The sequence below is a fragment of the Saccostrea echinata genome, unplaced genomic scaffold (genome assembly GCF_033153115.1).
Source record: "Saccostrea echinata isolate AGI-Se365-2 ecotype Australia unplaced genomic scaffold, CSIRO_AGI_Sech_v1 ptg000050l, whole genome shotgun sequence".
Classification (NCBI taxonomy): Eukaryota; Metazoa; Mollusca; class Bivalvia; order Ostreida; family Ostreidae; genus Saccostrea; species Saccostrea echinata.
The window spans coordinates 3,437,865-3,509,953 of record NW_026889799.1 but is presented as its reverse complement, the minus strand read 5'-3'; the positions used below and the strand labels follow the sequence as shown (position 1 = coordinate 3,509,953).

The following is a 72,089-nucleotide window of genomic DNA, read 5'->3' as shown; positions in this document are numbered from 1 at the left end:
TTATCAAAATATTCCCCCTTTTTGAGATATAAAGCGTCAAAGATCTGGTATTCTGGCCCCTTTTGGCCTCTTATTATGCAATATAGGATCAAAATTTTATAACATATATTTCCAAATCGTTAAGAGGAGCATTTTTGTTTCAGTAACTTATAACAAAATATTGATCGTTCAAGAGTTATACTTGAAAGTCTTTGGGCCCCTCTGAGCCCCTAATTTGAGGGGTCAGCCCCTTTTCCTTGATATCAAATGAAAGGTCTTGTAATTTTGAAGACTTTTTGTTCAATACTTATTCAGAGATTTCTTTTTGTTGTGGAGATATGCCGAATGGAAATATTTAGGGGCCAACCCTCCAAGTCCTTAATGGGGCCGTTTGACAAAAATTGAAAGGGTGAATATTGTTTAGAACATCATTCTAAACATCTTTTGTTCAGTATTGCTTATCAAAATATTCCCCCTTTTTGAGATATAAAGCGTCAAATATTTGGTATTCTGGCCCCTTTTGGCCCCTTATTATGCAATATAGGATCAAAACTTTATAACATATATTTCCAAATTGTTAAGATAATCATTTTTGTTTCAGTAACTTATAACAAAATATTGATCGTTCAAGAGTTATACTTGAAAGACTTTGGGCCCCTCTGAGCCCCTAATTTGAGGGGTCAGCCCCTTTTCCTTGATATCAAATGAAAGGTCTTATTATTTTGCATGTCTTTTGTTATACATGTTTTAACAAAATATTTGCAGGTAAAAAGATATAAAGGAAAAAGTGACAAATTTTGTGAGATGCTTGTGAGCTTATTTTTCGAGCCCAGGCGAGCTTCGACGCCTTTTAAGCTGGAAAAATACAGATGCCAAATGGCACATCTATAATCTTTCCTCTATCTTCACTGAAAATCTTAACTCAATATCTTAAGTCGTTTAGGAGGAATTTCCAGGAGAAGTCGACCCTCTGAAAATCAGAAAATCCTTAATATCTCAAGATAAGAAGTGACGTCATCAATGAAAAAAATTTCCAATAAGGTTCAGATCAATACCTATCAGATCTAAAAGTTTCATGAAAATCGGCCAAGTCGTTTACGAGAACTCGCGTGCACAAAATCGGTAAGAATAATAATAAGAAAAATAATAATAATAGGGAAAAAGAAACAGAACGAAAACAATAACGTCTTCCGTTGGAAACGGAAGACCTTAACTACAAAGTCTGCTATTGCAAGCAATAGCGTATGTCGCCCCGAACTGGCGTGTGTGTGTGTGTGTGTTTTTGTAAGGGGGAGGGTAGTAAAAATGTATAATAACTTTTTTGTCTCAACATTTATTAGTTAACAGAATTTTATTTGAAAACTGTATGCGAAATTAAAGCATTATTCAAGAAAAAAAAATTCTCAAAGAAAAACGACACTTATCCAAAACTTACTTGCTAAATGTCAAAAATTGTAGTTTTAATATATCTTATGATAGTTGTGCAATTTCATTTCATTTCTTAAAATAAGGTAGCAATACTCAATGAATGTATATCTTATATAATTCTACTGTTAAAAGAAAGAAATATTGTTGTCATATAATTTCATAAAATATTATCTGTTAATTGGATTATAAATACAACGGATCATGTCATGAAATTGACATCAAAAATCAAATGGAAATCTAAATTCTGTTTCTAAATAGATATTTCATTTTTTCATCACTACAGCAATACCCATTAGTTCAGTTTGGACAACCATCAACTTATATCAGTCCTTTCAGTACTTTGATTAAAAGAAACTTCTGATGGCATACAATGGTCACGTGACCGCAACTTTTCTTAAATTATTTGTTTCTTACCTGGCTTCATCGACTAACTTTGAAAAAATAAAATATCCTATGCACAACTAGGGTTGGTTATTTTTATTTCTGTAAAGTTTCCTGACTATTTTGAAAGCCATCTACGAGAACGCTCGAGTACAAAACTAAGGTGAACCAAAATATTATTTCGTTCCGGTGGCTGAAGCGATGGACCTGCTCCATTTTTTTTGCGGAAAACAATTCGATCCAGTAGTAGGAATAAACCTTTAAAGTTTCCAAAAGATTGCTTGCGTAGCTACTGAGAAAAATAGAAATTAAATAATTTTCACTTTTTGTCTGTTTCCATGGCAACGGTAAGATTTTAGAAAAAATTGAATGTTGACTGCACACCTAGAGTTTCTAATTATAATTTCTGTAAAGTTTCATCAAGATTGTCCAAGCCACCTCTGAGAACATATGTGAGCATAATACATTTTTTTCTGATTTGTTTCTATGGTAACTGTGTGCGGCTAATTCCAGATTATTTTAAAAAACAGAAATCACTTTGACACAATGCAAGGAATCACCCATTAAAGTTTCAAAATGACTGCTTGAGTAATTACTGAGAAAACTGAAGTTAAAGAATTTTCACTTTTCCCCTGTTTCCATGGCAACAATTGCCAATTTGAAAATTTTAAATGCGAATCGCACAACTACAATTACTGATCATCATTTCTATAAAGTTTCATGATGAATGTTTAAGGGACCAGTGAGAACACTCCTGGACAAAATTCGTCACTTTTCGTACGTTTCCATGGCAACGGTAGCCATATTGAAGGTGAAAGTCTTCACTGCACCAGTACAACTACTGATCGTCTTTTGTGGAAAGTTTCAGCAAGATTGTCCCAGCCATCTGCGAGAAAATCCCCGGACGAGGTTTTCCTGCGTACAATCGCAATATGTCGCCCGACTTCGTTCGGGGCGACATAATAATAGAAAACAGAAGGAAAACAATAAGGTCTTCCAAAGGAAGTCGGAAGACCTTAACTAGATGAGATCTCGTTGCGAGCAACAAGTAGGTCTTTCGTCCGATTTTTCGATAAGATGAGAAATGATTTTGACTATGATCTTTGTTAAAAGATAATGATATATAGACTTCCCTGATTAGATTTCATTCTACTGATTTATATAACATTATCAAAGAGCTATAGATGACAGGCTTTTGGCCCCTCTAAACCCATTTTTGAGGGGTCAGCCCCTTTTTCTTGATATCAATTGAAAGGTCTTGTGATTTTGAAGACTTTTTGTTCAAGAAATATTCAGAGATTTCTTTTCTTTCTGGAGATATGCTGAAGGGGTCACTCCTCAAGTCCTTATTGGGGCCGTTTGACTAAAATTGAAAGGGTGCATATTGTTTAGAACATTATTCTGACCATCTTTTGTTCAGAATTGCTTATCAAAATATTACCCCTTTTTGAGATATAAAGCATCAAATATTTAACATTCTGGCCCTTTGTGTCCCCTAATTACGTAACATATGATAAGAATCTTATCATATATTGTTGTAAATTGTTCAGATGAGCATCTTTGCTTCAGTAATATATAACAAATTCTTAATCGTAAAAGAGTTATAGATGAAAGATTTTTGGCCCCTCTGAGTCCCTAATTTGAGGGGCATCCCCATTTCCTTCATATCAAATGAAAGGTCTTGTGATTTTGAAAATTTGTTTTTCAACAACTATTCAGAGATTTCTTTTCGTTGTGAAGATATGCTGAATAGAAATATTAAGGGACCACCCCTCCAAGTCCTTATTGGGGCCATTTGACAAAAATTGAAAGGGTGTATATTGTTTAAAACATTATTCTGACCACCTTTTGTTCAGCATTGCCTATCAAAATATTCCCTCTTTTTGAGATATAAAGTGTCTAAGATTTAGCATTCTGGGCCCTTGTGACCCCTAATTACGTAACATATGATCAGAATCTTATCATATATTGTTGTAAATCATTAAGATAAGCATCTTTGCTTCAGTAATGTATTACAAATTATTGATCATTAAAGAGTTAAAGATGAAAGACTTCATCCTCTCTGAGCCCCTAATTTGAGGGGTCAGCCCCTTTTCTTGATATCAAATGAAAGGTCGTATCATTCTGCACAACTTTTGTTCTATATATATTAACAAAATGTTTACAGGTAAAAAGATGTTTGAGATGTGAGATGTTTATGAGACATTTTTTCGAGCCCTACCGAGCTTAGGCGCCATTGGAGCTGGAAAGATATGAACGTCAAATAGCACATCTACAAACCTCCCTCTACCTTCACTGAAAATCTTATCTCTTCATCTTTATTCGTTTAGAAGAACACCCCAGGACAAGCCAACCCTCTAAAAATCAGAAAATCGTCAATATCTCACTGTCGGAAGTGTCATCATAAACGAAAAGATTTTCCAATAAGGTTCAGATAAATATCTATCACATGTGAAAGTTTGGTGAAAATCTACCCAGCCATTTCCGAGAATTCGCGTGCACAAAATCGGTAAGAAAAAAAAATAACTAGAGCAAAGCTCGTTGCAAAACAACGAGTGGGTCTTCCTCAGCGATTAGCTTGTAAATTGATGAAATAAATGATTTAATTTTAGTTTAATTTAGCTCTAAAGGTCAAATGTTTCTGTTTACATTGTCAACTTTTCTAACATTCTTTTCTCCTTTGACCTTTGAAACTTTGACCCAAATATCAACCTCCTTTCAGGAACTCTGAATCTGAAGTGATCATGAGCCTACATAGTCCAACAGTAGTCTCTGCATCAGTCATCTGTAAATTGTACGCACAACACTTATAATCCCTCATATCTCAATCATTGGACTTCTGATTTTTAATCCCTATACTACTCTCTAAATTAATAGCATCTTTGAAGCAACTATGTTAGGAAAATGATGAATGACATACTACATGTATGGCATCATCAGTGCTTTGGTACATCATTGTCATAAAATTTGCTTTAAAAATATTTACTAGATAGTAATCCAAATGTGTTACTGATTGATGATTTCCAATGACAATCAGCAAGTGGAGAATACTCTTATAAGGAATCCACAGGGATGATTTGTAGTTTTACCAGAGGGGGAAATCAGTAAAGATTAAAAAGGCAGTCGCAAAACCAAAGTATCAGTATAAGGCAGTGTTTCTTGTGGATATTTTAACATAACCTCTTTCTTAGCATTTTGCATACAGTTGAACTTCATTATCTCGAATACCGATATCTCAATTCCAGGGATATGTCAAACTGAGTTGGTTGTCCCAATCACTTGTCATGTTTTTTATCCTTCCTGTTTATCTTGAATCAACACTCAGCAGATATCTTGAAGTTTAATCTTGGTTCTGTTGAGGTCGAGATAATGAGGTTTGACTGTACATTTTGGGTTCATTTATTCAAATGTTTTACAAGGAAAAAAACACACATATTTAAATTTTGCAACATGTTTAAATAATTTTTACAAGCATATTACAAATATATTCAAGTAAATTTGTTATCAAAATTCACTTAAAATATCTCAATCCATTGAAGTTTATTGGAGTACAGTATAACATGAAAGAACAAGTGAACCTAAGAAACAGTAAGAACATTCAAAGAATTCTTATCTCATTCTTTTGGAGACTTAGTGGTTGACATAAAACTATCTATGGCATATTTTACCTGTCTTGTCCATGTGTCCTGTCTTTTCTGTCTATTGTACAAAAATATATATTTTAATAAAAGTTCTGACCAAGACTGAAGTTTCTGAAAACTGCATCAGACTTCAAGATCAAGGTCATGAAGTCAATTTCATAATACAATCCAAAAGGCAAAAAAAAAAAAAAAAAAAAAAAAAAAACAAGCATTCTGAGGGTATTGCATTAGCACTAGTCCCCTACCGACAAGTGTAATCTGGTTCCCGTTAAAAATTGAAAATGCCACAATTCCGTCAAAAATCATTGAAGCGGAACGAAATGCAAACTTGGTTTATAAGTAATCAAGGTAAAGTCACATATCAAAAATTAGCTCAATATCTGCAAGTGTTAAGAAAAAAACTTGCGGAAAACCCTTAAAAATTGAAGAGGTCATAATTTCATCAAAAGTCAATGAAGCGGAACGAAAAGCAAACTTCATCTGTTACTCATCAAGATACACTCACATACCAAAAATCAGCTCGATATCTGCAAGCGTTTAGGAAAAAAGTGCGGAAAACCAAGTGGGACAGACAGACAGACAGAGGGACAGTCAGATGGACAGACAGACAGACAGATGGACGGACAGACTCTGAGGAAACCTATAGTCCCCTCCGGTTTCACCGGTAGGGGACTAATAATGCACATGTGAAAAAAATATGAAAGCCCTGACTCTTCTAGAGAATTATAGCCAAAATTAGAATGTTTCTTAAGTAAGGTAAAAACTCTTGTTCAAGATCATGTAGATCAAACAAGAGGCCCAAGGGCCTTGGATCGCTCTTCTGATAAACTGTACAACCTATCACTTCTATTTGAAGCCTCTAAGTATCCTGTATACATGTATAGGTCAAAAGGTAGGTCATCATGACCTACATTTTAGATGAAACACTCTGAGAACCCAAGATGATTCTAAGCAAATTAGTACCTGAAAGTAGGTCATGTGACCTACTTATCACTTGTCATTCTCTGAGGACCCAAGATGCATCAACTAAGTTTGATGATTCTAAGCCAATTAATACCTAAAATATTTTGAAAATTATAACTATTAAAACTCAAAAGTATGTCACAGTGACCTATTTTTCAGATGACATACTTTAAGGACCCAAGATGCATCAACTGACAAAGTTTGATGATTCTAAGCCAATAAGTACCTGATACATTTAAATATAGCCATAAAATTTCAAAAGTAGGTCACAGTGACCTACATTTCAGTCAACTTACTCCGAGGACCTAAGATGCATCAACTGACAAAGTTTGATGATTCTAAGCCAAATAGTACCCAAAAATATTAAATACAGCCATAAAGATTTCAAAAGTAGGTCACGTTGACCTACTTTTCAGTTGTCGTACTCCAATGACCAAAGATGCATCAACTGACAAAGTTTGATGATTTCAATCCAATTAGTACCTGAAATATTTAATTAAAGCCATGAATTTCAAAAGTAGGTCACGGTGACCTACTTTTTAGTTGATCTACTCTGAGGACCCAAGATGCATCAACTGACAAAGTTTGACGATTCTAAGCTAATTACTACCCGAAATATTTAATTATAGTTATATAAATTAAAAAGTAGGTCACGGTGACCTACTTTTCAGTCGACCTACTCCGAGGACCTAAAATACATCAACTGACAAATTTTGATGATTCTAAGCCAAATAATACCTGAAAGAATAATAAATACATCCATAAAATTTCAAAAGTAGATCAAGGTGACCTACTTTTCAGATGCCGTACTCCAAGAATCAAAGATGCATCAACTGACAAAGTTTGATGATTCTAAGCTAATTAGTACCTGAAATATTTAATTAAAGCCATAAATTTTCAAAAGTAGGTCAAGGTGACCTACTTTTCAGTCAACTTACTCCGAAGACCCGAGATGCAACAACCGACAAAGTTTGATGAATCTAAGACAATTAGTACCCGAAATATTTAATTATAGTCATATAAATTGAAAAGTAGGTCACTGTGACCTACTTTTCTGTCGACCTACTCCGAGGACCCAAGATACATCAAATGACAAATTTTGATGAGTCTTAGCCAAATAGTACCCTAAATATTTAAATACAGGTAACTCTCGATACCTCGAAGTATGTGGGACCGAGGAAAAATTTCAAGAGATCAAGAGTTCGAGTTTTCAAGAGTCCGGAATTTTCCGGGTTTGTTGACAGGTTTTAAAATTAGTCTTACCGGTTGTAATGATTTTCATGCAGTGCTAACCTCTTACATGTGGTTTTTATAAAACAACGATATTTTTTGGTAATATAGATGAATATTTCATTAAATTGAATAAAGCAAAAAATGTATATCGTAATTTCATATATATTTATTTATTCTTTGTAATACGGACATCATACTACACACTTGTTACATAAAAACGACATTTTACAGCGTCGTACATAGCATTGACTATTCCAAACATTATAATTGAACGCAATTCTGTAATTGTCTAATAATACCCGTCGTATTGACATTGAGGCTGTTTCTGCTTTTTCATATTTCGTTTAACTTTGACACTGACTCGAAATAAAAATTAAATTAGTATTTTGTCTTTTAACCGACTACTACTTTTTACTACACTGCGTCTCTAAATTATTGTAAGACAGTCATTGATAAATATTTGAACAGCATATAGGCTAAATATGATTAATTATAAACCAATTATCACCTCGCAGCATAAGTGTTACCTGAATAAACATCTTGTTCCTCTAGACCCGCGACTTCTGCCTGGGGCCATTTAAATGTCCAGATAAAGGTGCTAATTATATAACCTTGAATACACATAGCCACTTCGAGGTATCGAGGGGAAATTCCAATAGAATATGCATAAGGGGACCGCATTTTGACTTCGAGGGATCAAGGGTTTCGAGAGATCAAGAGTTCGAGAAATCAAGAGTAAATTTGGTTAGTTATATAGGGGAAAAATTCGGGACCGGAGACTCACTTCGAGTGATCAAAGTTCAAGCCATCAAGGGTTACCTGTATAGCCGTAAAATTTCAAAAGAAGGACACGGTGACCTACTATTCAGTTGACGTTTATCGAGGACCCAAGATGCATCAACTTACAAACTTTTATAATCATAGGCCTTAAAATGTCCAAATTATGCCTCTAAAACACTTTGAAATCCAATGCCTGCGAAGTTCAAGAAGTAGGTCACTGTGACCTACTTTTTAATAAATATGTTTTATGGCCCCAAGAACAAGATTTAATGATTCTAAACTTCTCAGTATTCGAATTAATGACCTTAATTGTTTTGAAAAGATTAGTCATAAAATTCAAAAAGTAGGTCAAGGTGACCTATTTTTTAGTCGACGTACTCCGAGGACCAACGTACATCAACTGACAAAGTTTGATGATCATAGGCCTTAAATTGTTCAAAATATGCCTCTAAATCATTTTGAAAAAAAAAAATGGCTGCAAAATTTAAAAAAATAGGTCACCATGACCTATTTTTGAGTCAGCATGACATGAGGTCCTTAGATGCATCGACTGACAAGATTTGATGATCCTAGTCCTTAGAGTAAGCAAAATATCAACATTTTAATAAAACATTTTAATAAAATGCAATTTTTGGTCAACTTTGAAGTGACCTTGAGACCATGCCCTTTGCCCCAGGTTAAATCCCCGTGCAAATTTTAATCTACAACATATCCTCAACCTTTTGTGTAAGTTTGGTGATAATCTTCCCAGTGGTTCTTGAGTAGAAGATTTTTTAGCAACCAGTACTTTTGGTTTTATTTATTTAATTATTTCCCCTTGTTTAAGGGTCACAACCCTAGTTTTAGTATAAACAGGAGCCCTTGGGCCGAGGATACCCTGTGACAAATTTGACAATAATTGGCCAAAGGGTTCTTGAGTTATGGCCCATATTCTAAAAAGGTACACTGCACGCCGCACAAATGGCCATAGCATTAGCTCTTTGAGCCTTTGGCTCAGAAGAGCTAAAAATTATAGTTCCCTGTGAAAGGAGTTGTCACATGTACTTTATGAGAACACCCTAGCTTCTCTCATTCCATAATTACCACCAATATTAGTTGCCCACGTGGTGCAGTTGTCAGAGCGTCTGCTCTGGAGTCGCGGAGTTAGGAGTTGATCCTTACGTCCCGGGTTCGAATCCCACTGTGGGACGTGGAGACCGGTCTTTCGGATGAGACCGTATAAACCGAGGTCCCGTGTCACAATAGGTGCTGGCACAAAAAAGATCCCTCACTGATCAATTGCCGTAAGTGCCGAATATAGGACACAATTTGCAGCTCTCCACCAGCAAGTGGTGGCTTCTCCATATGAGTGAAAAATTCTCGAGAGGGACGTTAAACATACAAACAAACCACCAATATTAAAATTTATTTGAAAAGTAGGTCAAACTTCAAGGTCATTGGGTTAAAAAAGCATAGTCATACCTTGATATCAATATCATTAACAAAGCCCTGCTGTTCCTAAGAAGAAGAAGATTTTTAAACATCTTTCTAATACATTCCCCTGAAACTTTGATCCCCTTTTGGGGCCCCACCCTACCCTAGAGGCTATGATTTTAACAAACATTGATTTTAAAATTTGTCAGGAAACTTTCACTCAAGTTTCTTTTTTTCTGGCCCAGTAGTTTTTAAGAAGATTATGAAATGACCACATTAATTTTACATTATTTCTTTATTATCTCCACTTGAAAAAAAGGGCTTGGTTCTTAAATTGAACACACTTAAAACCCTTTTTCCATTTGAATCTACACTATCTGAAGATGCTTCCATATAGATATGACCAATCATTGCTTTGCTGTTCTTGAGAAGAATTTTTTAATGATTTTTTTCTCCTACGGATTCCTATATAAAACTTTGAAAGTCCATTGTGGCCACACCCTATCCCTGGAGTCATGATTTGAACAAAATTGAATCTACACTATCCGAGAATGCTTTAATACAGATATGACCAATTAAGACCTTTTTGTTCTTAAGAAACAGATTTTTAATATGTATTCCTATGTGAAACATTTATAGTCCATTGGGCCCCATCCTACCCCATTGGTCCTGATTTAAACAAATTTGAATCTACAATGGGTATGTTTTCACAAAAGTTTCATCTTTCCTGGCCCAGAGGTTTTTGGTAAGAAGATTTTTAAAAGACGCTATTAATTACTTACTAATTTGTTATTATTTCCCCTTGAAAGAAGGCGTGACCCTTCATTCCTAGAAACTTGAATCCCCTTTACCAAAGATACTTTGTGGCAGGTTTGGTTGAAATTGAGCAAACTTGAATCTAAACTTCCTGAGGATGCTTTCATATCAAAATAACTAATAATGACTCATTTATTTCCTAGACGAAGAATTCTTAAGATAATTTTTACATATTGAATGGACTTCTGGGCCTGAATACTGTTCATTAAATCCAGTATGCTTTTATTCATGGAATTGGTATTTTATGAGAAAAAGATATTTAAAGATTTTTCCTATATATTGCCATGAAAAACTTGATCTTCTGCCGTGGCCCAATCCTAACCTTAGGGGTAATGATTTAAACAAACTTGAATCTACACTATGTAATAAAGCTTTCACATGTGTAAGTTTTATCTTTTCTGGCCAGTGTTTCTTAAGAAGATTTTTAAAGGATGCCTTTAGGTTTTCAATAATTCTTAATTATCTCCCCTTGCCCTCCATTATAACAAATTTGAACCCCCTTCAATCAACAATGTACTGTGCCAAGTTTCATTTAAATTTGCCCAGTGGTTTTGAGAAGAAAATGAAATTGTGAAATTGTGATTTTTAAAGTTTACGACAATGACAATAATGGGTAAATTTTGTTCAGTTACTGGGTCAGGTTAGCTAAAAATTGAAAAGTTTACAAAGGACGTAAGGCAGACGGACACTGGGCACCCTTCAATCAGAAAAGTTCAAGTGAGCCTTTTGCTCAGGTGAACTAAACAGTATACAACAGCTCTAATAGTTTTGTAGAATTTAGTGCTTTGTTGTCTTTGATATGTGATTGAACATCTCTTCAGTCTTATACTTGAAACCTGCACTTTATACATGTACATGTCCTGAGTCCTGGAATAATTCGAAACATGCAAGAAGGTTTCCACTTGTAGTACAGCAGTTGAACTTCAGTATCTTGAACACTGATATATCGAATACTATGGATATGTCGAAGTGAATTTGGGGGCCCAACCCCTTATTCTTTAAGAATTTTACCCTGGATATCTCAACTCCTCAGATATCTCAAAGTTTATTCTTTTTCTCATTTAATTCAAGATAATGAAGTTTGACTGTAATTGTACATGCCAAAATAGCTCTCCCTAAATTAAACTGTAAAATTACACATATTTCAAGTTCTTAATGAATTAATTTAAGGTCTAATGTGTCCATAATCCTAGATGGACTTTTATCCTTGTGTGACTGTTTAAAATTTACTATGCTGCTTATTCTGCATGTTCTGTTTCCTCTCCCAACAGATGTTCTTCTGGCAAATCATGGCCATGCTTGGTATCAAATTTCACATTCAGTTTTCAGATGACAGTCACACCTATGTAAAAGGAATTTCAACTTTCTCATTTAAAATAAAAGAAATTAATATTGTGCAATATATAAATGATAAACCATCATTTTGAGTACAAAGATACTGTCACATTTTCTGTGCATTATTTGGTAAAGTACTGTTTTTTACGTGCAGTCATATGAGGATGTAATCATGGTAATAAATATAAATAAAAGGATGAATGTAAAAAATTTTTTTCATAATTTCACATAAAGAAATGCAGGTATATAATGTAACTTGCAGTACATGTATAAAATTTATTAGTGAATGCAGTGGTTAATAGACTAATTGGTTAGAAAGATGGTAACCTGTTATGATTTATATATAGATATGTTTTTCAAATATGATTGTCAGAACAAGTCCCATTTATTTAGTCATTATAATCCAATTATTAATCAAAAGCTTACAAATTAACCCCCATCATAAAAAATTTGACCTATAATTTCTGTTTCAATTGATGAGTTTAAAACAACAATTAATTTTCTACTAAGCAATGGTTTACATGATATTTAATCTAGTTCATTGCCTGTCATGGTAGCTTACACTGCATGAAAATTTGGCTTTACAAAACAAGTAAAGATAATGTAAATTTATTATTTACAATGCCTTTAATTGGCTTTTCTGAAAAAAGTCAAAGTTGGAAAAGGTAACCTTTACATTAACTTTACATGCACTTAAATATGATGTAATGTCCCACTTTTTCTTGACTTTACAAAAAAGTAAAGTTAATATTTACAAACATTAAACACAGTATTTGGGGTTCATTAAAGCTGATAATTACAAATCTTAAATTTAATTAAATACCATCTTTAATAGCCACAAAAGTTAATAATTACTTTTTCCATTCTTCTGAATAAAGCTTGTGCATATAATAAATAAGCTTTTCCTTTCAAATTGAAACTGCAAAAGAAGTCTGGACATCATACTTAATATACAAAGTAACAACAGATTGACTTAAACTTTCTTTATTACTATACCAAACATTTTTATACAAACATATAATCAAAAACATCAAATTTCTTGACAGTATCTGTTGTTCATAGTCTATCCTGCAAATCCAATACACATAAATAAGTATCCAGGACAGAGTACACTTCACCAAAATCCTTTTCAAACATGTCATTTTGTTTTGTATAAAGAACCAATTTTTCATCCTTGAATTTAAAGATTTGAATTGACATGAAACTGTGCTCTGCTTTCTTGTTACTGAACATGCATTTCTGTGGAAATCAACAACTGTCCAAATATATATTTTGTCACATCTTCCTTTTCAGAGTCCAAAACTTTTATTCCCATGCAGGCAGTCTTCTATTGTTTTCCTTCAAAGAAAAAAAAAATATATATATATATATATTTTCAGTGACATGAATATGAATATTTTCATAGGCATCTGTGTTATAAATTCAAATAAACTGTGATATCAGTATTCACAGTATCATGACTAATGAAAATTGAAACAAGATGCAACCATATTAATAAATAAAAATTTCATACATGACCTTTAACCTCAAAAAGAAAATATTTTGAACCATTAATGTCAGTCTTTATTTTTACCAAAAAAATGATGCTAATCTTATTAAATAAGACAGGTACAAACAGATGAACATGTTGTTATTAACTTATTTTATAATATAAATGGACTGGGCCACTAGCCCTTATCTTACCCCTAAGATTAAAATTTAATAACTCTGTAATTTCTTTGTTTATCATTACCTAATTTTTCTTTTGAAAGGATTATTTACAAAATATACTAATGTAGGAGTAATATAAGATTTCTCGTGACCTTCTGTAGCTAAGATACTTTTGCAGAATTGGAAAATGTTTGTCTTACTTGCAAGATAATTTGTGAAAAAGTACTGGCATCAGTATCTATGGATAATTACTGAACACATATAATTAACTCCATTTTCCTTCTTAGTAATCAGGTAACAAAAGGACCAATAGTTGCTGCTTATCGAGCTATAGTATGATACTCTAGTTATGGTTTAGGATATATGTACCTTTCTCCCAGTAGCATGTTGCTGCTCATGAATTATTTCCTGATCTTGGAATTTTAAAAGTTGACAGGTCCCTCATTTTGAAGATAACATGCTAAAATGGAATTCATACTTTGATAAACATTTCATACCTCTGGATAAATATAGTCAATGTTTTCATAAATACTTTGGAGTTTGAAGCATACCAAAGAATGATTTTAAAAATACACAATGCAATCACAGTTAATAGTTATGAATTGCCAAACACCCTTATGTTTGTTTTCTTCACAATTAAAGAATACTTTAGGTCTAAGCAATACTTGCCATCTATAAAATTAAACTATTGAACCCTTCTCAAGCGTTTCTTCTTCTTGAAAGATCTGTCAATAAGGTGTTAACTCTCTCACAGTAAGCTGAGTAGATGGAGCCTGGAAAAAGTAGTAACACATTTTTTGAAAACAGAAATGTATAATTATACTGACTCCCGAACAAGTCAAGCAATTGATAATGTAAATAATTGTTTAAGTAATATTTTAATGATACCATTTATTGATTTTTTTAAAACTAATACGTACAAGTACCATCAAACAAGAGGCCCATGGGCCACATCACTCACCTGAGTAACTTTGGCCATGCTGTTCTTTACCAGATTTCCCCCTTTTAATATACCTATTGTGGCCCCGCCCTACCACCGGGGGTCAAAATTTGAACAATTTAGAATCTACACTACCTCAGGATGCTTTCAAATATGTCTCAGCTTTATTGGTCCAGTGGTTCTTGAAAAGAAAATTTTTAAAGGTTTTTCTTTAAGTTATATATTTCAATGTAAAACTTGGGTTCCCTATTGTGGCCCCGCCCTACCTTCGAGGGTCAAGATTTGAACAATTTATAATCTACACTACCCTAGGATGCTTCCATATAAGTTTCAGCTTTTCTGGCCCAGTGGTTCTTGAGAAGAAGATTTTTAAAGATTTTTCTCATGTTTTTCAATGTAAAATTTGGACTCCCTATTATGGCCCCGCCCTACCCCCGGGGGTCATGATTTGAACAATTTAGAATCTACACTACCCCAGGATGCTTCCACATAAGTTTCAGCTTTTCTGGCCCAGTGGTTCTTGAGAAGAAGATTTGTAAAGATTTTTCCTATATATTTCAATGTAAAACTTGGATTCCCTACTGTGGCCCTGCCCTACCCCCGGGGGTCATGATTTGAACAGTTTAGATTCTACACTACCCCAGGATGCTTCCATATAAGTTTCAGCTTTTCTGGCCCAGTGGTTCTTGAGAAGAAGATTTTTTAAGATTTTTCCTATATATTTCAATGTAAAACTTGGATTCCCTATTGTGGCCCCGCCCTACCCCCAGGGGTCATGATTTGAACAATTTAGATTCTACACTACCCCAGGATGCTTCCACATAAGTTTCAGTATTTCTGGCCCAGTGGTTCTTGAGAAGAAGATTTTTAAAGATTTTTCCTATATATTTCAATGTAAAACTTGGATTCCCTATTGTGGCCCCGCCCTACCCCCGGGGATCATGATTTGAACAATTAAGATTCTACACTACCCCAGGATGCTTCCACATAAGTTTCAGTATTTCTGGCCCAGTGGTTCTTGAGAAGAAGATTTTTAAAGATTTTTCCTATATATTTCAATGTAAAACTTGGATTCCCTATTGTGGCCCCGCCCTACCCCCGGGGGTCATGATTTTAACAATTTAGAATCTACACTACCCCAGGATGCTTCCATATAAGTTTCAGTATTTCTGGCCCAGTGGTTCTTGAGAAGAAGATTTTTAAAGATTTTTCCTGTATATTTCAATGTAAAACTTGGATTCCCTATTATGGCCCCGCCCTACCCCCGGGGGTCATGATTTTAACAATTTAGAATCTACACTATCCCAGGATGCTTCCACATAAGTTTCAGCTTTTCTGGCCCAGTGGTTCTTGAGAAGAAGATTTTTTAATGACCCCACCCTATTTTTGTCTTTTCTTGATTATCTCCCCTTGTAAGGGGACTTGGCCCTTTATTTTAACAATTTACACTCCCCTTAACCCAAGGATACTTTGTACCAAGTTTGGTTAAAATTGGCCCAGTGGTTCTTGAGAAGAAGATGAAAATGTGAAAAGTTTACAGACGGACGGACAGACGGACAGACGGACGGACGGACGGACAGACGGACGGACGACGGACAACGGGTGATCAGAAAAGCTCACTTGAGCTTTCAGCTCAGGTGAGCTAAAAACATTGGTATCCCTTGGTCTGGTAAATCATACATTGTTGTCATCCATGATTTTTTTCCTTCAAGAACCTGCATAATTGATTTCACTGTACCTGTTTCTGAAAAAATGGACATGGTTTAGAATACAAAATAATATCTATAAAATATAACCTAACTTGCCCTCTATTAAGAACATTGCCCCATGGCTTCTATTTTTTTTCTTCTAGCATTAATCTTAATTCTAAAACTGTGACCTAGAATTGTTTTTTCTTGGTCTTGTTTAACCCATGATCCTTTACAGAAAAAATGGAACATTATCCCCAATTTATCAAGTTACTTATCTAAAATACATATTTAGCGTAGTTTTTCCTGACTTTCATCAGTTTCAATGTTCCACAATGTATGCTGAAAACAGATGGAAAACGTAAACAAACCTGCACTGCAGTGCATGCCAATTGCCAGCCCGGGAGCTCGAGCAGTTTTCCAAGCAATAACCTCCTTAAATCTACCGGTCGATGAAAAGGTATTAAATCAACTGATCCCTGGTTTCATATTTTCGTCAAAAATACCAGAAAATTCTATGAGACCCGCTCAACTTGATTTGAAATGATTGGCTATTCAACCGAATACACAGTGCCATATTTGGGTTACTGTTAAAAGTAAATCGTTCGTTTTGTATTCGAGAAGACTTGAATGAAGAGGATTACATAATACTGAGGTAGAAAACATCGGTATAATATGATAATATATATTTCAGAATTTTAAAGTAAAGGCTGTCAAATGAACGGGGCATATTACTGATATTACCTCTAATAAACAAAACCAATAAGCGTATGACTTATTCAGGGCACTTGCAATGTATGGGAACCAGTCTACAAGGCCACAAAATTCCGCCAAGAATAAACAAAGAAATTGCGGGATGTTGTTTACGTGTGTCACTCGACACTGACTGCAAGGTATTGAAAATGTGCTTAATTGTTGTGTATAACTGTTTTCTGTCTTTCAAGATATTGAAACAGTCGTTTAACATTTCAAACGTAACATCGGGGGGGGGGGGGGGGGGGGGGGGGAGGGGTCACCTCTTAATAATTTACTGCATCAACTACCACTGTGTATAGTGTCAAGATATAATAAATTAAAATGAAAAAAAATCATTAAATTTTTTTTTATAGATTTAGGACAGCTAAATAAAGGGGCGACTATTTTTTGTTTGATGCGGGGGAGGGGGGAAGGGGGTAAAAATATATTAACCTCAAAAATGTTTAAAAGATATAATCTCATCTCAACTGAAAAAAATGATTAATAATCTTTCCTTGTCTGATGCCATTATTTCCTTTACCTCACTGAATTAAGAATTTCTGAGTCAGTTTATTTCCTTTTGTAGTGGTGATGGAGGGGGGGATCAAACTTTGTTCATTTGAGATAAACATGAATTATATGTCCCTGATTATTAAGGAAATCAAATATTCTATTCATCACTGGCTGGAAAATAATTAATCAGACTTAACAGTCAAAAAATTACCTTTTCATAATTTATCTTTTGTAGAAACAAAGAGTGGAGAGCTAATGCATGGTGCTAAGTATGGAAATGTCTCTTGTGGATTGGTTGTGCCAGAGACAAATGTACATTATTTCTATGTTGGGTAATGTCCTTAAGAATGGAAGTTTTTTTCAATTACAAGGGACATGACTTTTTCATATGTTATCACTGTACAGAGATCAAAATATTTTTAAACATTGTTAGGTACTCACTACATTATTCCATCTTTAGAAAAGTATTTAAAATTATTTTCTCACATTTTTTAAAGAGACCAATATTGTGAAGAGATTTTTTTATTTTAATCTTGAATTTGGATATTATACAGGTCAGAAGTCTCGGTACACTTTGGGTGAGTGGCAGTTGGGAAGATGGAAGACCTTCAGATAGTTTGAGATGAAGAAGTTTTTTTAAATGATTGAAAGTGATCATCATAGAATCAACTCTATTATGAAGATAATTTACGAGCAAGTCAGGTGAGGAATTGACTTCAATGTGTTATCACATTGTGTAAATGAATCTTCATTATTAAGATCTTTTACATTTCATTTTTATATATGAACTTGCTTTTCTATTATTCTAAACTTCCAAAAATAAAATTAAAGTAGTTAAAGCATGCTACAAACATTTTAAGTATCTTGGCAAGTTTTCAGGGATATTGCAGATGTGCTTTAATTTCAAAAGATAACTAATTTATGCAAACCTGGAAAAGAAATGGATGTTATTATCTATAATTTCGAAGATTATGTTTATTATTAGCACTCCTTTTGTCCAACACCCAAGAAATCTGAGTATCCATCCTACTGTTGAATTAACTGGTGACCAAGAAAAGATGACAGAGAGGGGAATCAAATATGGATGCCATTGTGATCAAACATATACACACAGACTAGAAAATATCTGAAAATTTATAGATGAACATTCAAGCAATTATAATAATGAAAGTTATTCAGCAAGAGAGTTTTTGCACAAGTTTAATTTCAGTAAAATTGTGTATATTGTGCACAGAGGAACTTAGTATGTAACTCTTTATGATTATCCATTTCTTTAGAGGATGTATTAGGAGTATATTTAAATAATCATTATCTTGTAGAAAAGAGCACACAAAAATTTTCTCTCTGTGTGAAGCAAGACACAAATGCATACACTCAAGCATTAACCACAACCACTGTTACATATTTTCCAGGGCATGTGAAGTCGAGCACATACATGAAAATGTGTGAAGCTGGACACATATGCAAACACACAAGCATCTACCACAACCAATTACATATTTTCCAGGGCATGTGAAGTCGAGCACACACAACATCTACCACAACACCAGTTACATATTTTCCAAGGCGTGTGAAGTCGAGCACATACATGAAAATGTGTGAAGCTGGACACATATGCAAAAACACAAGCATCTACCACAACCAATTACATATTTTCCAAGGCGTGTGAAGTCGAGCACATACATGAAAATGTGTGAAGCTGGACACATATGCAAACATACAAGCATCTACCACAACCAATTACATATTTTCCAAGGCGTGTGAAGTCGAGCACATACATGAAAATGTGTGAAGCTGGACACATATGCCAACACACAAGCATCTACCACAACCAATTACATATTTTCCAAGGCGTGTGAAGTCGAGCACATACATGTACATGAAAATGTGTGAAGCTGGACACAAGCATCTACCACAACCAATTACATATTTTCCAAGGCGTGTGAAGTCGAGCACATACATGAAAATGTGTGAAGCTGGACACATATGCAAACATAACAACATGTACCACAACACCAGTTACATATTTTCCAAGGCATGTGAAGTCGAGCACATACATGAAAATGTGTGAAGCTGGACACATACGCAAGCACTCAAGCATCTACCACAACCAGTTACATATTTTCCAAGGCGTGTGAAGATGGACACAATGCAAACATTATCTACCACAGACACAATGCACATATCACATTTAATCCAAAGTATAAAGTCAAGCTCAAACAGGCTCACTGCATGAAGCTGGACACATGCATTTACTTATGCATCTTGCAAAACTACCTCTGAACCTATATTCTAATAGATGTTTAAGCATTTTGTTTCTTTATTTTGTGAATATGTAAATTACACGATTATGCTTACAAGATGTCAACATTATTAACCTGTACATAAATACTCATTAGATAGCCTTTATTAGTTTAAATTGGAAATACTAGTACTTTGCCTGATTTATGTTGTGTAGTTTCTCATCAGTGATCTTGAGTAATAACTGAGTAAGGCATTTTTAGTTCCATTTAAACTGTGAAGTTTTGACACGTGTACATGCACAATAATATTGTATTGTATTTTAACCTTTTTTATTTCATTCTTTGTCATTTTATTGCCTGTTCTAGTAAAAGATGTAATCTTGTAATGTTTGTAACTGTTTTTGGTAGATATTTATAAAGCAGAAATTATAACAGAAAAGGTTTCAATATATCTAAACTAAAAGCAAATAAAAAAGAGCTCTCCATCTATCAGATATCAGCAAATCAGATAACTTAAAGGTTAAGTCATAGGGAATTTTAAAGTTTATTATATCTATATTCTGATATCTGGTACCATTTTTACATTTGTGATTTTCCGTCTACAGTATACAAAAATAGTATAAATTTTTATATTTTGTAGATGACAATCTCTAATACTAAATACAACTGGAAATTGATATAACGCGTGAAAATTTGTGTATTTTTAGTAAGATCGAGTTTAACAAAATGGGGTGGGGGTAACACAATAGACACATCAGATACCTATTTATTGAAAGTCAAAAACCATTTGTTGAAATCTTAAGTACGAGTGTATTAAACAAAAGCCAGTATTCAAGTAAGGATTTTAAAAAGTTTCATTATATATATATATATATATATATATATATATATATATATATATATATATATATATATATATATATATATATATATATATATATATATATATATATATATATATATAAACTTTAATGCAGCATTAAAGGTGAAAGGTTAGATTTAATTACCTTTTCGTGTAAGTAAAGGTTACCTTTTCACCTTTACTTTTTGTAAAGTTAATACAAAGATGACCTTGCTTTTTGGAGCACCTTTAATGAGATTTACTTTGCAAGTAAAGTTTTGTAAAGGTGTTTTTTCAAGCAGTGTTAAGTGGTAGGGCTTTCAATTTATGATCTGGACGTACCGGGTTTGATTCTCGTTCACTGCATCAAACCTAAGACGTAAACATAGATAGTGACTGTTCCTTCACCAAACATCCAGTATTAGAAGTAAAAGTTACAGGCTTTTCAGATGATAAGAACTGAGGCCCCATATCACAGTAGATGTTGGCATGATAAAGAACCCTCATTGCTCAATGGCCTGAGTGCCAAGTGAGCTCTAAATGTGAAGCTCTTCATGGTATGTGTTGATGTCTCTACATCAGTGAAAAAATTCTCGATGGGATGTAAAAGAGCAAACAATCAATCTCTTTCATTATTCCTATCTAGATTGTTACACAAGTTCTGATTGGTTAGCAAGCCAGGTGTAAATTTCTGTACACCTGGCTCCAGCTTGCGTAAATAATGTGACATCATAATGTATTGTTTGAACACTCTAGCATGAAAAGCAAATATACGGCCTTCGAGTGTATGGTCTAAAACCCGGGGTAAAATGCACATACACCCTTGATTGAACCTAGATAATATTAGTTATCCAGGTCCAATCAAGGGTGTATGGGGATTTACCCCAGGTTTTATTCCAGACACTCTGAGGCCGAAGGCCTCAGGGTATATGGAATACAACCCGAGGTAAATCCCCGTACACCCCTGATTGGACCTGGAAACTTCGGCCTCAGGGTGTCTGGAATAAAACCCGTGGTAAATCCCCATACACCCTTGATTGGACCTGGATAACGAATTTATTTCCTATGTACCCAAATAAATTCTTTGTAAACAAGTCCAAACAACTGCGTTTCAAGCTATTGATATTATTTACTACCTCCTACAATGCATCAATCGTGACATGTTATTTGCTTTTTATCACAGAGAAACTATGCATTGTGACGTCAATTTTTTTGCATTGTGACGTCAAGTTTTTTACCCCCGGCTTAAGGAAGCGATTGCAAGGCGTCACGTGATCAACTCATGTGATGTTTTAAAAAAGAAGATTTACGGTAACCATTTCCGGAATAACAGCTGAATAAGGTGCGTGATTATGATTAAGCCCATGACAAAAGATCTTCGTGGCAATATTTTTAAAACAGAGAAAGAATAAGATAAATATGTAATGTTGCAGGGTGTTGGTGAGCGTACGCAGATTTTTTTTATCCCCGTGTTTTTTTTTTTTTTTTTTTTTTTGTTTTTTTTTTTTTTTTTCGTTTTGACACGTCTACCTTTTGTCTTAGTTCTGAACACTGAAATCTATTTCATGAATAAATTTAATTCATATCTGGATCTTTATGTCCTCTAATTTTATTTAAAATATTAGAATTTTATTTGAGATCGGTTTCTTTCCTATGGGATCTACATCTATGAATAGATATTCATTTTCTAAAAGCTTCAGACGGCGTGATTTTCTCAGTGATTATAATGAATATAGGCCTATATGGATGGACAGATAAACGAATGCGATTTTCACATATACGTGTATAGACCAGTTTGAGGTCGCATGCTGGACATGAACGTATTTTTAAAAATATCGCAGAGGAAATTGTTTTCTTCTGTAAGATCTTCTCTAGCATTTTCAACTCTTACATCGACCATGTAAACATTGAATCGTCGGCACATTATTACGTAAACAATTGTGGTGGTAAAGTGTTTTATGCGTCGTATTTGGTAAAAAATTGAAACTTAACACACTTCTTCTTACAGAAAAGAAAAGTTTCTTTTTGCAAGTTTTCACAAATCTAGCAAAAAATACGCGTGTAAGAATGACAGACGAAACTAAGAGAGGTTAATTCTGACAATCGAGGTACTACGGAGGAACCAGGTATACCATACAGAGAAAATTATTTTGAGCATATACATTTATAAAAAAAAAACAAAAACAAAAACAAAACCAAAAACATTTCAACTCATCATGCTCACGGGAATATATTTGAAAAATGAATTAATTTTTTTTAAAATTCACGAGGACATGAACAAGGACTTCACCTCAGAATATTTCATGAACCGCGTGAGCATGAAGCGCAAATTTATAAATGTCATTCTACGATTATTTTTGAAACAAAACAGTTTGCACTATAGTTTTGACGTCAAGTGTGGCATTATGACGTCACAATGGAGATATGTAGGCTTACCTAGTTCTAAAAAATTGAATTGTTTTCTAACTTGCAATGAATCTGAAGGAAAAATATTTGCAAATGTAAATATTAAATAGTAAATCACTAAAATTTGTCAAATAAGATAATAGCTAGGATTTTTATATACGGTATATATTGCAGGTACAAGTTCTCTGAAATATCTGAAATAACCTATTCATTCAATGTGTTCAAGTGACTGCCCCCCCCCCCCCTTCCGATACCAAGTCACAGTGCAGAGAACTCGATGAGTGTTCAGAGAATGAACAATTTGGCCCTTAGACCACTGTGCACTGGTTTAGAATGTATATACTTATATTGATATAATAACGGAATGAATATTTTGGAGATGGGGAAATAAAAAAAAATATATGCATATTGTTGTTTTTTGTGTACATGATACTTATATCATTCTGCGATCATTCTGCTCTACATATAAAATGAGCAACCACCACAAGATTTTCAGGAAAAAAAATTATTAATCTATACGTATTTTCTATAGTTTTTTAACAGATTATGCATATTAAAGGTTCAGCAACAAACCATTAGATTAAAATTTATGAAATCTTTTAATATTTTAGGAAGGGGGGGGGGTATTGAAATGCATGTAGCTTAAAAAAGAATGTGATGACCCCACTTCATATTTAAACCATAAGTCACTTATAATAACTGTTACAAAATATATTAATTTTAGGAAAATTCATTGGGCAATTTTTTGTCAAGACGTTGAAAACTGCTCTTGGGGTGAAAATATTACTGCAAATTTACAATGACTACTCCCCAAAGCAACTGTGGCATTAGTACATCTATCAATAGTTTCCGATACAACTTTTATTTTCGATGAATATAAAGCATATTATTTAATATCTGGTGAAAATTATTTAATTTGTTTCAATTTTGATACCTGCATGGCATACTTAAAATTTCACTACATAAATATCAAAATATTGAAAAACGGTGGTTACCATGGCAACCATATCTTCCTTATAATCCTGATGACCATGGTTGAAATTTTCATATTATGATACCATTAACGTAAGGCAAATTATATGTAAAAATGAGAAAAAATCATAGAGCGGATTTTTTTCATGTACCCTTGCAATCACTTCCTTAAGTCAGGTATACGGAAATTTACACCCAACTTTTTAACCAATCAAAGCTTGTGTTACAAGCTACATAGCAAATAACTAATATTACAGCTCTTAATTTATTAGAGAAAGTAAAGAATTCTGATTATTATAATTGTTTTATAAATGAAAGAAAATGAACTGAAAAAAAAAACAATAAAATTTTTAACAAGTCCTGTCTGTTTGATTATAACCTGATTATTACATGGTGATAAAAATTTCGGACTACCCTTAGTTTCAAAAATTTTTCCAACTGCCATCCCTAAAATCTATTTCAAACTTTCATATAAAACATTTCCAATTTTTGGCTGTTTATATACACTGATCATGAAATATACCTGAGAAATTTAATTAAGCTGACTTTTTACATGTGTTACAGAACATCAATTTCTGACCTATAGCAATTAATATTTAAAGTATTTTGGCTAGTGTATTGTTGAACCTATATGCCTTTTTGTTTTCAAGAATAAAGTGGCATAGTTGTTAAGAGTATTTTCTTATTTTATTCCTAAGAGTTGTGAAATAAGGAGCTGATTGATGATGATCCTTAATGCGCAAGGTTCGACACTTACATTAGTCCGTTAGTTTCAGGCTAATACATTTTCATTCTGACTAATAAAATCTGTATCTATAATTAGTCTGAATGGACATAACCCTTTATACTTCCAGTTCATGGGTTCGAATACACTGAGTGACAAAGATAAGGATCCTGTGGATAAAACCATATAACACTAGGTCTCATGTTTCAGTAGGTGCTGGCATAGAGAGTGAAACCACGAGAGAAAATTTCTAAGAAGATTTCAAGAAAACAAACAACTATAAAAATAGCGCAGTGGTAAGAGCGACTCTGCTCTAGAGTCGCAGAGTAAGGAGTTGATCCTTAAGTCGCAGGTTCGAATGCCACTGTGGGACATGGAGACAGGTCCTTTGGATGAGACCGTATAAACCGAAGTCCCGTGTCCCAGTAGGTGCTGGAACGAAAAACATCCCTCACTGCTCAATGGCCCCGAGTGCCGAGCATAGGTCAAAACCTGCAGCTCTCCACCGACAAGCGGTGGTGTCTCCACATGAGTGAAAAATTCTTGAGAAGGACATTAAACAACTAACAAACAAATAATTCAATGTAGTTTACACATACCATAAAAATTATCATGATTATGTCATTCGCTGTTAACAAGCTGGTACGTGTAGCTCAGACTTCACACCGAATTTCATGCAAACTATTACATCACTGCCAAATAGTTAAGACATCATCGATTATAGTTATATTTAGAGTATTCACTGCCAATTGACTGTGAAATTTACATAGCCCATGAAAACTATCAATTTACAAACTTACATTTTTTTTCATGTACTACCCAACATGCGGTTACATTAATGTGCTCAAAATAAATTTCATAACCACACTCCACAAAGAAAATGAAGTTTGATATTTTATGTAACATACATAATAAAGTATTCATAAGCATTACAAGCTATTGTAGTAAAAGTTTAAATGATAATGTCAAAGTGTTTACAGTTTGAGTCTGTACAATAAAAAAAGATATATAACATCAGCTGATCAGTGTAATATGTCATGTGCGAGTTAGCATTTATCAATCTGTGTATATTCCAAATAAATTAATTATGTTAAAAAAAAAAAAAAAACTTACCTTCATTCTTTTGAATCGTTCATACTTCATAGGAATGACACAGACACTAACACATCACTGATAACTCTTTTCTTACTCGTTTCACTCTGCCGTCAGAATTTCCTCGCAATCGCACACAAGATCTTTGGTTTAAAACTCAGAATAAATCCATCTTTACGCTAATGCTCCATATACGTAATCAGAAAAGTTAATCACCTTATAAGCCACCTGAGGATTGAATAATGCATGTCTACATGTATACGCAATCGATATCAAACATACAGTGAGAATTCTTCGTTGCGTTGCGGAGGGATGCAATTCTGATGAAAGAAAAAGGGGAAGATATGGTTACATGAAAGATGTAAGATTTTACCCCTTTCCAACCCAGAAAAAAACGCCTGCACAAAGAAAACGCTGGCTGGACCTCTTGAGAAGAGAAAATTATGAGCCAAAGAGAAATCACAGAGTATGCTCTCTTCATTTTAAGGAAGGCAGACCAACAGAAGATCATCCATACCCAGAGCTCTTTGCATATAATAATTTTAAGGAAAGTCTGAAGGTTTGTTATGATTTTGATTATTAAACATCCCAAAGTTAGTATCAGGTATCATGATTGTACGTATCGAATGACTGGTGCCTGCCTGCCTGGCATAGTTGTGCACACTATTTCCTTTTGATGTAATATAAAATCAAGATTACAGCTCTACAAACCTGCATCAAGATAAATGGAAAATGATAATGTACTATCATAATGATATATTGTAGGATTAAACACAAAATTGAGAACTGTTTGAGCTTTGAACATTTTAAATAGGTATGGAATATTACAATTTAGAGATACACATACTATAGTCTTGAGTGCTTAAAGATTTGTTATCTTTAGATTCGTTCAACAACTTCTATATCCAAGAGGAAACAGTGTATTGTACAAGACCCTCATTCTGAAATCTCAGTTCCTCCCCCAGTGGATTCCCTGGCTGCCAATGAAAGAGTACTTGTATGTAAGATTATTTGCTGATATAAAATTCAGTAACAAAACTTGTGCACAAGTATTTATCATTGCAGATCAATAAAAATATTTGATTATTTAAATGTATTTTTGAAAACTGAATTTTATTTTTTTTTTTTAAATTAAGGAATATTATTTTTCAGCATTCGCAGATTAATAATGACAATTCCATTTTTGTTTCTGGAGAATTGAATGGAAGTTGGCCAATAACTCAAGAAATAGAAGTGAGTGATCATGAGCGTCCAACAGCTGGATCTTTTCCTGACACAGGTGAAATTTTCGAAAGACTTGTTATATAGTTTCTGTAAAAGAAGAGCCCCTGTACCTCTACATAATTCATAGAAGTCCTTCTCGTGATTGGCCAGGGGACCTTGACTGGGAACTGTTGAGTCATACGAGTAAACAGTAGCAGATGTTGGTTGGGGATGTGTCTGGTCCACTCTCATGTCTGTGTCGGTGATCTTCTGGGGGTAACTTACCTGCATAAAGAAATTAAACGATTGAAAAAAAAAAAACAGATAACTAAAATATTCCAGTATATTTGGCCTCTTAAACAGATCAACGCTGGAGAAAGGTTGAGACATTCGGGTAGAATGCCTTTTCAGTCCTCCGTAAGGAACGGGGCGGGGCATATTAGCTAACCTGAAATTGGTTTCGTCTGAATATGATAAACTGATATAGGGATTGAAGCTATTATCCTGGTTATCTTTAAAATGTGCTTCGAACAAATACTAAAGCAAGGTAATTGTCCATAGGGCTTTTATTTCCCGCTATCAGAGTTAGGTTATAGAGGTACCATTAAGTCATGCCAAGGTCGAGTGACATATTTTTTCAAGCTATTAATGTTATACCCCTTATCTTTGAAGTGTGCTTCAAACTTTTATCGGGACAAGCACCAAGTATTTCAAGGTTGGGTGACATATTTCCAACATCTATTTTTCATTCATATTAGGTCACTTGATACTTGATACAGATACTGGAAATGGGTTAAGAACCTTAGGAAATACCTCTTTTCAGGTTGTAACTTGACCTTTAATCCGTATATCAATATAAGAAACAAAGTTCATGTAAAGTAACTGACCTTTTCCTGTTCTTGAAACCCCTCCAAAATTTTATAAGGATTACTCAATAATCTCCTTTATCCATTATTTTCAGTAATCTATACGGGCTTACTGGCTGCTGATTCAGCCTAGTTTTGATGTTGAATTCTTCCATTGCGCATCGAGACTGCATGGTCGTATAGTTGCATGGGGCCAATTCCAGAGATATTCTGTTGTCTTTGTGATTTGAAGAGAGTACAGAGGATGAACTTCATTTTCAGTTAAAATGTATCTGTGCAAGAACTTTCGATATGATTTTCTCTAAAAATCTGTTGAAATATCACCCTAAGGGAAAAAGTACTTCCGAAAGAAATTCTTACTCGTGTAAAGAAAAGCTTAAGGACACACGAGACCTTCCTCAATTACAGATAAATTTCCATAAAACTTCATGCTTTATCTATTTGCATATAAACCTGTTTATGCAAAAAAATTGGGGGTATATCACCAGGCTATTTATAGAGTTAGAATAAATTGGATTATTCTTATTATAGCAGTGCAAAAAAGCTATTGAATGCTATAAATAAAGTCATAGTATATATTTCGCATTGAAACTATGTATCCAGATGGGAAAATATGATATAAAATGAAATTTAATTTTTGAAACCCATGTTCCAAGGCTACTGAAGAAATTTTCTATAGAAAATGTTATTTTTCTCATTGTAACTGATCGAGTTATCTCTCTTTGATAAGAAATAAATGAGATTAAAATGTAGTGGAATAGTATCTGTATTTACATCACGGATAATTTTTCAAATCAGAAACATGTAATCATTATATTCATACCGGTATAACAACATCTTTCTAAACTTCTATAAAAGATCGACAGAACATCACCAACTGTGCAAGTGTATTACTCACAATATTGAGCAAGTGGTCATTTATAATTCATAAAATACTGACGTAATGACTTGATATTTTTACAATTTGATGTTACTCTGACCTTACCCATGTTTTTTTTTTTTTCTGACAAGATAAACTTTATGCCATTCACAGGATCTCTCTGGTGAGCAATACAAAGATGGTCATAATGAAGACCAGAAGCTGCAATTTTGTTAGCTGTAAATTTGGATAAAATATTTTCATCTACAAGATGTTTCAATGAAGAAGCATTTCTACTCATTACAATTGCATAATTGTCATTTTCAATAACAAACTCAACACCGAAGCTGTGTTTCTTCATCATCCCTCTGGATATCTCAAGATGAAGCACAAGTCGTTGTAGAGCTTGGGGGTCTGCTAGGGCATCATGGGCATCATAATGTGATGTACATAAATCTTTCAAAAGGTCCACTTGTTTGTAAGATCTGCTGTTGGGAACTGCTTCTCTGAATAGAGTTAATGTGTCTATGAATCCAATAATGAAGTCATTCGCACTTAGTCCTACCTGATGCATTGCACGGACAATAACACTGGAGTCAAATTTTGCATTTTGAGCAACTAGCACTATGTTTGAAATTTTTTTCAACCATGCAACAAATGTTTTCATAGCATCCTTGGTATTCTTACATGGCACCTGCATTCCATTCTTGAACATCAAATTCTCCTTCACAGCAATACCGGACACAGCGGTGGCAGAGGGTGAAATGGACTGAGTAGATGGAAGAACATACTGTGAAAATGATTCTTCAGAAAGACACGCACCAATCTGGGTAACTTCACAATCTTTACCTAAATCATAAGGAAAAGGAATTACACATCAATATGTCACAAACAAAAAACATACACTTTTACATTACAAATTTATTATTCAGTAAAAAATGAAGCAGTTGCATTGCATAATTATTCTAAAAATAATGCTTCAGTTCCATGCATTACTTCTGTGTCAATATATGAACAGTTACCAAGACCTGTAGTTTCCAAATCAAAATAAACAAATGTGCACTGGTCATGAGCAATAGGTGTAGACTGGGGTTTTCTCAGGGGTGGTGGTATCTCTGTAATGTTTTCCATGTCTTCTTCATTATTGTTTAGATCAACGCATGTTTTGTATGTAGTTCCCTCCCTAATCTCTGATGACTCTTGTGACTTCTGGGAATCTATTTTCTTCATTGCCCTGTTTTTCATGTAAGCTGCTGTATCTTCTCTTTCCCTGTCGTGTTTCCTTTTCAAGTCCGTTTTCTTTGCACTGGAACTAGTGACTTGTCCAGGAGAAAGAAGCAACTTCTCATTTACCTGAAAAGAAAGAGGATATGATATCTTCATTACATTGAAATACATGTGTTTACTGTAATGTCTTATAGATATAGTATTGTTATAATTGTGTGCAGTAATGAAGTATACAAATTACTATACTATATACCTGTATTACATATTGATGTCCTACATTTTTCTGTGCCACAGCAGCAGCTATGCGAAAGTCATTACTCTCGGAGCCAGAGTAGAAGGTGGACTTTGGTGTTTTACTTGCAACTGTATTGTTGAAACATTCATTTGCCTGAGTACTTCCTAAGTTGATCAATTTTTCAGCCTGCGATATGTAGAATCCAAAGAGAGATGAGAGATCAGATTTCAACTGCTGGTTAGAAAGGTACCTATGATAAGGAAGCTGCTGTGGCTTGTAGGTTTCAGGAGAAGAGAGAAATCCACACCAGGTATCACATAGGCTGTGGTCTCCATAGACATGTGGTGTTATGGCCTCCAGAATTTTCTTTAGACTAATCAAATCTTCTTGATTTTGACTGATGCAGTATTTGAAACACTTGCTGATATGATTTATGGTTTTGGTATTTAGTTCTTTGTAGTTTTTGCTCTTCTTCAGGTCATATAATTTATTTGTAAATTGTATCATTGTATGGTTTTTGTCACTCTGCTTCTTTAGGGCTGGGTTAACCTCCAGACGTGCTCTTGCAACAGTTGTCGAATCATTGTCCATGATAATAGTACTGACATTCACATCATTTTGGCCTAGGTCTTGCAACATCTGTATGCACATATCTGGTTCCATGACTTTTGCACTTTTTGACCAGTTCTTTCGACAGTCATGGATAGGTAGAACCTTCCCAGATTTTTCAGAGTTATCACATACTCTACAATAGCTGTTGCGAGTTGCAAAATTGATGATTTTTCCTGTTTCATTTCCAATCATTGCTGCATGACCTGCAAAATTTTTATAACATGTACATAATGTATAAATTACAGTAATATCACAACTAGACTACTGTGTAATTTCATTTGAAAATAAAATCTACTGTCTTACATTTTATGTATTACCAGTATGCCATACACTAATCAGTCTATTGAAGTTGGACTATCAAACATTGGAAGATATATTCATTTTTAAAAAAGATATCCCTGATTATTTCACTAACATCCACTAAATGGATAAAAATGTACTACATGCCACAAATGCTACAAAGTGTAATGTATAGGATATGTGTATAATACCTACTGTAATGTTTAGAAAATAAAATAAATACCTGACAAACTTCAATAGGATCGACCTGATCCTCTTTTCTGCCACCCACCATCAAATGATACAGAAAGCTCATTAGGTGTACTGTAAAACAACACAGTGCATATAATTTACCGGTATATATGTAACCTTGTTTTTGCTTTTTATATTATAAGTATTGCATATATAATAATAAACTGTTTGATAAAAATACCTGTTACAGTACACAGGTTAAAAAAATGTACAATATATTTCTGTGACACAAGTAATGATAATTCATAGCTTTCAACATTATTTTTGGTACCTTGATGATTCCTTCTCGACTGCAGCTATATCGTCACAACTCTTTTTGGCCACTTCTTCTAATGCCTTTCCTACTTCCCTCTCTGTTTTTTTTCAAGGTTTTATGGCACATAGATGGAATATTAAGTACACTTAAGAGCATTGATGCTTTCTTCTGGCCAATACCTGCATGAAGCATACCTGCAAAATATACACAATTTTGTAGACGGTTACTTTTACAACATAATTATACATCTGAATTATTGTAATTTATTATATCTTTAGTGGTTCAACTAGTAGACCATTCAAATATCATATAAAAATATGTCCTCAAAATAGAAGTGCACTTCATTGTTGTTTGTAGTACATGTACATATAAAATTTAATTATCAATACAATGCCTACCAAGAGCCAGTTTTGTGCTGACATCAAATGCTCTAGATGGATGGTCACTGTCTATGCGAAAGTGTCTCTTTCCAGTTGGAACTGATACCACCATATCACAATTCACACACTTTATTTGTAACATTGATGCCAGTCCATATCTGATCTCGCCACATATATTCGTGAAGTTCAAAGGATGTCTGCAGAATTCACAGCCTTAAATCAGCTTCTCAATGACATACTTAATTTCAATAATCCTTCTTCCTTCATTCCACTTTATCGTTACATCATCATCAGTGTCTTCAAAAGCTATCTCCATTACCTCTTCTTCGATGTTTGATGGTACTGACATACAATAATCATGCTCAAAAGGTACATATTCTGGCAAATCGATGGAGTGAGAAGTCTCAGACAGAGAAAGAACTTCATCATCGTGACCTTTAATAAATTAAATGCACAGTTATACAATAATATGCAGGATATACACGAAGTCGTTTATACGTCTGTATGAACAATATATGAAAGAGAATCGAAAACAAGAAATCATAATAAAATTTTCACTCACTTGGCTCCAAAAGTATTTCTTCTTGGTTTTTTCGCTGTTTGTTTATTTCTAATGCTCGTATTTTCCTCAACCTCTTTCAGATATAAACTTTCCACCTTTACCGCGAAATTGCTCCTCCATGTTGTAAACAAACTAATAAAATTACCTCCAATTACAAAAAAGCCATAAAGGGACATAACAATTTCTTAACATTCAAACCAATTTCTGAAATTATTCCGGAATTACATAATGGAAAACTTCACATTTTGGAGATAGAAAAAAATTTCTGGAATTAATGGAAGATACGTCGCGTCTGACCTTAAGTTCATTCAGCATGGAACTGAATAAATACTCAGGTTGTAACTGAATGTCGCCGGCGTGGCGCAGTGATAAGAGCGTCTGTTCTAGAGTTGCGGAGTAAAGAGTTTATCCTTTCGTCGAGGGTTCGAATCCCACTGTGGGACGTGGAAACAGGTCCTTCGGATGAAACTGTATAAACCGAGGTCCCGTGTTGCAGTAGATTCTGGTACGAAAAAGATCCTTCACTGCTCAATAGCCTTGACTGCCGAGTATAGGTCAAAATTTGCAGTTCTCCAGCGGCAAGTGATGGTGTCTCCATATGAGTGAAGAATTCTCGAGAGGTACGTTAAACAACAAACAAACAAATTGAATAAATGTCTGCATCTCAAGGTAAATGCATCAAAATATTGCTCGTTATTACTTAACATGTTCTGAAAGATATATAAACCTGTCAGTGCAAAGTAAACAAAGTAGTCCACGACCTAGTGTGCGCAGGTAGTTAAATCTGCCGGGCCTATATCTCATAAGGAATCAACTGTAATCGGTCAAAGCCATTCATAAAAATAACGTGTAGAAAATTAATACACACTTATATTACTAAATGTGACTTTTAGATCCGATGAACCGGGTGTTCTATATATTTATGCTTATCATTTCACCCGCTTGAAAAGGGGTAGTGTATATAGTGATGGGGGTGTTCGTCTGTCTGGATGTCCGTCCGTTATGCTTTGGGGTACCCATCATTTATCCGCATCTCCTCTTATACCACTGAATGAAATTTAATGCGACTTTTGCAAAATCGTTGTTAAATAGAGCCACTGTGCATCTCTATTTTACTCGTTCTTCTTTTGGGTTTCCCTTGGCAATAAAATAGAAATTTCCATTCTTTCTATAATATTGAAAGGTTCCCGTCTCTTAACCGCAACTCCTCCTATACCACTAAATTAAATTTAGTGATAATATCACAGAATTTTTATAACATGGTGCCATTGTGCACCTCTTATTTCCCCTTTCTGATTGGACACTTATTTTAGCTTTCTCAAAGCAAAACATGGTTAATGCCATTCTTTTATAAATTCGGGGGCTTTCATCTCTTATCAGCAACTCCTCCTATACCATTGAATAAAATTTAATGAGACTTTCAGAGATTCTTTATTACACATTGGCAATAAGCACCTCCTCTTTTGCGTTTTGATTGGCACATATTTCGGGTTTCCCGTAGAAAAACATATCAGCTTTGCCATTCTTTCTATAAGTATAATATCGGGGTAACCATTTCTTAACCACAATGCCTCCTATACCACTGAATAAAATTCACTTTCACAAAATCTTAATATGTAGTGCTATTGGTCGCCCGCGTGGCGCAGTGGCAATGCGTCTGCTCTAAAGTCGAGGAGAAAGGAGTTGATCACTAGTCGCGGGTTCGAATCCCACTGTGGGACGTGGAAACAGGTCCTTCGGATGAAACTGTATTAACCGAGGTCCCGTGTTGCAGTAGATTCTGGTACGAAAAAGATCTTTCACTGCTCAATAGCCTTGACTGCCGAGTATAGGTCAAAATTTGCAGTTCTCCAGCGGCAAGTGGTGGTGTCTCCATATGAGTGAAGAATTCTCGAGAGGTACGTTAAATAACAAATAAACAAAACGTAGTGCTGTTGTGCATGCGCCTCCTTCTTTTTGTTTTAATCAGAGAGATATTTGGGCTTTACCTTCGCAAAAATAGACTTTGCCATTGTAATCATTTGTTAGCTCTAGCGGAGGGTATCATTTTGTGAGCTCAGTGCTCACAGTAACTCTTGTTTATATCTGTTACAACTGTGTGTGTTTTCTTTTCCAAAAAAAAAAGATTAGCATTGACACTTAAGCAATGAATCATTATTTTTTGAAAGATATAGTCTCATAACTGCAACGGTGCAAACAAATTGAGTAACGCGTGTTAGCTTTCAAAAAATAATGATTCATTGCTTATATTTATATTTTTAACTCCTTGCCTTTCACTGCAAATGTGATTTATGTTTCCATATCCCTGTATTATCGTTCGGGTAAGTTACAATAAATGGAAGAGCCAATGCAAAAGCTTCTGTTCAAAATGAGCGGGATTATTGATTTTCGCTTATGACGTTGCACTTCCACGGCATTCAACGTTTGTGACGTCAATTTAAAAGGCAATATTTGACCTTTTGACCCCCTTTGAATGCCTTAGATTTCTACACATTTTATATGCAAAATGCATGTGTAATGTAAATATATAATATAATATAAAGGGAATAAGACAGCTAAGTATGAATAGGAAACAGTAAATACATCTTCCGCCTTTTCTTAAATCACAAAAAAGAGAACGTGCAAATCACATTATACAAAGTATCTAACTTCTGAATATTGATTTTTTGTGTCAAAATTGAAAAATAAACCATATCAAAAGTACGAGGGTTGTCCGGTAAAATCGTGGACAAGTTGTCTAGATTGAAAAATAATCATCACTGCGTTCTAAAACTTTCACTACTTTTTAGAACATTTTTCATCAATACACATAGGAAATTTCAAATAGATATCTGCTCAAATAAACAAAATATGAGACTTTATGTTATGTGTGGTATCGCCTTACGGCGCACGGATGATAACGTCAAAGTGTCTAAATCAGCGTCACGTTTCTTCTTTGCTAAATAAAATTTGGATAAGCCCCACTTAAATTCGGGGATTTCATTGATGCACATACTTGATTTTCCCTTTATTCATCCATAAACAGTTGAGGAACCAATCTCGCACACACATGGGACCTTCTGAAGATTTATTAGTAAGTTATGAACAGTACTCTCACTATCATTCAACTAAAAAGACTCATATTGACGGTTTACAGTGACAGCGTCTTTTGCTGTTACCAGTAGCTGTTTGTCCGTATGTCTTGTTCTACCCGGGGATTTGATCAAAAAGCTTCCGCTTAGAAAAGTCCCATTTCACTAGTATACTAAAGATCTAGTGATTTTTTTTATATTTTGTTTTTCTTCTGTAGTCATTTAAAGTTTCTTAGGGCGTCATTACTACATCTAAATCAAACTGAACTGATCTCCGGTGCGCTGTAACGTCACCAAACGTCGCCATTTTTCATGTGTTGGGTTCACCACTTTCCCATTTCAAATGCTCGGTAAACTGCCAAAAATTAAGCAAATGCCTTGATATTTTACAAAAGACGAAATAGTAGATAGTGTATAAAATATAAATAATTTTTACCCCAACCATTTCTATTTAATACTTTTATTTCGAAATATTACTCGTGTATTCGCAAATGAAACTCTGGTTTTTTGATCGTGCGCCGTAGGGCAGTACCCTGTGCACATTCAAGCATAATAAAATCTTTATTTTTGTCTATATTTTATCAAAAAAATTAAGATGCACTTAAATATGATGAATAAACATTTGCTGAAAAATTCAGCTTAGTGCGCTCGTTATTTTTTCGAGAAAAACGCTTTGTCCACGATTTTACCGGACAACCCTCGTACATAATTGATTTTTAATTCGGTAAAAAAAAAATTCATGAGCAAACATCTTTTGCAAATTATTTTGTTTAATAGTGTTATATTTACTATTACTAATTACCTATACCTTTTACCTTGTAGTTGAATACGAAAATCAATTTTCAACAACACCAAATGTAAATCTCCTCAAAGATATGCACACATACTTGTGTATATTTGCACAATATGTACAGAAGATTAGATCTACACACGTTTATGTACAATACACACTAGTGTAGGTGTACAAACTTTACAATCTTAGATGTTTTTACCAGATTTTATATTCTCAACTTATAATTATCATCTAATAAACAATACTTACTGTAAGGTAGAAGAAATGTGTGAGATATTGTTGAAGCAATTGATCATCATTATTATACGTTAAGCTTGCAAGAGTTACTTGTTCTTGGTCACACACAATGCTTGACGCCTTTAATGTACCCAGGGACTCCAAATTTAAATGATTTTTAGTTTCATATGGTATGACAAATTGTTTTGACGCCTTTGTGGAGATTAATATATGGAATGTTACCTAATAACTTGCTGTTAATTTATTCATTTATTTTGAGAAAGTTGCGCAGTCAAGGTCAGCATATTTTTGAGTCGAATAATATTGCATGAATTCAATCACTTTTTGGTAAATCAAATTTACATGTGGAAAGTTAAGAAAATTACAGCTTGAAAAATCTTAGATCTTCATCAAATAAGTGACAAACTATTTCTTCATGTATTTTCAAACATTTGCATTTCACAAGAGACTATTGATATAGTACATCTTCAATCAAGCAAGATCGGTATTGTTATTGAAATTTGTCATTGAATATTTAATCATTCATTGTTTTTCTCATTGGTACAATATGCTGCCTTATATTTTATTAAAGAATGAGAGGAAAAATATTCTTGTTTATAAGGTTTTCAGTAAAATGCTGAGCATACAGAATGGATTAAACGTATCAGATGTATGTAAAAATCACGCCTTTAAAAGATTAAGGGGCAATATGAGAACCATCTATCCTTCTGTATTCAATAATCCAGAAGTGAAAAAAGAATTAGATAGATTACATGATCAGTACGTAATGGTCCCTGCTGACAAAGCAGGTAACAACATTGTCTTTGTTTGTAAGGCTCATTATATTAAATGTATTTTAGAGGAACTTGGATTTAATTCTACAAGTGGTAATTCAACTTATACTCATAGATCTCTTTGTAAGGAACAAATTCTTCAAAATCATATGTCAGTTTTGAATATTTTTTTATATTCCAAACAACCAAAATGAATTTAAATTACCATATCTATATTGGATTCTGAAACATCATAAAAATCAAACAAAGATACATAGCGCGTTCCAGTAAATGTTCAACCAAGCCTCTTTCTTTACTCCTCACTAAGATATTAACAGTAGTGAAGGAGAAACTTCAAGAGTACTGTGCAACAACATATTCGAAAAGTTGTGTAAATCGGATGTGGATACTTAAAAATTCCAAGGAACTTTTGGAAATTTAAAAATTCCAAGGAACTTTTGGAAAATTTGAAATCACAAGAATTTACCAAAATCAACAGCTTAAAAACTTACGATTTTTCAACTTTATATACAACCATTCCCCACGATAAATTAAATTCAGACTTTTTGATATCATTGACAGCTGCTTTTTCAATAAAAATGGAACTCGTAAATATACTTACCTTGTCATTGGCCATTTGCAAAATTATTTTGTTAAAAAACATTCTGATTGTACACACAAGTACTCTGAAGTTGACATTAAAACGATGCTTGAGTTTCTGATTGACAATATCTTTGTGGTTTTTGGAGACCAGGTCTTCCAACAATCTATTGGAATTCCCATGGCTACCAATTGCGCCCCGTTATTACATGTAGCAGATCTTTTTTTGTATTCATATGAAGCAGAATTTGTCCAAGATCTTATACGTGAAAAGAAGAAAACACTTGCTGTGGCTTTCAACTCGACACTTAGATATATCGACGACGTATTGTCAATTAACAATGGTTATTTCCATTCTTATGTCGATACGATATATCCCGGTGAGCTTGAGATATAAGATACCACAAAGTCTGACACATCTGTTTCATATTTGGATATTTTCCTTGAAAAAGACGTTAATGGTAATCTAACAACCAAGCTTTATGATAAACGTGATGACTTTAACTTTTCAATCTTCAACTTCCCTTACTTATGCAGCAGTATACCTTCATCACCTGCATACGGGGTTTATATCTCCCAGAAATTTCAATTCCAATTATTGTGAAGTGTAAAAAAAAGGCTTGTCTCTTTTCATACAAATGTCAAGCGATGTCTTGAAAATAATTGCCTGTGCAAGCCAAACAATGGTCCCTAATTAGAGTAAATTAACGGTTTAGAATTAGAAACTGAAAAACGTACATAATTTGGAGGTTCATTGGTTTATAAATTTATATATTTATTTTACTGACGACGACGATATTAATGTGGTGCTAATATTTTTACTGTGGCGGAACTTAAGCGCTGATTTTTTAACTGTGGCGCTAAGGAATTTATCTGTGGCGGGGCCGCCACGTTAAACGGCCCATGGAGAACTTTATGTATGGATACATGTATGCATAAAGAAATAGTTATTCACTTAGTTGATGTAGTCAATTATCAAATTTGCATTGTTCAAACAGAAAATCATAATCACAAGGCACATGATAATTATGCGAAAACATCATTCGATTTCGACGAAACATTCGTATGAGATTTTCATGAAGAGTATATCGCATAAATATCGTGCAAAAAAACTCCATATGAAAGTTTTAAAAAGTGAATATTGTACAAAACCAATTCATATGATATTTGCATGAAAAAAATTATTTCCATAATTTTTACATTATTTTCTCATAGATTTTTAAATACATGTAGTAGTTCTCTCGGTAAAATGCACTGTAAGCCAACTATTATTCGCCACATCTGTTATTCACGATTCTTTAGTTTAAAATTCATCTATGGCTTCAACTTTTTGCGACTGTGGAAACTTAAATATAGATTCAAAATTAAAAACATATAAGTAATTCATGACGAGAATTTTTTTTTTTTCAGTTGAAAGAAGGTCGCAAAACTCGCTGATATTTCTCGCAGGCAAAAAATGGTCAATATCATTTTCGTGGAATTAGCATAACCGTAACTTTTTTTTCAATAATAATTCTTTCTTACTATAATAACCAAATGTAAGAAAACAGTGTTTTCTTGATCAATCACTATTTCAAAGAATTGTCAAGCTGCAATTTTCTTCAACTTTTCTAATGAACATTTGATTTTATCAATATGGGATGGAAATCGTGCATTATCTTTCGACTTAGAAATAGGCTGACCTTGAACGCGCAACATTCTTGAAATGAGTAAATGTTTTGTTTTTTTTATTAATTTTGCATGTTATTGGGGTGATATTCGTCAAATTCCACAAAGGCGTCAAAATTTGTCATACCATTAGACATGAAACTAGAAATAAAATGGACAGGGGCATTTAAATTTGGATATCAAGTGTTGTGTGTGATCGACCAAGAACAAGTTACTCTTGCAAGCTTGATATACAATGTCGATGATCGATTGCTTCCACTCTATCTTACATATTTCTTTTTTCTTTTCAGTAATTATTATTTATTAGAAATACAAATAATTAAAAAAAATGAGACTTTGTTATTTATTATATGCTAGTAAGAAGAATATATAAGAGTTGATATGTACATCTTTACAAGTGTAAAGTTTGTACAACTTTACGTCTCCATTAGTGTATATTATACATAAACGTGTGCAGTTGTGTAAACATATTGTGTACATCTACTCATGTATTAGTGTGTTCACCTTAGAGGAGTTTTACCTTTCGTGCCAGTCAAAATTAATTTCCGTATTCAACTATACGGTAATAGGCATAGGGAACTAGCAATAGGAATTTTTTTTTTTTTCACTCATAGGATGAAAAGTATTAAGCTGTCATTTTGAAATCTACCACGTGTTAGGAAATATTGTGTTCTAGGGCGAAGTGAGAGGCTTCGAAAGCAAAACTAAATGGAACTAGTCTAATAATCAGCCACCTAGCTACCCTTTGTTGTTGCTTATTAAAACTGTTACAATGTTTTTCGTATTGACACTTCTTTTAAGTTCACTTGAATTGCATGCATTTTTGTTGATGTCAATTGCAGGCAGCATTATGGCAACACTTTCTTATTATTTCAGTGTTGTTTTGTTGGGTACAAAATTTGCTAGTTATGTTGAACATCTTTATGTCCTGCATACCATGAGTATTTTCTTTTCTGATTTATGAGCAGATTTCTGGATAAAACCTCTATTTAGGCAATTTCTTGTGAAGATCGTATTTTTCTAATTGGTTTATTTGTGAAAGATCTAGTGTGTTTCATTGGTCTTCTTACAGGTATTCTTTTTGATGGTTATTTATTGAAAATGCAAAGGGCATAATTTCTGATAGGTTCCTACAATCCTTAACAGTTAAAAGGAAATATATTTATTTGATCTACGCAGATTTGCTTTCGAATTATTGCAATTTTTACACACAAAATTATTAGTTTTCATGAAAAAAGAAATCAAGTTTCCTCCTTAATAAATTTGCTACATAATGACATCGCTACATGTATATCATAAACCAGTTTATCTTTTTTAAAATATCTAGACCACAACTACAAGTGACAAAATATTTAATAATCATACATGTAGTTTGCGAATAATAAAATGAAAAATAAATTATACATTATTCATGTAAATGAATTGTATCATGAAAACCGTGTGATAAATTGTAGTTTTTTTTGGATATTTGATAACTTAGATATGAAATAACATTTCAAAATCGAAAGCAAGCTCCCAAGTGAATGCTAGATTTACTAGGGAATATATATTCTGTTGCCAGTAATGAAACTGTACCATATACATGTAATCAACAACAATAGTTTTGCCTTTTTATTTAAATTTGTCTAAATGGACAATCTTTTTTGCACCCCAAGTGCATTGTTCGGGAAAATGTATTTTACTGTTATTATGAATAAGACGAGTTAAGACTCATTTTTTCGGGGGTTGGGGGGAGAAATTTAGAGGACACTCTAGCCATGTGTTCTGACATCCGGGTAAGCGTTTTGGTGAATTGCTGTGCTAGCTTGCCATATGATGATTTATATTTGAGAAAATTATTACATTTTTTTTATTGGAATTCAAAATAATATATGCTATTGCTTACCAGAGCAGAGTTTACACTAGTAGTTGAAATTATATATATTTTTTTTATTTAACAGTCTTAAAGTATCCATTGTTATCCATCAATAATTAACAAACTTCACATAACCCCTATTTTGCAGGTGAAGCGCGCCTGTGTGTGTGTGAGGGGGTTGGTAGGGGAGATGGTATATGTAATATAGTCACCCTCTCTCCCGTTCGGAACGAAGTTAAGATATATAAAACTGGTGAAAATTTTAACTCGAGTTGGTCGACCCAACCTCTGCTGGGCAGCTTCGCCTTCAAAATTGTTACTCCACCCAGCGCTTTAAATTCTTTTTTTGTAATTTTGATTCAAATATATTTGATTTATCTTAATATCAAATAAACGTCTTCACAATATGTATGCTTTGATTTAATGGTGATTTCAGGCCTTTCAAGTATAAACTTAAAGTATGACATGTAGTCAAAATATCATCATCTTGAATGGACTTTTCAAAATAACTCACGAAATAAAATAAGTTCGCTGATGAAAGTTTATTGCAAGTTCTTTTTTCTTCACTACAGAATTATAAGTCAAATACGTGCATTTGATGTGGTTTATTATTCAATTTTGACAATAATATCAATATTCGAAATTTAACTACTTTGTATAATGTGATGTACACATTATTTATATTGTGATATAAGAAAAGGGAAAAGAAATATTACTAATATTTCCTTTTTATACGACGCTGTTTTATTTCCTTAACATTACATTTCTGTGTCAATAGCAATCTTTTTTGACATAATATACAGTTGTAAAAGTAAAAAACTAGAGGTACCGTGAGCACTGAGCTCACAAAATGATTCCCTCCGCTCGAGCTCCAAAATGCATATAATAGTAAAGTCATTTTTTTTATTTTTTATTTTTATTTTTTTTATTTTTTTTTTTTTATTTTTATTTTTTTTTTATTTTTATTTATTTTTTTTTTTTTTGGCTATTGTGAGGCCCAGATATCTATCCTTTCAAAACTTAAAGTAGGAGGCGCATGCACAGTAACAAAATAATAAAGTAATAAAGAAATCCTATTCAGTGGTTTAGGGGGAGTTGTGGTTAAGAAATGGGTACCCCTGATATTATAGAAAGAATGACAATGTGCATGTTTTTTCTACGGGAAATCCGAAATATGTGTCCATTCAAAAAGTAAAATAGGAGGTGTACAATGCCAATGTGTAATAAAAAAAAATCTCAAAAAGTATCTTTAAATTTTATTCTATGGTATTAGAGGAGTTGCAGATAAGAGATGGCTACATCCGATTTCATAAAAAAAAAGAATGACAGTATCCATGTTTTGCTAAGAGAAACCTATAATTTGAATCTTATCAAAAAATTAAAATGGGAGCTGGGCAAGGCACCATGTAATAAAGAATCTGTCACATTATTCTTAGTTTTATTCAGTGGTATAGAAGGAGTTGCAGATAAGTGAAGGGTACTCCCAGTATTATAGAAAGAATGACAGTGCCTATGTTTTGCTATTATATGTTTTAATGGCTATATTTTTTTTAATGCTAAGCGTAATTCCGTACTAAGGATATCGATGCACGTATACATATAACGTATGATTGATCTTGTCATCATATTTAAAACAATTTTTTTCTTTATATAGCAATATGAGATAAATTAAAACTAAAGAGTTGTCAAGGGATGAATTTTGTATCTTAATTCTATAATTCGATAAGACAAATTAAATTTGATAATATTCATACCTGGAGATTGATCAAGGTAAAGCTCACAGATTCAGTAGCTCTTATTTTTGGGGGTATTGCAATTAAGAATACATTTCCTTAAACAATCGGAAATCTCAGGCCAAAGGAGCAGAAAATGAGATTGTGGAGTATCAAGCAGACATAAATGACACCCCCTAAAAAGAGCAAGAAATATTATTTGTCTGTTTTTGATCCGATTTTAAAGCAATTCAGCAAGATTGCCTATATTTAGCAGCAGGAGTTGTGATAAACATATTGCACTAGCTGGTGCTTTATAGCAAAAATCAGACTTTAAAATAAACAGACTCCAAACTTTGACTCCAAACTCCACTCCAAACTCCAGTCCATGCCTCCAGTCCATTATTTACACGGTGCTGGAAAGCAGGGACAATGAAGTTCCCATTATGTAACCTTTTAACTATATTGATGCCAAAACTCGTTGAAATTGGTTGGTACGGTGGTTCAGTAAAAGAAAATAAAAATGTTTAAAATTTACAACCCAAGATGACGGACGAAAACTGCTAAGTGACTTAGATGACCTTAAAGCTTTTTCGTGTCCCTTTTGCAAAAACTCAGTCTGTCCCTGAACATTTAAACTGACATTTTGGACACCAAAAGTTGTTTGGAGAAAATGAAATTAAGATTATGTGAGAACAGAGAAAAAACAGGCACCGTGTAATTCATGGACTGAAGGCATGGAATGGAGTTATGGAGTGGAGTTTGGTGTCAAATTTTGGAGTCTAAGATTTTTTTAAAAAACATGAATGGAAAAAGATGTTCAAGAAATTGCATTAGTATGAAAGTCTTTAGTTCTTTTTTGTACGTTTGTTGGCTGTTTCATGACTTGTAACTAAACAGGTTTATAATTCATGGGTACTATGACTTAATTAAAATTTGTAAGTTTCTGAAACTTAAGTAAGTATTAGTAACTTGAGAAAATTACATCAGTATTGAATAGACAGACATGATACTGACAAGATAACCCCTGTTTTAAAAAAAAAAATGGAAACTGTTGAACATAATTAATCAACAGATATAGTCGGTCTTACTGATTATTTTAATACAGTTTAATTTGACGTGTTAACAAACCTGTCAAGAGCTATTAGGTTCAGTGTTTAAAGCAATTTATACGAACGCTTTTTTTCAATATATACACTCACCTATTCATTACCTTCCATGTTAAAATAAAAAAAATATATAATTAGTTTTAAAATAAGTTTTACACTTTATACCACTATTACATGTATATGGTGTACTAAAAGGTTCACTTACTCCCTTACTTCCTTGCATTAAAAGCGACATAGCAACTACCATTCTAATCTCTCTCCCATTTCCTTGGATTGTCGCTAACTCACCCTCAGAAACAACAAATCAACTATGGGTTATATCACACTTCAAGTGAACGCATTGTGTTAATTATTTTTACTCAAGTTGATCTTTATTAAACATTGAATAAGTTTTTAGTTTTTTAATTCATAGTGAAAGCTATTTAAGATTACACTGGCTCATACAGAAAAGCCAGAATCCTCACACCCAGTTTCACTGATTAAACTGTGAACGATGACCATTTAATTTTGGAGTATGTGATCTAGTGTTGATTTAACTTAACAGCATGCATACATTAAAATTATTGCATTCTTTAGGAGTTTATATAAATATTATCATCCCATAACTAGCATCACAGTGCATTCCTTCCCATTAACTTCTAAATTGATAAAATTGTGGGTCACCAATGTATTTTATTCATATTACAGTATCATAATATTATTTAATTATTTAAGTAAATGTATGTGAATTATTGATAATCTTTTTTTAAAGTCACATTTTAAGATACAAAATTGATGGTTGCAAATCTAAAGTAAATTATATAGAGAGAAAAATCATCAATCTTTTTCTACAAACAACCTTGTAACAATATACTAACCTACAATGTTCAGCTGTGTGGTCAAAAACATATAAAGTGTTAGCAGACATAAAAAAGATGTGACAGAAAGCTAAAATTTAGTTCATAGGGTTGTATCACCTTCCAATTATGTGTTGAAAGCTATGGTGAAATTTATTTATGTAACAGTTAAATTTGATTAAAACATAGAATAAAATGTCATTGTTTTAGATAACACACTTTTTGACAATAAGAGTGAAATTAATACCCATGACCTTATCTGAAAGAATTTCCGGGAATTTGGTGCAGCCACTGTATGTCACACATAATCTGGCAAGAGGTATTTATACAAGAGGATACAGGCAGTGTTAGGCGATTGTAACAGACCCATTTATATTCACATCAGTATGCTATTCATTAAAGTACAATAATTATGGGTAATACATTTTTGAGGAAAAAGATTAACTTCAAGAGTTGGACCAGAAGATTAATCTGTCTAGATAAAAATTAACATTAATATAATATCAATCCTGAGATTTAGGTAATAGATAATGTGATCTTCAACTGAATTGTTCTAACAATCAATATCTTAAATGAATATTTGTTAATATATCAACTCCTAGAAAATAGGCTTTCAAATATGACTGATACAATGTCTTTCTTAAGTATAGATTTGGTTTTGAAAAAAAGCTCTAATTGATGTTACAAAGAAATTGATTAATAATTATTATGAAAAGTGGTCAAAATTGATATTTATTAATAATCAAAATAAACATTAAAAACGCATACCACTAGTTTACTTCATAATATTTTTTTATACCCCGCCATGAATATGGCCGGGCCATATCATGTTTGTCATGTCTGTCTTCCGTCCTTCTGTCGAGCTTTGCATTTAGGCTCAGTTCAAATCTCAGTTTCAAAGAAACTATTCAAGATATTTTTTTTGTAAAACTTCATATGTTGATAGGTATTGGTGAGAGCTTTTCAATTGCGTAAACAGTTTTTGACCTTGACCTTTCCTTTGACCTTTACCTTACTTTTCTTAAATTAGTGTTTAGCTCAGTTTTAAAGAAACCATTCAAGATAGTGTAATCAAACTTCATATGCTGATACATACTGATGTTATCTTTTTAACTGCATCAACATTTTTTGACCTTGACCTTTCTTTTGGTCTTGACCTCACTTTTCTTATAAATAGTGTTTAGCTCAGTTTTAAATAAAGAATTCAAGATAATTTCATCGAATTTTATATACTAATACATACTGATGAGAGCTATCAACTGCATCAACATTTTTTGACCATGACCTTTTCTTTGACCTTAACCTCACTTTTCTTAAATCAGAGTTTAGCTCAGTTTTAAATAAACCATTCAAGATATGTTTATCAAACTTAATATGCTGATACTTATTAGTGAGAGCTATTTAACTGCTTCAAATCTTTTAACCTTGCACTTTCCTGTGACCTTGACCTCACTTTTCTTTAATCTGCATTTTGCTTAGTTTTAAAGAAACCGTTTAAGATATTTTTATGTAAGCATATGCACTTAATACACTTATACACAATCTGCAGTCTCGATTACAGTAAGGTTCTACCACTGTAACAACAATGACGCTCACAGAGCATGGTCCAGAAGAATTTAGATGGGTAATTATTATTAACCTAATCTAACACTGAATATTTGTTAGCAACTTTGATTGCTTTATTTGTTTATGCATTTTACAAGTTTCTTTCAGACACAAGTAGTGATCTGAACTCACCGTTGTCGGTTACTATTTACTCAGGCACAAGAAGTGACCTGGAATTGATATTATAACTCCGACATTATTATTAACAAATGCATGATGCATTGTATTGAATTTTAGTGAGAAATTAGCATAACTTTTTGTCCCTATACAACTAGTTGTTTGCTATAACCTCTGGTATTTCATATTTGTACTCACTAGTGAAGAAATCACTGATTCAATCTTTTAACTAAGACCTAAAGGTATTAGGTCTATTCATGTTAACTAAAGAGTTTGTTCAAGGGTGGTTTAAGAATTAACATTTGGTGGAAAGGGTGGTTGATTTGTTTTTATTTCAGGTGCAGACTGCAGAGCCAAAGAAGAGTTTTGTGTATATTTATTTGAATAAAATCTTATAAAATAATAAAAACAATGTACATCCTGTTTTCTTTCGTTCAATATTCAGACTAAGGAGCCCCACAATGTTACGCTGCTAAACATAGACAGCTGTAAGTCGTAACAGCATTACTAATATACACTGGACGGGGTATTCATGTCCTATGGACATATTTCTAGTTTTAAGTTACAGAAATGTAAACTAAAATGTTCATCTACACTTTTCCAAGGAACACACGCATCACTTCCAATAGCAACACGGGAATATAATAAAACTGCAGAGTTGTCACCTGAAGAATTTTGTATCTTTAGTGTATACGTCAGTACGACAAATTAAATCTGATATTTATACCAAGATTGATCAATGTAAAGCTCACATTCAGTAACTCTTATTTTGAGGGTATTGCAATAAAGAATATATTTGCTTAAACAATCGGAAAATCTCAGGCCAAAGGAGCAGAAAAATACTTTGAAATGAATAACGGAATATCAAACGGGCATGAATGACACCACTTAAACAAGTAGAAAGAAACATTATTTGTCTGTTTTTGAGCAGATTTTAAGGTGATTCAACAAGATAACCTAATGTTAGTAACAGGAGGTTATGTTAAATGTTGCAATAGCTGGTGCTTTATAGCAACATGGGAATATAATAAACTACAGAGTTGTCACCTGAAGAATTTTGTTCTAAATAGCAAAAATCAAATTTAAAAAAATCTTAGACTCCAAAATTTGACTCCAAACTCCACTCCAAAGTCCACTCCATAACTCCATTCCATGCCTCCAGTCCATAAATTACACGGTGCCGAAAAAACACTCCCAGGAGATATCAAGAGAATTACGAATCTGCAGTCCGTTGATCTGGGTCGCCTAGATAATGCTCACAAAAATTGTATTAAAAATGAACACGATAACATTAGAATAACAATTGCTTTGAATTATCTTGAACTAAAATTGAACCACTTATAGATCTTTCAGGAATCAACTGGATAGAAGCCAAACAATTGCGACATGCTCTCGAAAGATAAAATTAGAACAGACAGTCACGAATTGTCGGCGTGACATACACACAACATTTTCTTTGTACAGGTGTACTACAGCAATAGTAGTATTGTAAATTAACAAGTGGAGAGTTTGAAGTTATCGTCTGCTAATTGAGATATAAACATTAACACACCAATGGGACATACTATTGAAAAAAGCAACATTTAAGGGTAAGTTACTTTTCTTTAAATTAAATTAAAATAAATGTTGATAAAGTATTTTTGGATTTTATCAATTTGCGTCTGTTTGTTATAGTGACCTTGCGTTGGGTAACAGAAGTTGGTGTTTGTGATCATGGCGGAAAATGGAGGAAAAGAATGTAGCTCATGTTCCGAGTTTGGTTCAAAATATTATTGTTTTGAATGCCATAGATTTCATTGTGACAGTTGTTTAAAAGATAGTGATATTAGAAGCTTACATACACTAGAATATCTTAGTATTTATTGTGCAGATCATGTAATGGCTGATAATATGTGTAAGCATTTTTGCGACTTGTGTGACAAACCTGTTTGTCAGAGCTGCATTCTAAAACACATAGGAGAAAAACATTCCTTAATTAGATTAGAAGACGCAATAGAAAAAAAAAAATTACCATAATCGAACATCGGGAAATGATACTGCTTTCTGAAATAAAGAAAAGACAAAGGGAACTGAATGGATTAGCTAAAAATAAAGATGTCTCGTGTGATGATTTTTGTATAGCAGTTGAAAGAGAACTTCATAAGAAAGTAAGAGAGTCGATATCATCTATGAAAGAAACTGCAAAGAAACATTTAGTAAATAGTCCAGAAAAGATTGAGGAAAAAAAGCAGCAGATTTCTTCAGTAATTGAAGAAATGCAAACAACTATTTATGAGTTCGATAGCTACACCTGTACAGATATATTAGGGTTTACAGATGACAACTGGAAAACAAACCATTACGGAAAAGATTTTACTTCATCCCTGGTAATTGACGACCTTATTCAAAGAATAATTTTAGAAACACAGGCTAACTTAGAAGATAGTATTAGAAACGTTTTTCAAGAAACGTACAACAGTTTTTTTCCTGAAAGAGTCGGTAGAGGAAACCAGACAATAAAAACAATGCAACTGAAGGAAGTAAATACTGGAGTTGATTTTCTGATGGATATTGCGTGTGCCTCTAAGGATGTTATATTCTGCAGTGCGCAGAATAACTGCTCACTATTCAAAATTGAATGTGAAATGAAATCAATGGTACCCTGTAATGGATTCAACCCAGAATACATTTCTATGTCGTCATCCTCCGATGTACTTCTGTTTACTTCTTTGAATGAATTATTTAAATTATCAATTGAGAATATGGAAATAGTTAAGTTTTTTAAAATTGATTCGGATTGGGAAATCCATGGGTTAACATTCGCAACTGATGACTGTGTTTATTTGTGTTTGAGAAATAAAAAAATGGGAGACGGATCGATCTTTTGCCTTAATAAGTATGGTAAAGTTGTGGACAAATATGTCACGAATAATGATGGACATGCCCTTTTCGTGAACCCCATATATATATCCGAAAACAAAAGTAATGATGGCGATATTTGTGTCTCCGATAATTACTCTGAAGTGTGTTCTATTAAAAAGAATAAAGAAATACGATTTGTTTACAAAGGAGTGGAGAAGATGGAGCTAGATATCCGCGGAATTGTCAGTGATGTGTTAGGAAATGTTCTTGTTTCTGATTTCAGGAACAATTTAATTCATGTCATTAATAAAGGAGGGAAATTAATACGCACAATTGGAAAAGACTTTCTCTGTAAACCAACCGGGATATGCATTGATCCTCAGGGAGTTATCTGGGTCACTGAATATGAAGGTGGAAGAGTTAAAATGATTGAAGCTTGACTTTTCTTCAGCACGTTTACTTAAATTGAGATGCTAAGGCTTGTGTTCTCAATATTTACGTATATGCACGCAAATCCAAAAGCATTTCTTTATACTTTGTATTCTTAGTACAGTTTATTTTTTTTTCTCTAAAGATAAATGTGGGTCATAAAATGCTTTATGAACATTTGTAACTTGCGGGTATTCTTTGAAAATTCAGTAACATTAACATGACAAAGATTTTATTCCAGAAGTTACCGTGACCGTGGATTTACTTATCTGTGTTTGGAATTGTAGAAGACGCCATCAGCATCTGGACTTAAAAATGTTCTGTTTTTATTTTTTCCTTCTAAATTTAAAATAAATGTTAAAATATGCATAGACTTATCCTATCTTTTACCAATTTTATCCTAGAAGGAAAAAAATGTAGAATTTGTAAAATATTTCCAGAAATTATACCTTTAAGAAGCAATGACAAAATTTGTAGTTTAGATGATCCTGAATCAATAAAAAAAATTATAAGTAAGAGCATATTGTTTTTGTGTGTGTGTGTGAGTATCATATAGTGAAATGAGAGCAAGGTATGGTATACCAGTTAAAAAAATCATTTATCCAATAATAGCAACCATAGTAAAGATTTTTTTTAAAAAGGAACATATAAATGTAAATTTGGAAGTAGATTATCTGTACATATCTATCTTTTTTTCTGTAATATAACCAGACCTGTGGGATAATGTATATACACTTGCAAACATTACTTTCTGCGTTGTTCATTTTATCTGAAGAGCAAGGCAAAAGGTACATGTACAAGTAAATGAATAATTTGATATTTTGGCCAATTATTAAACTAATTAATAACTGATTGTTTGACAAACATTTAAACTACTATAACACAACGACTTGGATGCGGTTATATATATATATATATATATATATATATATATATATATATATATATATATATATATATATATATATATATATATATATATAAAATAAAAATCCAAAAAATCACAAAATATTTTCTGCAAGCGCTTTCGCCATGTTAGGCTCTTCAGGCAGTTATACAAATGTCAGGTATTATAAAGAATGGATCCTGTATAACTACAGACTTATACTGTAAACCTACGGACACGCATCAGTATTTGGATTTTAGATCGTGCCATCCATCCCACACAAAACGTAATATCCCGTTTAATTTAGCACGAAGAATTTGTACAATTATTACAGATAGAACCCTGCGTTCTAGACGTTTGGAGGAATTAAAAATATATCTACGACGACAAAACTATCCAATTGATTTAATCAACGCTGGAATAGACAAGGCGTCCAAAATTCCAATAGAGAACCTTAGAAATCCACGTCGTGTAGATGACACCACCGATGACGGGAAAATAGCCTTTGTTGTGACCCATAACCCACGAAACAGAAATATCCTTATGGACGCTAAAAGATTCTACCCAATTTTAGAACAATCGGAAAATATGAAAAGTTTAATACAACCAAATGATATTATCAATAGTCGACGACAGGCACCCAATCTTAAAAAATTGTTAACCAATGCCCGTTTTACTACACAGGAGGAAATTCCAACCATTAAAAAATGCGGAGATCCAAGATGCGGAACGTGTACATATTTAGAAGAGGGAAATAGAATCCAACTTAAATCAGGAATGGAAATTAGAACCAATTCACCAATGAACTGTAAATCCGAAAACGTTATCTACTGTGCAATCTGTCCGACATGCAAAGAATTCTATATTGGACAAACGGGGAAACTAAATGCCCGGGTTCGTGTACACAAGCAACAAATTAAAGACCCTAGTGTGCGTAATACACCATGTTGTGAACATTTTGCAAAATGCGGCAAAGGAATATTTAAGATTTTCCCTTTTTATAAACTTCCCAATGAAAATGAAAATCTACGTTTGGCAAAAGAGGACTACTTTATCAAACTCTTTAAACCAAAGCTTAATCGAAAATGATACATTATTATATAACATATTGTAAGATTTTATGCATATTATGTGTTCAAGTTAATGCAATATTTGTACATTATCTAATACGGCAACTTTACGCTACCTTGATCTATTATGACGTCACAATGAACTTTTGCTTTTGGACGTTACCAGGTAACCTACCTGACATTTGTATAACTGCCTGAAGAGCCTAACATGGCGAAAGCGCTTGCAGAAAATATTTTATGATTTTTTTGGATTTTTATTTTTAATACACCCAGCAAAACTGTACCGGTTCTTCATTTTGTTTTTGAAATTATATATATATATATATATATATATATATATATATATATATATATATATATATATATATATATATATATATATATATATATATATATATATATATATATATATATATATATATATAAAGCACATTTTACAACAACTCTTAAACTAACATAACTGCCCTAAGTGAAGAAATATTAATCTAGAAAACACAACGAAATTCACTTTTATAAGGTTACCCACTTCCGCCCCAGCCCGGGGGTTGAACTCTCGACCTACGGAATCTGTCTGCTAGCAGTACAGGAACAGCGCACTAGACCGCTCGGCTATCTAGGCAAGTCAAAAAACTTGCTTACGATGCCGATGGAATTCTCGCGGCGCTGCTCTACACTGCACGGTCATTAAGGATGGAAGTGAGATACATTTATTTGGACATTAGTTTTATTAGAGGATCGATACCAATACATGTTGTAATGAAATTAATTTTTATTTATAAAGCACCTGTTATAACAACTATTAAACTTACATAACTGCCCAAGTTTTATATATATATATATATATATATATATATATATATATATATATATATATATATATATATATATATATATATATATATATATCTCAAAAAAATCACAACACCGAAATAAACTCTACCGGTTTCATTTTCAACCTTCAGGAGTTTGACAACATATTGCTTAGTTACACATAAATACAAAATCAACATTCTTACTGTGACGTCAAAAAGCGCTAATATTAATCTACGCATTACCAAAGTTAATTATGACGTCATGACATAACGTAAGAAATTAAAATTTTCCGTACAAATTATACAGATATATACTACGGGAAAAAGAAACAATTAAAATTCAGAAGGATAGCGTTTTGGATCATGATGAAAAACGCGGAAAAAGCGAAAATCTACAATACTTGGCTTAGTTCAGGACCCAAAACTATACCCCGGAAATTGCAAAAAACTTTTTGACTTCACAGTAAGAATGTTGATTTTGTATTTATGTGTAACTAAGCAATATGTTGTCAAACTCCTGAAGATTGAAAATGAAACCGGTAGAGTTTATTTCGGTGTTGTGATTTTTTTGATATACGACTACGTATGTGGATTTATATATATATATATATATATATATATATATATATATATATATATATATATATATATATATATATATATATATATATATAAATTCAAACACATAATTTTAAGTGTTATTTTTATGTGTTTGCCCATTCCATATGCACTAAAACTTGTTTTGTTGAATTGGTGTTCCTGCATGTTCTAATTTTCATATTCCAGAACTTATATTTCTGTCTACGTAATACCGAGTATTTTTTAACTTTCGTTTTATTTGCTTGATATATTTACTCAGTCTATACACCTTAAAAGTATAAATGAATACGATGATATTTGTTATGAAAAGCCAAGTCACAGTTGATTGGTTTTTATTGCTTGAATTTAATATTTTCGTTAAAATCACCATCTATCAAGATTACAGATATGCACGTCTTTGCATAAAAAAGCCATCGACTTTGAAATAAAGTGTTTGCATTATTATAACCATAAGTAATTTGCAAAAAAAGAGTAATCATTTTCTGATATTTTTAATGTAGATTATCGGACAATAGCTTCTTGGACAGATATTAGAATTATTAAGAAAAACCCAAGAAATAGGTTTTAAAAATTGACAGAAAAATTTACGGCGGTTATACAAAGGCAACACCATCCAATCATTAAAATTTAAACTTGCAAATATACTCTGAACCTGTTACACCTGAGTTCATAGTTGCTTCTTCCTCTAATATTACATTATGTATGAGATGTCTGAAACTATATTCATCTGCATATTCATTATTGTAAATTTAATTTTAAAAAATCAATTTTGTAAATAAATCGACTTTCCTGTTCGATAAAGCGCAAACCGCTTCTAGTCTGGAGTAACACCTGCCTAACAATCGACCAAGCAATAGGGTACATATATATTTGCATTTGCATTCTATTTCGAAAAAAGGCGAAAATTTGCTTGGGGTAGAAAGCGGAGTGGAGTGGAGTTATGGGGTGGAGTCTGTATTATAACAGTACAGAAAATTGAGTCTTTTGTATACAATCACTCCCCTGCAATGTCATTTTGGATTTGTGAAACAAGAATTAAACAAGAAACAACAGAAATACTAACGACCTTTAAATATCAAAAAAGAGAATCACCTAATTTTTTTTTTTTAAACAAAGACTAGGTAATACATTAACAACATCTAAACTAATCTCAGATATATGACCCTGCTCAACTATTCAAAACAGACAAGCCTAGTTAGAGGTGTTGACAGATTGGATATCAAACAGAGAAAGAGTAAACAACTGCACTGCGGAACTGATGACAACAATTGAATTATAAAGGCACATAATTCAAATACCATTTTTTAGGTCTTACTGTTAAAGTGCAAGCTACCCTCTTTGTTGGTATTTGAAGGTCATTATTTTTTACTGTATCTCATTCCTCTTAATTTGTTTATATTAACATATACATGTTCATGGCCGTAGGAACCGGGGGGGGGGGGGGGCACGGGAGTGCACTCCCTATAATTTTGCCGACATAGAGATTACTATAGTAAAGGATAGACACTATATGCTTGTGCCCCCTCAATAAAAACGTCTGATGAACTTTTTTTTTTGCTTGTCAGGAAATTTTTGGTAGTGCCCCCTCAACTTTTAACTGAAAAATGTATGGCTGTGCCCCCCCCCCCCCCCCCCAACGGAAATTGCTTCCTACGGGCCTGCATGTATCTCCCTTTTTCTGGTTAAATTAGGGGAAATGCCACAGAATCAAAGTTTATAGCCTACATTTTTTATGTCAATAGGGTGTATCAAATTTAAATGTCCAGGATTGATTTTAACACACAAAAAGGAAAATATTTATTGAAATAAATATACTAAACGCCTCATGTTGTTTTTTTTAAATTTTGTAAGCACATTTTAAATGATACTGCCTTATTCACTTTTTACCATTGTTTCTTAGGGAGGGGGCTGTATTAAATCCTACCTATAATTAGTTTCACAAATATTTGAACAAAGAAAAGTTTATTTTATAAATTTGACTTAAAACAGATATTGCATTTATATGATAAGTTTTGCTAAAACGTTTTAAAACATATTATTACATGCTTATACTGTCGAGTTATTGCTTTCTTTATACTTTGCTGATCAATGCATCACATGCAGTCTATCAACCAGTAAATGTATTACTGATGCAGTTGTTTGTTATAAACAGTGGTGAAGACTTTCTGACAGACTTAATTTAATTGTAGTATGGATGTCTATCCCCATAACGATGTGATGAAATGTATTTAGTTACTTATTATTTTTAAAAAAAGTCTCAAGCATGATGCTTCATCTTGATTCTATTAATAAAATAACATGATTTGCCAAAATGGGCAAAATTTTCAATATTTTTTTAATCATTACATTAAAATTATTTAACTATTAAAGTTTTATTTTCAAAAACTCCTTACAACATTAACCAGGGGCATGTTTTACTAAAGAACTTATGACTAAGACCAAACACTTCAGATGATAATATAATCTTTCAAAATCATTCATAAAAATAAATATCTAAATTAATTTTTCAAAGGATTAAAACCATTATTCAAATCAATGCAAAAAAGAAAGTTAATCTGAAAATTATATTTTGATCTTAGTCCTAAGTTCTTTTGTGAAACACACCCAAGAAGTCTTATGACCATTATTTGCCCTTTTTTGAAGAATGTCTGAGAAGTTTTTCCTGCAAAAATGTCCATGGTTTGAAATATCCAGAGATAATATTGTCCATTGAAGAATCAAGCTTCGGGGACTTTAAAACTTAAACGAGTTCGATTTTGATCTCAATCTCATTTTTAACAAAGGAATTATAAGTTGAAAAGGTGAGACTGAGATCAAAATTGAGATCATCTAAATTTTATATCCCGGAGCCAGGGCTCAATTATCTTATCATAAAGATGTGTTGCAAAAAAGTTACTTATAATCTTATCAGTTTTTCATTACAGCCCATGATTGTTGTTAAAAGTATATCCCAGTGGACATTCCTGAATAATGATGAACTTTTTATTAGCTCACCTGAGCCACAGGCTCAAGTGAGCTTTTCTGATCAAAATTTGTCCGTTGTCTGTCGTCGTTGTCGTTGGCGTTGTCGTTGTCGTTGGTGTAAACTTTTCACAATTTCAACTTCTCCAGAACCACTGGGCCAATTTCAACCAAAATTGCCAAAAAGTATCCTTGGGTAAAGGGGATTCAAGTTTCTTTAAATGAAGGGCCACGCCTTCTTCCAATGGGAGATAATTAAGAATTCGTGAAAAATTAATGGTATCATTAAAAAAATCTTCTTCTCAAGAACCACTGTGCTTGAAAAAATGAAACTTATGTGGAAGCATCCTCAGGTAGTGTAGATTCAAATTGTTCAAATCATGACCCCCGGGGGTCGGGTGGGGCCACAATGGGCGATCAAAGTTTTACATAGGAATATATAGGAAAAAATCTTTAAAAATCTTCTCAAGAAGAGCAAAGTCATGATTGGTCATATTTATATGGTAGCATCCTCAGGTAGTGTAGATTCAAGTTTATTCAAATCATGACCCCCGGGGGTCGGGTGGGGCCACAATATGGGCGATCAAAGTTTTACATAGGAATATATAGGAAAAATCTTTAAAAATCTTCTTCTCAAGAACAGCAATGCCATGATTGGTCATTTTTACATGGAAGCATCCTCAGATAATGTGCATTCAAATTTGTTAAATTCATGACACCCCCCCCCCCCCCCCGAACCAATTTTATATTAAACTTTTTTAAGCCATACTGCTCAGGTGAGCGATGTGGCCCCTGGGCCTCTTGTTAGGTGTACTTTTACTGTAATTCTTTTATTGATATCAAATTATAAACAATGCCCAGGTGTAATTTTAGATTCTTATCTGTTGACAAAAGCAAAACCAGTTACACTTAATTCAGTTCATTTTAGAGCAAATTTGTTTTTACAAGCAACATCTGAATAAGCATTTCTAATGCAGTAATTAACTTGCTATTGGGATGGGAGTGTGTGTGGGTCACTAAGTCTCTGATTTACAAAAAAAGCTATCCCATTGTTGCGTTGACATTTGAAGGTCATAATTTTTTTTCCTTTACTCATTCATTCATTCACTTCATTGTCAATATGGTTCATACAAAATGAACTAGTTTCTGACTAATTGTAACATTTATTCTGAAATCAGGGAGTTTGCAAGAGTCTGAGTGATCACAGACATCAGCTATAGCTAAGGCATGCCGAAAAGGAAGAGGGAAGAAGGGGGCAGTGTCTTCAATGGCAGGAATGTTATGACTCTAAATCTAAGCTTCTGTAGTATTTAATGCTATACCACCCCAGATATGTAAATAGTGGCTTGGGGTAAAAAGCTGAGCGGAATGGAGTGGAGTGGACTTTTGTGGAGTCATGGAGTGGTGTCTGTATTGTAACAGTACAGAAAATTTGAAAACAAATAGATTTCTTTTGCATACAGTTTCTACCGTGCAATGTCATTCTTGATTTGATAAAAGAATGAAACAGGAAATGAAATTGATGCAGTGAAAAAAAAGCTAGTGACCTTTAAATATCACACAGAGGGTCATCTTATTTTTTCCTCACAAAGACAAGGCAATATGGCCCTCCATTCCTATACTAAACAGACAAATCTAGGACCCCAACCCAAGTAAGAGGTGTCGACAGTTTTAATAGCAACCAGTAAAATAGAAACAACTGCACTGAGAATTGAATTAATTAAGATACATAATTATTTTTAGTAACCAGTTAATCGTTTTTGTTGTCGAGACGAGGTTTTACTATTAAGGAGGAATTGATGTCTGTTGATTTTCAAAGGTCAGTAGAATTGTCCTGTATCTTATTTCATTATTTGTTCTTTCTCATTCTGTGTAATTATATTTGCATATCTCTCTTTTCTAGTTATATTTAAATCGTGGGAAACACTTAGCTTTGATGTAGAGTCATGGAAGTTGAAAATATATTCCTGTCATTGTACACAATTCCTTGTCCTTCCCTCTCTCATTTTTTGTATGCCCAGCTATAAAGCTTGTGTCTCTGATCACTCAGACCCTTAACTGCCTGATTTCAGACTAAGTGTTACAAACGGTCAGAAGCTAGTTCATGTTGTGTGAACCATATTGACAATGAGTGAATGAGGAAATAAAACATCCTGACCTTCAGATGTCAACCATGGGAATAGCTAATGTGTTTTGGATAACAGAGACTGGGTGACCCACATGTGCTCCCATCCGAAAAGGGGAGAAGTCTTGACAGATTTGATTACTGCATTAGAAATGCTTACTCAGTTGTTGATTGTAAAAACAAATTTGCTGTCAAATGAACTGAATCAGATTTAACTGGTTTTCCTTTTGTCAGCAGAAGAGAATATAGAATTACAAAGTGGATATAGTTTAAAATTTGGTATCAATATATCAGAACCAGGAATTTAAGTAAAAAGACAATCACCTATTCAACACACAATCAATTTTTTCAACTTTAACAGTGCAGGCCCACTGCATGGTGATGTACATATATGTACACGTTACCTAATATTAATTTAATCATTATTTAGGAATGTCCAACGGATTATAATTTTATCAACTAACACGGTTTGTAGTTGAAAAGCATTTAATTATTGAAAAGATGTAATTAACTTTTGTAACACATCTTTATGACCCTGAGGAAATTGAGAGCTGATTCTTCTACGGACATTAACATCTCTGGATATTTCAAACTACACTGTATGTGCAGTATCTTCTCCAACAGAATTTTTGTAGGAAAATACTTCTTATACATTCTTTGAAATTGGGCAAAAAGTTCTCGTAAGACTGCTGGTATAGATTGTAAGGATGTTTTTTTTAAATAAAACTATAGTTATATAAGGAATATGTTGTACCCAGTAAGGGAAATATTGGAAGCCTCAGCAACATCAAGGACAAAATCAAATAAATCTTAATGAAATAAAAAGCCATTAAAAAATTAGTCCATTCTAGCAATTGACAATTGACAATTGACAATATACGTTATTGTAATAACGGAATCCTACTTCAGTATTCTTTTAAAATCAATGCGTAACCTGAGATACAATTGAACACATCATTATTTGAATTGACATTCTTTTTAAGTTTCCATCTTCCAATTAAATTAATTCTAGTAGAAAGTCTCTGTCATGGTTTTATAACAAGAAGCTCCATTTGCAGTGATACACATTGTGCTGACTGACAGACTTCAATTGACGTGATAAATTGATCAGCAAAGTACAGAGAGATCGAGTAATATCTCAACATCAAACATGTAATAATATTTTTTAAATATTCTTTAGTAGTACTTATATATATATATATATATATATATATATATATATATATATATATATATATATATATATATATATATATATATATATATATATATATATATATATATATATATATATATATATATATATATATATATATATATATATATATATAGCTATATATATATATATATATATATATATATATATATATATATATATATATATATATATATATATATATATATATATATATATATATATATATATATATATATATATATATATAATTCCTGGTTTTGAGTCACATTTATTGAGTAAGCTTCTCTTTGATCCATTATTACTGAAACTAATTAAAGGTAAGATTTAAAGGATAGCCCTCATACCCAAGAAACAAAAATTTAAGGTAGAGAATACTGCAGCATTTAATTAAATTTAATTCTGTTAAATTTATTCGAATTTAATTAAAAACACAATGTATACTTACAAAATTAGGAATTATAACATGAGTGGTTGAGTAAATTTCAATAGTTTCCTTTTTTATTTCATTCTGGACTCTAAACCATGATTAGATACAATTGACAAAATAGCTAGGCTATACAGCTAGTTTCTGTAGCCTTCCCTTTAATTTAATTGGGAAAAAGGGAGGTATATTTTAAAATTTCTACAAATTGAGAAAAAATGGAATGAGTTATATGGGAAAAAAAATTCCTTCAAATATCAATAAAGAGGGAAACTTGCATTTTAATAGTAACATTGGAAATAAAAATACACTTTTTTTTTTTTTTTTTTTTTTTTTTTTTTTTTTTTTGGCTATTCATCTGTTTGATATTAAAGCTGTCAACACCTCTTGATATGTTTTTCTGTTTTAAATAGGAATACGTACAGCATCAAATATCCGAGTCTAATTAAGATGCTGTAAATGTATCAACTAGTCTTTGTTATAATTTTTTTTAGATGACCCTCAATGTGACATTTGTTTCATTCTTTTTACACAAATCAAAAATGACATTGCATGGGAGACATTGTATGTAAGAAAAATATATTTGCTCTCAAATTTTCTGTACTGTTACAATACAGACTCCACTCCATGGCTCCACTCCTCTCCACTCAATGAAATCAGAGACAGGAAAAGACTGATCTTCAAATATCAACAAAGAGGGCAGCTTGCACTTTAGTAGTAACACCTCAACCAAAAAAAATTACCTGCTATCAAAATAATTACATATCATATGAATAATTCAATCCTCAGTGCAGTTGCTTGCTATTTATCGGTTTGATATTAAAGCTGTCAGCTCCTCTTACTAGGTTTGTCTGTTTGGAGTACAGGGTCATATTTAGACTGGTTTTGCTTGTCTCTATCGTATGAAAAGCCCGTATATTACCTAGTTTTTGTTATGAAAAAAACTCCAGGTGATCCTCTTTGTGACATTTAATGGTCACTAGCTTTTCTGGCTGCATCGATTTCATTTCTTGTTTCATTCACAAATCCAAAATGAGGTTGCAAAGGAAATATTGCATGTAACAGAAAACTTTTTTTAAACTTTATATACAGACTCCATTTCATGACTCCACAAAACTCAATTCACTTCACTCAGCTTTTTACCCCAAGCCGAATTTTTTCGTGTACAGGTGTACTACAGCGATAGCGGTTTTATAATTTAACAAATGGAAAGCCTGGATATTATCGTCTGCTTGTATAGATTTACACTGCATTTATCGACTCAAATGTGAAACACAATAGAACATTCAAAATGAGTAATACCGTGACGAAGCACTGGAAGTTTTGAAAAGTATTGAAACTGGTAGTAGTTATTTATGTCTTCCATCTCCAATGGAAGACATTTTTGTTTTCATTCGGTTTCTTTTTGGTCTTCTGTCTCAGAAAGAAGATGTTTTTGCTTCCCGTGTACCAATTGCGTTTGTTATTTGAAAACTAAATTCTATATACATATGAAACTGGATCAATTCAAAAACTTGAACATTAGAAGAAAAAAAAATGTTGTGGTTTTCACTCTTCATACATATATTTACGACATATATAATCAAATAACATAAGTTACTTCAATTCATAAGTTGACTCTCTATATACCATTAGACTTGAAAAAAAGATACCACAAAATTAGAAACATCTGTTTCATAATTGTATATTTTACTAGAAAAACGACGTAAATTGTGACCTTACACCCCATACGAACTGCGAACGATAGTATTGTTCTCCCGCCTACCTCCAAGTCAATTTTCAAAAGTTAACACATTTGAATGATTTTTCATATGTACGAGGGTTGTTCGAAAAGTTCGTTGACTTCTGTCATATCTTTTTTATTTAACGTCATATGTCATCCAAATTTGGTAGAAATATTTTAACAATAAATTTAAATGATTTGTATGAAATTTTTCAAAAATATCATGATTTATTTAAAACTTATCCAGAATTTAAAACTGCAAAAATCGGATCGCGGCGCAGGTCAAAATTTAGTTATTTACAAACAATACACTAAATAATAATGTCTGTAGTCATCTTTCTGTAAAATGGAGCAAAAACGAAAAAATCCTAGACGGTTAAATTAAGAACTGTTTCATCGATTCGAATTCCAAATTATGGCTAAATATTTTGCTTCGGTAAAAAGAAATCAATTTGAGAAGATAGATAGTCCTCATTGAAAATGACAAAAACGATGACGTTGTAGAACGTCACGGAGCAGCAGATAACGATGCAGTTTTGTGTTATACTCGTGGAAAATCCTGAATAAACGCTAAAATGTTGGAGGAATCAGAAAAAATGCCACAAGCGAGTAGTGCATGTGTGCGTAAATGGTAGAGGCGGTATTTGAGTGACAGAGACTCTGTATCGGACCAGGACAATCTGTGAAGAAACGGTTTAACTGTAAAAATCTGAACGAAAACTTTTAAAAGTTGGGACGTCATGGAAAGACGTAGGCGCTTCAGAGTTGTTGATCTTGTGAAAGCACAGTTAAGCGGTAAAAGAAATTAAACATTAACCAAGGAAATCATAAAACGAGAACAATTGTTAGAAAAATAAATGTCAAGTGATTGAAAAAGGTTTTTAATACGTGGGTATTGGACTAAAGTATGTGAATGTATAGGGATAGTATTTTTGAGAAATTCCTGATGCTATATTTTTGACGTTACATTGCTTTTAAGTGTGCGCCGTGGTTACAAAACATTTTGATTTTAAAATGAAGTAAATTAATTTCTATCAAATCGAATGAAATGAAATTTCACAGATCAACAAAACAAATATTTTTACACATGATATTGTGCTTATTTTAAATTTCTTGGAAGTAGTATAACAAAGATTGACATCGTCCACGAACTTTTCGAACAACCCTCGTATATAGATATTTAAATGAATTTTCATGAAACATTACTTCTTTGGGAAAACAAAGAGAGATAACTTTATAATTTTGGTAAAACGTGTGTTTTTCACTATAGAAATCAACGGAAAACGGAAAATATTTTTAAAACATCCCCCCCCCCTCGTGAAACAAAAATTCCTTTTTACAGGTAATATGGACTGTCATTTCACAAATTCATACCAAAGCTTTTTGTGTTTCACGGGGGGGAACATATGTTTACAGACAAAAAACTACAAAAATGCTTATTTTTTCACCAATTTCAAAGGGGTTTACAACTAAAACATTGTATTTTATTAATAATATATGTTTATTTTTATATGAGTAAAACATAAGAAAAGATTCAGGAACATTTATTCATATCCTAGAATATTTTAAAATGTGGTGATGCTTTAAAGCCCGATTTCAATGAAAAATATAGTCTACCCCCCTTATTTAAATAGCTGGAATTAGGGGTAATTAACTGTTTAACACTGGAATTAAAATTATCAGTCAATTACCATTGAACTGTTCTTTGCATTCAACAAAAAAATACCGGCCAAATTGCCATAAGTATTGAATTAAATGGGTGTAAAATGTAGGCGGGAATGGAGAGTTAGCGTGCGCAGTTCTTTTATCATACACATATGACGTCAACTTCTTTAACGTCAACTCCACTTACTCATGTGGCAATATACCCTAATCACATGCATATGGGGTTTCTGAATCCCAGTTTATTAGGTACACAAAAGCATGCTCTACGTAAGAACAATTTGTTAAACGAGACGAACCATTAACAAATAAGTTTACAATTCAAGGATATCAACAGTTTAGTGTAAAGTCATCATTTCGCAAATTCCAATGTCGACACAATGACCTCGTCAATAATCTACCATTAAGTCGAAAACTGACTGTCGTTTTTCATACTAATTATTATGACATAATTTACAAACAGAATTGTCCACGTATTTTCCCTTTGCCTGATCATGACAAGGGGCATACAGACGGTGTGACCGGTTAACAGGGGATGCTTACTCCTCCTTGTACCTATTCCCACTTCTGATGATTTAAGAGGTCCGTGTTCGTGTGCAAATATTAGCAGATATCATACTGCGTAATTTGTATGCTTAATTTGTAACTCTGTAGCCGTTACATAGTTTGACGAGGTGTAGCCAAAGTTCGGCCAAGAAGGCTTGTAAACAGATGGTAAAGGGAGGGGGTTGAAGCAATTGACGTAAATACTGATTTTTGACACATGTAAATGGTGAAGATAATGAAAAGTTATTGATCTCAAAAAATCTATAAACAATACAAATATTTGAAGAGGGCATAAACACTGACTCCGGGATCCGGTGCCTAATAGGAGTAAGCATCTCTATAAGTAAGAAAATTTTGTTAGGTATATAAGCTGAATTACTTTCATTAGTTTATCTTTCGATGAAGATAATCAGTTGTCTACTTGTCCCGATTGGCCTATCAAGAGGAAAAATGATAAAAAACAACTTTAAATTATAATTTTGTCCAGACCGAGAGCGTACATTCTCTAATACTCGGTAAATTCTGCTAGAATTGTAGGGTAAAAATGGATTGGATGCAAATTTTCAGGTTTTATGTATTAAATGCAAAAACAAAAACGGAAAGAATTCCCTGTGCAAATGTGAGAATAGCTAGCTGATTGACCGGGCAAAGGGATTTAAGCAACAACTTTCATGCATTAAAAGGTGTCAGTAATATTTTTTACTCACAGAAATGTTTTTCCTTGGGGAATAGTTGTTTAATAATTTATTATTATTATTAAGGAAAGACGTATTTTCTATAAAAGCATCCACGTGATGACGTCCTGGTATACACTTCTTGTTTTCAGGCGTAAGGACATCGACTATAAAACGGTCGATAGTGGTGAATGTTTTTTTCGGAAGGTATCAAACTTTAATTTTTCAAAACAATTTTTTTTTACCCGAACAATGAATTTAATGCTTCTTTAATATACTGCAGCACAGGTAAGGCAACAAAATGGAGACGGGGTTTAATTTACTGGGATTCGAATCGGAATATTAACACTATCTGTATGCAGTGATATGCGGATAAGTAGGTTTTTTTTTGTTTTTGTTTTTTTTTTTTAAATCAAAAATGTATTTGTTATTAGATGAAATTTTATTTATGGATTTGTAAGAGCCCATTAACTTGCATGCAATGCCTGTTTAAATGTTTTTCGTACATTCCTTATTCAATGGATAATATGTGTATTCCGAGTCATTGTAGGATAAAGGAAAGGTCTTATTAAATCTACATATTGCAAGGGATACCATCAATGGACCAAGACAAGATATTACAAATAAACGCAAGAAGAAATTAGATATTTCAAAAATGCTGTTAACCTGACAGAATCTTGCAATGAATTTTTTTTCTAGTTTTTTATACATGTGTATAAAAAAATTAAACATGTGTTGTAAAGAATGTTATTCTAGCAATAGAAGATAGATAGGTTCCAAAATCAATTTAAAAACTGCACAACTTAATACAAATACTAATAAATAAACTAAGATTTTGTTAACTTGGTTATGCCCTTGCAACATTGTATTTTTAAGATGTCCTAAAAAGCACTAGTATATTTACTATTATCATGTGACTTCCATATCACCTGACAAGTCGAAATAAAAAAAAATCATCCTTGACATGTATATTTTTTATTACATGTATATTACTTTTGCCCGATGTTAGTAAAGTACTGTAACGTCTCTCTCTCTCTCTCTCTCTCTCTCTCTCTCTCTCTCTCTCTCTCTACTTTCTCTGTTTTACTCACTAGGGGTTGTCTTTCGTACAAGGCTTGCGTTACACGGCTCAACTGAGCTAGGAGGGCTTATGTGGCACAGTTTCAAATTTAACATCTTTAAATTCTATTTTACAACACTAAATTATCTCCCTTAAATTTATACTGTTTCCAATTCCTCTACGTTATCTCTATTTAATCAATAGCCCTATAATTACTCAACTCTGTCACTCACCGCTGTCTACAACTTATACCTTTTATTATTAACCCGCGCTTTCTAAGTTACACTTAATTTATTAACACACGAAATATCTCAGCCTTTCTTCCTTTAATAATCTAGATTTTAAGGAAGTCAATACTCTTAATACTCAGTATCTTCTGACTCAGTTCTTAATTTTTACTATCCTGCATTTCCAACTTGATTGGAAACCTTCAACTGTAGAAAACCTTGTCAATCTCTGTATTTAAAATGAGACAAAATACAATTTTACGATTTATTATAATGATTTTCTCTCAAATAAACAAGCAACACATCTAAACTGTGTCTCATTCTGTCTCTTGTCTAGTCACCTACACCGATATGTCTATAACCAACTTCTCCCACAATGCTTCTGCTGGAAAAGTAAAACTCCAAAAATCCCTTACTCTTAAAGTCTCTCCCAGACCTCCTGGATGAAAGTAAAACCAAAAATTAAAACTTAATCCCTTGAACTTAATTCCCTAATCAATTTACAACACTAGTAAAATCCCAGAAAATTCCTAAGTCTGAATTCCGTTATATAACAACAGCAGAATTTAGAAATACACTAGCTTCCTTAGCTAAATGTATAAATTACCTAAATTTTATGGGAACAACTTCAATTAATTTTACTAAATTCTCAAAGTTTATCCCCTGTTTACTAAAAATTCAAACAAACAGCATATTTCAACAAAGTTTAATTCCTCAGTGAAAAGATACTAAAATAGACCAAAACTTCCTATTAAATTCCACAAATATTCCAAAAGTTCCTCAAATGTGCTGGAAATATCTCTGGCTCTTCTTAAAATAAGAAATAAAAAGTCATTCTAAAATCTAATTCAAAAACTCCAAACCTATTCTAACCTAGAAAACCTTACCCCTAAAACACAGCTTCTCTAAACAAAGGATCTTAGCAGAGAGCAACCATTCCTTGAATCTCTTCTTTTTATACAAAAACATGTCGTAAACGTTGGAAATGTGGGAAAATGTTGGAGAATCTCTTCTGACATTTCCCTTAAGAGACAAAATCTATAGATAACTCTGAGAAGTACATACAAGACAACTATTCTGAATTAAAGTAATCACCAAATAGATTTCTAAATCGAAATAAGTAAATCATTGTCCATTTAATACAACAAATAACACCATTACCTCAAAAAAGATCCCAAAGTTATCGTAATATTTACGATTGGGCTCGATATCCCACAATTAGGACGAAGTTTGTAAACAACTCCTCACATTTTGCAACAAGACAATAACCACCGAAAATCAACTGAAAACATATTAAACAACAAGAAAATATAAATCTATGGTATGTATTATGGAGAGATTTTAATGGATTTCATGTTGTATTACTGACCACAGCATTGCATAGCAATCCCCCGCACACGTTCGTGCATCAGGCTACCCCCTACGTGGAACCGACGATGGCGCCTGTTCTTCACTCGGCACTAGTTATACCCATTACCCTCTCGAAGTTTAGTGGTTTTTCCCACGAAGAAAGGAAGAAATTTTTATCCGACTTTATTGTAGTCAAAACATCACAGCGGACCATACCAAGGTTTCTGCCTTTTCCCTATACTTAACGGGACCGGCTTTCCTTTGGTTTGACACTTTACCTGTATCTATAAAATCGTCATGGCACCGCCTAGTGACAGCATTTCAAGACAAGTATGTGTCATTTACCTTGAACATGAATGGCTCCCTCATTGCTCATACAGAGGCGTTCAGAAATCTGAAACTGAAAACAACTGTGGAAGACTTTTATTTTCACATCTTGAAACTGGGGAAAAAGCTGAAAAAGTCACCATTGGATCTGATGACCAAATTTAATGATGGACTCCCCACGCAGCTTCAATTTTTCGTTCGTGCTGGTAGGCCAGAAAACATAGATGACGCATTACAGAGTGCTAGGGTTGGCGAATCTGTTGGTTATGGTAGCTCAGCAGCTGCGAGTGGATGTAATGCGGTATCTGTGCCCTCATCCAGTTTAACTTTACAAGATCAAATAAATGATCTTGCTTTAAAGATGACATCCCTAACCGAGATGATCAAACATCCAGCCCAAACTCAGCAGCAGCAACTTACCAGGCAGCAGCACAGTACGGTTAACAACAGGAACATCTGTTTTAATTGCCATGGCCCAGGACATCGACGCAATGAGTGCAAGTGGACTGGAGCTACATCTAGTCAGTCAGATGCACAATGCTCCCAGTTTGGACACATTGCTTCAGATTGTGCCATACACCATCCAAGGACACCTCGTTCGGTAAACCAGAGAGGCTCGGGCGCCACCGGACGCGGGCATGGCCCAGGACATCGACGCAATGAGTGCAAGTGGACTGGAGCTACATCTAGTCAGTCAGATGCACAATGCTCCCAGTTTGGACACATTGCTTCAGATTGTGCCATACACCATCCAAGGACACCTCGTTCGGTAAACCAGAGAGGCTCGGGCGCCACCGGACGCGGGCAGCTCAGAAGAGGCAATTAAAGTGTCTTCACCGTAGTCGATCTCCAAGCCGCAGTGTTACTGATACTGACAGTTATATACCTGCTGTGAACTCGTGTGAATGTTGCAACAAGCCGTGTACACGTGACTATACATCTACTGATAGTGACAGTTCCTCACGCCGCAGTGTAACTGATATTGACAGTTGTGATACTGATTTTGACAGTTGTGTACCTGCAGACAATTTGCGTGAATCTTACAACAAGCCGTGTGCGCGTGACTTTACTTCCACTGATAGTGACAGTGTTTTGCCTATGGCAAATTATTGTATTCACAATGATGTTAACAATAATATAACATTAACTAGTACTGATACAGACAGTACTGATATTGTCAATGATGAATGTATAAATGTTAGACATGATGTTTCTAAGCTTTTGTACATGCCAGTGTCAGTGAAACATGTAAAAAGTTCTGCTTTTTTAGACAGTGGTAGTAAAATCAATATTTTATATGCATTGTTTAGTTCACTGCCAAAAAAATCTTGTACCCCATTACTTACCTGTTGTAAAGATAATGAGATTGTAGTTGCTAGTGGTCAGAGACTTGATATAGTGGGTACTTCATTTGTGAAACTTAAAGTTCCCTCTGGGAAACATTCGGTACCTGTTTATGTACTTAGAAATACCTCGCACCCCTTGATTTTAGGTACAGAATATTTAACATCTCAGAAAATTTTGTTGAATTTTGGAAATTGTTCTGTGCAATTTAAAAACTGTAATCTGAAATGTGGTGCTTATGTTGAATTGCCACCAAACAAAGAGAGTATTGTTCACGTTCGAGTACCTAGATCTGTTTTTGTTGGTACTCTTTATTGGTTTGTATAACATCAAAGAAAGCATTAAAGTTGGGATTGTTGGTTGCTAGAGCAATTGTTATCGTGCCATATAATCATGTACTTTGTTTGAAAGTTTGCAATACTACTACTTCTTGTATTGTGTTGAAGAAAGGGGAACTTTTAGCCAAAATGTCATCCACCGTTAGATGATTCATGTCATATTATTTCATTACAGAGTAGTAGCTAAGCTTATGATCAATGTAATAATGTAGATATCAAGTCTAATGCAGTTCAGTCATTTATGTCAAACTTTGATTTAGAAAAACTGTGTTCACATTTGTCTGATTCTCAGTTATCTCAACTGCCACAAACACTTTATGAACATAAAAAATTGTTTGTTACAAAGGAAAATCCAAGTTTATGGTTCACCACACTGGTCCAACGCCATATTCATCTTAAACCAGACTCTAAACCAAACACCAACGTCCATATCGGTTATAAACCCTGATAAGAAGGAAGTATTGCGTCATCACTTACAGGAGCTTTTATATCAAGGTATCATTGCCCCTGTAGCAGCTGATGAGAATGATCCCATCACTAGTCCTATTGTGCTCGTAAGCAAGCGCAAGAAACCACAAGCGGGTGTTCAACCTGGTTCCAAAGAATCGAGTCTGTCTATGTATCGTTTCTTCTGTGACTTTCGATATTTAAACTCGAAATCGCAACATTTCAGGTATACTATACCTGACTTGCAAGAGTTGGCAGAATCTTTCACCCATCGTATACCTAACTACATATCATCCATTGACCTGAGCTCTGGATTCTTTCAGATGGGAATAGCTCCAGAATCTTCCAAATATACAACATTCAACACCTATTTTGGCACCTACAAATTTTTACGATTACCAATGGGACTCAGTACAGCCCCAAACTCTTTTCAGCTCTTGATGGACAAAGTTTTAAATGGACTTACCTTTCGCTCAGCGTTATGTTATCTTGATGATGTGATTATATGTTCTGATACCTTTGAATCACATTTGAAGGACCTTACAGAGCTGTTTGAACGATTTCGACAGGCTGGCCTCAAACTCAATCCTAGCAAGTGCACATTTGCACAAAGGAAGTGTATTTTCCTAGGACATGTGATCTCCAAAGATGGTCTGTCCCCTCCACCAGATAGGGAAGAGGCCATTCAGAAATACCCAGCACCATCTTCTGTGTCATCACTTCGTCGTTTTTTGGCATGATAGGATGGTTCCGAAAGTATATTCCAACTTTTTCCTCAATTGTAGACCCACTTTTCTTCCAGCTCAAGAAGGGTGTGCATTTCCGGTGGACCGCAAAGCATGAGGAATCATTTCAAGAACTGAAGAAACAACTCTCAAACTCCCCAGTTCTTGCATACCCTTGTTTTGATCTGCAGTTTCGCATTGCTGTGGATACATCCAGTCGGGGCATTGGTTTCATGTTGCACCAGCTTCATCCTGGAGAGGATTATTCAGCAACTCCACATGTTGTACGTTATGGTTCTAAAGGACTGTCCAAATGGCAGCGTTCTTATGGACCAACAAAGCTGGAATTGTTGGGAATGACATATGCTGTTTTGGAATGTGCGTCATACATCAGAGGAACCCATTTTATTGTGGAATGTGACCAACAAGCTCTGAAACCTCTATACCAGAAGAAACTTGAGGGTACCATTTATGAACGCTGGTTAGCAATCCTACAGGAGTTTAATTTTGACATTGTTTACAAGCCAGCTAAGGAAATGTGTGTACCTGATGCATTGTCTCGTGACTTGGCAGATAACAACAAAGTGACACCAGTTTTGACAGTCCAGACCACGAAGATCTCTTCTTTCCCTACATTAAAGAGGAAACTGGACAAATTCATTTTCCATGTGGGAAACCTTTGACCCAACATATGATTAACAATGGTCACAAGGAGCTTAATGATCTACGACTGGACACAAAATCTCATCTAGACAATGGATATGATGCAGATACTGATGAACCACCTGCAACCATATTTCCAAAACCACATAAGAAATCTCTGGATGTCCCACCATGGAGGAAATCTCCCAATGGAAAGCCATTTCCAATTTTTCCATACCAAAAACCAATCAAAGTTGACCGTGTAATGAGTGCATGTGATAGTGACACTGTTATTCACAATACCAACACAAGTGATATTGACACTGTTGTTAGTGATACTAATGGACACTCAGATGATTACACACCTTTGATTTGTAACAACAAACTGGTTGATAGTGATGCTTGTATTCTTTATCACCCTAAAAGTGCGAATGATCATCACATTGACACTGTGCTTTATGATAATACAAGTGATATTGACACTTCTACTGCTCATCATATTTGACACTGTGCTTCATGATAGTTCCAGTGCTATTGACACTTCTATTCATGTTCACAATTTTAGTGCTAGTGATGTTAATTCTGACACTGTGATTCACGAATCAAGGAATACCGATGTTACAAGTGATAGTAACCATGGATACCAAGATCATGTGAACTCTGATACTTTATTTGACGAAAGTGTGGCCGACAGATACAATGCTGATACCGTGATCGAGAATGAGGAGACTGAATGAGGAATGAGGAGAATACCAGACAGACCTGTTCAGGAGAGCGCACTGGAGCTACTTACCAAAACAGACCTTTCTCTGTCCAGCATTG

The 72,089-nt window shown here is 33.5% G+C and overlaps 2 protein-coding genes and 1 long non-coding RNA gene across 3 annotated transcripts; 2 read left to right on the top strand and 1 right to left on the bottom strand.

Annotated features, from left to right (window-relative positions):
• Positions 1 to 17,024: 17,024 nt before the first annotated feature.
• On the top strand, positions 17,025 to 18,143 carry LOC133203417 (uncharacterized). The gene is made up of 3 exons (XR_009723412.1): positions 17,025 to 17,140; positions 17,731 to 17,827; positions 18,050 to 18,143. It is a non-coding gene; the product is annotated as an uncharacterized LOC133203417 (long non-coding RNA).
• A 7,570-nt stretch (positions 18,144 to 25,713) lies between these two features.
• LOC133203356 (THAP domain-containing protein 11-like) lies at positions 25,714 to 27,081 on the top strand. The gene is made up of 4 exons (XM_061339151.1): positions 25,714 to 25,726; positions 26,058 to 26,332; positions 26,657 to 26,770; positions 26,926 to 27,081. Exons 1-4 carry the CDS (start codon positions 25,714 to 25,716, stop codon positions 27,079 to 27,081), a joined length of 558 nt encoding a protein of 185 aa, XP_061195135.1.
• Positions 27,082 to 27,172: 91 nt separating this feature from the next.
• LOC133203355 (uncharacterized) lies at positions 27,173 to 29,954 on the bottom strand. Its single transcript, XM_061339150.1, has 3 exons — positions 29,724 to 29,954; positions 28,897 to 29,550; positions 27,173 to 27,261 (listed from the first exon to the last, which is right to left on the bottom strand). Exons 1-3 carry the CDS (start codon positions 29,944 to 29,946, stop codon positions 27,173 to 27,175), a joined length of 966 nt encoding a protein of 321 aa, XP_061195134.1. The 5' UTR covers positions 29,947 to 29,954.
• Positions 29,955 to 72,089: the final 42,135 nt, after the last annotated feature.

What these genes read in the sequence shown, in the direction of transcription:
- LOC133203355 (XM_061339150.1), bottom strand. Translation starts at nt 29,946, where the DNA reads ATGAAAAACAGGGCAATGAAGAAAATAGATTCCCAGAAGTCACAAGAG. An exon ending in TTTGGAAACTACAGGTCTTG is followed by an intron (nt 29,551 to 29,723) that starts GTAACTGTTCAT and finishes CTTATGATTTAG; the next exon opens with GTAAAGATTGTGAAGTTACC. An exon ending in TCTTCATTATGACCATCTTT is followed by an intron (nt 27,262 to 28,896) that starts GTATTGCTCACC and finishes TTCTTTATGCAG; the next exon opens with GTAAGTTACCCCCAGAAGAT.
- LOC133203356 (XM_061339151.1), top strand. An exon ending in ATTTTAAGGAAAGTCTGAAG is followed by an intron (nt 26,333 to 26,656) that starts GTTTGTTATGAT and finishes TGTTATCTTTAG; the next exon opens with ATTCGTTCAACAACTTCTAT. An exon ending in CTGCCAATGAAAGAGTACTT is followed by an intron (nt 26,771 to 26,925) that starts GTATGTAAGATT and finishes ATTATTTTTCAG; the next exon opens with CATTCGCAGATTAATAATGA.